The sequence below is a fragment of the Meriones unguiculatus genome, chromosome 7 (assembly GCF_030254825.1).
Source record: "Meriones unguiculatus strain TT.TT164.6M chromosome 7, Bangor_MerUng_6.1, whole genome shotgun sequence".
In the NCBI taxonomy this organism is placed as follows: Eukaryota; Metazoa; Chordata; class Mammalia; order Rodentia; family Muridae; genus Meriones; species Meriones unguiculatus.
Genome location: NC_083355.1, coordinates 30,523,042 through 30,586,274, shown reverse-complemented (window position 1 = coordinate 30,586,274; position 63,233 = coordinate 30,523,042). Strand labels below are relative to the sequence as shown.

Sequence of the window (63,233 nt, the reverse complement as noted above, 5' to 3'; positions counted from 1 at the left end):
TAGGATAAACATACTAAAATATGTCCACCTAAAGAAGATAAACAAGAAAGAGAACCCTGGGTAAGATGATCAATCCTCACTTAGAAAGACAAATGGGATGGACAGGGGAAATAGGAGAAAACAAGTAACAGGACAGGAGCCTACTGCAGAGGGCCTCTGAAAGACTCTACCTACCAGTGTATCAAAGCAGATGCTGAGACTCATAACCAAACCTTCGGTAGAGTGCAGGGAATCATATGATAAAAGGGGGAGTTAGCATGACTGGGAGAGGACAGCAGCTCCACAAGGACAAAATATATCAGGGCATGGGGGTCCTCTATGAGACTGTTTTTCCAACCAAGGACCATATATGGATATAACCTAGAACCCCTGCTCAGATGTAGCTCATGGTAACTCAGTATCCAATAATCTTAAAAAGGCAGCGCCATCCTGAGGGGTAATGACAGGCACAAATATTTTCTCTATCAGGAAAATTGCCATATATTAGTGTTGAGAGCTGTCAATTTCATTGATAGCTGAAATATTTTTAATAGAAACGTAAAACCTGCTCTTCACCATTTAGAAGCCGTGTAAGTGTTCTCTAACAATGTAGCCTTATTTGAAAATGGCCTAATTTATCCTCTCCAAATGTACTCTGATTACAGAAATTAATCTCCAAAACATCAATGTCCTCGTTTTGAGAAATGACAGCACAGCACGACTGCTCAACCATTTGCAGTCTTCTGACTCAGGAACTCTCAAATCACAGGCTTCTAGGAAAAATTCAGCAAGAAGCACCTAATGTTTAATGGTGCCTAAAGGACTAAAAGCCAGGGCTTGTTTCCAGTGTAGTTTTGAAAGCCTATCAATCATCTTTCCAAGGTGTTGCTATGAATAGAAACTTAATAGCAGAGGCAATAGAGGGTATTGGCAATCATTCTGGAGTTTCAGAGTAATCCCACAGAAACTATTGCTAGGCTCTTCACCTTCTGGTTGAACATAATTCACAGTAGATAGGTGATAGATAGATAGATAGATAGATAGATAGATAGATACATACATACATACATACATACATACATATGTAGATACATAGATAGATAGGTTATAGAGATTATAAATATAGACAGATGATAGTTAAATAGCAGATAGATCAGTAGATAGGTAGATATAGATATAGACATATGGACCCTTCTTGATATAACCAACATAGAATGAAGCTGAAACATGAACAGTCAAATTTTTAAACTTGGACTTCCAACATTGGTCATTAACCATATTGCTATTAAGATAGCTGTATTTCTAAATCCATTTTTGGGAAGATTATGAGGCCAAAAGACATCATCATATTCTCAAATACAATCTGAGATTTCAGGAGATTCAAAGATCACAGTTGTGGTTGTAGAGAGACTCTTTTACAAAGACCAACTATGTTGCTAAAAGTGAAGGGATGCTTAAAACTCATCAGTGTACAGGAGAGAAAGCTGAGGCATGGTGAGGAAGAATGACTGGCTCCTTATGTAGGACAAAATAAAACAACGGACCACATCCTTCTTCCTGGGACTAAGTATGAATGTGACAGGCAAGCATAAGACAATGCTGATGGAGGAATTGTATGAGAGGAAGGAAAGCTTCCATTCAGTTGCTGTCATAAAGACTTGATGAGGGGCATGACATTTGAAAAATAGCAGATGATGGCTGTTGAGTTGTTTCAGGGAAGGCTGGGGGTGAACTGACGGAGACTGTCAGTGGGTAACAAACATTCTATCTGTGATTGTCACATGCAGTTTTGAGCTCATTGAGAAGCCAGCTCTGGCTTCTTTTCCCAGCCCTTGTCTCTTTCCCCTGCCTTAAACCCAGGTATGTTTATGACAAGTGTTGGACAAAACACCCTGTCCTGGATCAGGCCAACCTCCCAACTCTGTCACAAGGAGAAAGGAAAACATTAACACAATCCAAGAGTAATAACAGCATTGTGCCCTTGGAAACAGCCAGAAGGTGAAACATTTCCAACATGCTTTGCTATTCTTTATCCCGTGATATATAAAAACAGCTGCCGTGTAGTGAGGAGCCCATTTATGGGGAAATGGCTCACCCTGCCTGAGGCCCTCCAACTGTTTCAGCGGGTCTTCCCCAGTCATTTCTGCTGGATGATTACAAGCAACCCAATTTGATGATGGTGTCATCTGCTTGGATTCATTCTTTACGAGGAAGCCTCAGCCAAGGGAACACTCTGCCCTGTTGGCACCTCTAAGTCCCCAGTTTAGTAAACAACAGTTACCTTTTCTTTGTTTTCTCAATTTGGCTCTTCCGGTTGCCTCTGCTGGATATTCTTGGGGCCAGATTTCGGTGACGTTGTTATATCCGGCTACTGCATCTCTCTATCTGCTGCTTGCAATTTATTCTCTGACTCTTGTTTGCTAGAGACTGAGTGAGCTCACTCATTCCGGACTGAAAGCTACCATAGATCATTCTCCACACCGTTTAAAAACAGTTGTGCAGAAGAAAGATGAAACCGGGAATTTCTGACTTCTATTGGAACAACTGTGTGTGTGAAGCCATAAAAACAGATGGTGACACAATTTTAAAAAAAAAATATTCTCACATAGTTTGTTGTACAACTACATACAACAGGATGTAGCATAAATTGTTTATCAAATTGCCAAAGTCTTCCCTCAGTGCTCCTGCTACTTGTTTGGTTTTTTTTGAAAATGATAATAACTGCAGAGTTATCTGTAGTGTCTTTCTTTTTTTTTTCTTTCTTTTTTTTATTATTTTTTATTTTTTATTTTTTTATCAGTTACATTTTATTAACTCTGTATCCCAGCCGTGTCCCGATCCCTCATTCCCTCCCAGTCCCTCCCTCCCTCCCTCATCTCCACCGTGCCTCTTTCCAAGTCCACTGATAGGGGGGACCTCCTCCCCATTCATCTGATCCTGTTTTATCAGGTATCTTCAGGACTGGCTGCAAAGCCCTCCTCTGTGGCCTAACAGGACTGCTCCTCCCTTGGGGGGTGGGGAGACCAAAGAGCCAGTCATTGAGTTCCTGTTAGAAATAGTCCCTGTTCCCCTCACTTTGGGAAACCAATTGGTTACTGAGCTACCCCAGGCTACATCTGAGCGGAGGTTCTAGGTTATATCCATACATGGTCCTTGGTTGAATGCCAGTCTCAGAAAAGACCCTGTGCCCAGATATATTTGGTCCTTGTGGAGCTCCTATCCTTTCCCCATCAGACTAACTCCCCTTCTTTCTTATGATTCCCTGTACTCTGCCAAAGGTTTCAATCCTCATTTAGAAAGACAGATGGGATGTGCATTGAACGTATGACAGGAGTCTACTGAGCGCATCTGAAAGACTCTAACTAGCAGTGTTTTCAAAGCAAAGACTGTAGTGTCTTTCTAAAGAGTGAATTGGAACTCAGTATAAAAATGCTTTTGAAAGGGCACAGATTTTGACTAAGCATGTCTTCATCTAGCAATCCATTCCAAAAATAAAGGTTCACGGAGGTTTCTCTCGAAGCAACCCGTTGCAGAGTTCATTCCAAAAATGAATGGTTGGGAATCACCTTATATAGACAGAGCAAATGAATTGTGTTATTTTTTTTTCATGACAGATAGACAATGGTTGTTAATTATATTATAGAAGCATAGTTAATGCATAGTAAATCATGAGATTTTTAGATTCAGTTATTGTTATCAGTTTTCCAACACTGTAAGAGAGACTTGGAGAAAAAAATCAAGCTAGGAAAAGGAAACATTTATTTTTACTCAGTTTCGGAGACTTCAATCCATGAAAAAGTAAGCTTCATTAACCTCCTTCTTCCATGTCTTCTGAGCATGCCTATAAAGCAACTTTAAAAAAATAAGATTCTGTGCATGTGTGAAGTTTTTTTTGGTTTTTGTTGTTTTTTTTTTTTTCTGTGGGTGTAGTTGGTACACTCAAGTGTGCTGTTGAAGGAACCCAGAAGGTATCAGATTTCCTGGAGCTACAGTACAGGTTACTGCGAGCCACCTAACATGGGTGCTAGAAACCAAAGCTGGGCCCCCTGCATGAGCAATACAAGCTCTTAATGTCTGCGCAGTCTCCCTAACCCCCAAACCAGCGGTTCTCAACCTTTCTAATGCTGCAACCTTTGAATACAGTTTCTCGCGTTGGGTGACCAGTCCAAACATGAAGTTACTCTTGTTGCCACCTCATAAATGTAATTTTGCTACTGTTATGAATTATGATGTAAATATCTGTGTTTTCTGATGGTCTCAAGGGAGCCCTCTGCAAGGGTGATCCAAATCTCCAAAGGGGTTGTGACCGATAGTTTGAGAACCATTGTAAAACCATCTTGTTGACAGGAATGTTACAAAAATTCCCACCAAACACTCAATATCAGATTCCTTAGAAAGTGACTTCTGCATCTGATAGTAGCTGCATGGATGATGTCATTGTCTTGGGACCCTTCTGCTAGAGGAAAGAGGGACAGGGCTCAAACTTGATCTTGCTCTCCATCCTCACATCCATGCAGAGGGAGCTGATGGGGTCACATACCCTCCAAATGCTCTGCGTCTTCCCAGTCCTGATAGCTTTAGGGGTTCTTCATCTTGTGGCCACCTTAATTTACTTGTAACCTAACCATGCCGGCCCCCACCCTGTTCTCTCCTAGGCCTTTAGGCCTTTCCACCTTTCTTTTAGGACTCTTGAGACTGCATTAGGCTCCACCCGGATAACCTAGCATCAGTTCGAATCATCAAGACTTTGCTGAATCACAGCATTTACTATAGGAAGCATCCTGTTCCTCAATCTGCCACCACACAGAATAACACTGACATTTTCCGGGCACTGGGATGCAGATGCATCTCTTAGAGGACAGAGACTACCTGTCCCAATGACAGCCTTACCCCAAATACCCTCTCACACTATTGTCTTTCTTCTTCTCTCCAGGGTCCCCAGTCAGCGTGATTTTGCTCCCTTCCCTTTTCCTTGGCAGTACCCTGTTTAGGACTTTGTGATGAGTGGAGCTCCCAATGGGAACTTCTGGAAATCCTTTTAATAAGGGTACCTCAGTTATTTTCCTTATAATTCAGTTTGAAAAGTCTGCTGGACACCAGCTGGCTTTAAAAAGCAACAAAAGGCAGAGCTCAGCTAGAGGCAAAGTGCTCAGTCCTTGCCCCCCAACCCCTGCTAACCTCTTTCTTCATGACCTTGGCTAGGCAGTTTCCTCCAGCTGACTATGCATTCTCTTCCCAAAGAGAAGAAGAGCTCAGAAGATGTTTCTACAAGCCCTGTACTACTTAGACGCCACGGGAAGAGTTGAAGATTAAATAGATTCTTTGTCCTCAAGATCCTTTGAGATACTCACTTCTTTTAAGTTATAAGGGGAAAAATACAGCCCTTCTTCCTGCCCTACTGAATTTGGAAGGAAGCATCTGCCCTGGAAAGAAGAAAAGGATTGGAGGGAGATAAGAATCTTCATTTTCCACTCACAGTGGCCCAGATCTGAACACTTGAGGCTTTTGAAACAAGGAGAATCAAGTTCCAAAGATTTCTATCTTTGCTCTAGGCTCTAATACTGTTTTGGAAAAAGCAGGTCCTTCGGCTAACAAAGAGTCTTTGGCCTAGCAACATATGGAAACTGGATATCTGTTTCTATCTTCTACCCAGCTCCCCAAACTCTCCTTTCAAGACCTTAAAACTCATCTATGGAAATAATTACCTCCATACATCATTGTAAGAGCTATGTAATACACTGAGAAATCAGAAGAAACAGAGAAAAGGAAAAAGAATTATCTTACCTTTGTAATCACATTCCCTTCCTTAAGCCTTCAAAGCAATATTTGAACTTTTATAGTTGAACACCCATTCTGTATTAGGCCTTTCTGTAATTGTCATATCCTCATAACTCTGTGAAATAGATATTATAATCCCCCTTTAAAGATATGGAAGCTTAGGACAGCTCTCTGTAGATAGTAAGGGAACGAGGCCCACCGTGGAAACTACAAGGTGCTCATGCATGTTCCAGTGAGAGCAGAGACTGGAGTTGAAAGCAGATCAGAGACACTGAAGAAAATGAATAAGAAGGCTTGTGGCTGTACCTGAGTTCACCAAGTTAAGTTGTATATGAGGTAACCAGGAAAAGAAGAGGGACAGAGCTCTGGGCCAGTCATGGAAGGTTAGCTGGTTTCCCAGTGCCCCGGAGGAACATGTAAGCTTATAAGGCATCATTCTGTCTGTCTGTCTGTCCGTCCGTCCGTCCGTCCATCCATCCATCCATCCATCCATCCATCCATCCATCCATCTATCTATCTATCTATCTATCTATCTATCTATCTATCTATCTATCTGTCTGTCTGTCTATCACCTATGACCAAGAGCTAAATATGAGATAACCAAAAGAGATTGGGCTGTCATGGTGTCTTGCCATAGTAAGGCAACAAGCTCATCATGTAAATGTGAAAATGAAGAGAGCTTAGGATAATTAACAGCATGGAGATCTTGCGAGGTCAGAGGGTAGTGATATTGGCTAAGAAATTAAGAGTCAGCACACATTCAAGGTCAAGGCCGGGATCAGATGTGACCTACCTAACTGAGTAGGCATCCCATGACCATCTTCTGTGTTGACACAGGGAGACACATAGACTACATGTCAACCCATGATCTTCCATTGCGCTATAAAACCCCCAGACTAAAAACACAATACCTTTTCCTCTTTGAATCCGTTCCTAACCATCAAGGGTTTCTCCATTTTGTTTCATTTCTTCAAATTCTCCCTTTTCAGTAATAATTCTTTTTCAAATCTTTCATTGTGTGTGTGTGTGTGTGTGTACATTTGTGGATGTCAGAGAACAATTTGATGGAGTTGGTTTCTTCCTTCTACCATATGGATCAGGGAGGCCAGTAAACACCTCTTAGCTACTGGGATGTCTTCCTGGCCTACTTTGCCATAATAATTTCTAAGAAAGTCTGCCTCAGCTTTGCTTATTCTAGTGAGAAGCCACATCTTTAATTTTTTTCTGATGAGATAACACACTTAGAACCACTGTCCCAGGTCAGTCTTTGATGACCACAAATGTCTAGCATTTTAGATCCTTGGGTCATGCATAACTGGGCTAGGAAAGGTCACCTCATTCTCAAAAGCCCTGTACATCCAAGATGTAGACACAACTCAGATATCCATTGTCAGATGAACAGATAAACAAAATGTGGTGTGTATTTTCCCAGATACTATTTAACATGGAAAAAGTAATTAAATCCTGACACATGCCACAATACCGATGGTTTTTCTGACATCAGGGTGAGTTAAGTAAACTAGACACCAAAAAGCAAATACTGGACAGCCATGATTATATGGCTTTTTCAAAAGACAAATTAACATAGACAGGGAGCAGCTAGAGCTCAGGGACAGGAGAGTGGGTGTATTCATAACATGGGCAGAGTGCCCCTCAGGATTCGGAACCAGCTTTGGAAAGGGAAAGCAATCGTGGTTATATGACATTGTAACAGTGAGTTTGAAAAAGGCTAAACTGGAAGATTTGTCATTATATACGCTTTACTACAATAAAATGAGTGGTTATGGAAACTGTGCTTTTTACTCCCAAAAGCATGTAACTGCTAGGAGAGCGAGCCAGCGTTTGAGCTTTTCTGTCTTGCACTTGTTATGGGAGAGATGAAGTGGTGGCTTAAATGGAAAAACATTTGTTGCAAAACCACAAGGAACTGTGTTCTATCCCCAGCACCCATTAAAAATAAATAAATAAAGCCAGGCAGAGAGGCATGCACCTACAATCCCAGTACTGGGAAAGCAGAGAGAGAGGAGGGCCCGGGTTCCACTGGGCAACTGGCTTACAGGAACTAGACAGTTCTAGGTTCAACGAGACTGAGCCTCCAGGGATGAGGTGGAGAGAGGTTGAGGTTGACAAAAAATGGTCGCATGCATGCACTCACACAAACATACAGTAAATACATACATGCATGCAAGCATGTATACATACATGGTTGGTCATATGGGGGAGGCTCAATCATCACTAAAAACATCCTCTAGACAAGACAGAAACTACAGTGAGTCAACAGTAGTTCTCTGTGTCTTGCCCCCAGCCAATTTCCTAACCTAGGGTTGTTTTTTGGAGCAGGAGGGAGTGGTTGGGAGGAAGGTTAAAACATTACTCACTGAGTGTTATCTAACCACATCCCCAGGAGTCTCTTCTGCTGGTGGCCTCCTCTGCTACTTTGTCCCCTGATTCACCTCTGTTTGAACTTTAAAAATAATTAAAGATCCAACTGAAGAATAAATATGCCTCCCAATGCCACTAAGCATCGTTAGTGACTGTTAAGTGCAGTGGTTCTTTTTAGCCAAGACCACGGAACTTTCCAGGTCAGTAAACGGTATCATTTTGCTTTTACATGAGGTTTTAAGAAGTTTGTGTTAGGGGGCGGGAAGTGTTGAGACAACCTGGGTGCATGTGGCTGGAACCAAGTGAGTGGGTGGTGAAGTGATGGCAGAGAAAGAAGCAGACAAATAGGTGAGAATGGGGAGATGGAAGAGGAAGAGAAGCTGATCGGTTTGTGCGCTGTGAAGAGTGGCAGAACCGGAGACGCGAAGGCAGCTGCTGTTCTTGCTCCTTGGGAAATGGTGAATTGCAGCATCCATCAATAGAGCCAGCAACAAACACAAGTGCCAGAGAGCCTATGCCTTCTTCCTTGGAGAAAGCCAACCAGTGTGCGTGTGGCTGTGACTCCCAGAGCTTCAGCTATCTCAGGAAGAAGAGCAGTAACTGCAGAGCAGAGACCCATAACTGACTCAACATGTCCTACTGTGTTAATTTCTCATGACTGGCCTATTTGCTAATCTCTCTGGTTGGTTATTGCGGAGGATCAGCCATGAGACCGAACGACTCAGTCCAGTGCTGTGCTTAATTTTGGCCGGCTTTTTATTTCCTTTGAAGTCTTCTGGTTGGCCAAACATTTAACCATCCTATCTTTCAAAAGATGTCATAGCTGACACGGTGCATGTAGGTCCCACAGTGATGAACAAGTATGTGAAAAGATGGGAGAGGAAGAGGAGCTGAATGGTTTGTGCACTATGAAGAAGGGCAGAACTGGAGATGTGAGGGAGGTGAGGAACAGCATGCTGTGAGTAACCTGTGCTGCCACCTGAGGCCATGGTGAAGTCTGGGCCCATGCTGCTACTGCCGGGCCAAGGGCCATGTCTGGGTCTGTTGCCTGCAGCTCTGGGCTGGGCTGCCACTTGAGGCCATGTTCTAGGGCACCCCTGCTGCTGGCTGTCGCACTCTGGAGAGCAGCCACACCTAGCCTGGTAGCATTGTAGAGCTGGCCCTGGTGGAGGGGGTGGGGGGAATGACAGGTGAGCCAGCCCTTAGGGCCTTAGAACTGGAGAGCTGGCCCAGCCTCTTATCAGCATCAGGACTCTGGTGAGCTAGCCCCGCCTCTCACAAGGGAAGTGTGAAACAGCTGGCCCTGGTGGCAGGGATGAAGGAGAGCCGGTGGGCAAACCAACTCAGCCAGCACCTACGCCCAGTTTCAGGACTTCGAGTTGGCCCACTCCAACATCTACCCATCTATGAACCCCTAAAGCATGTGAAGCCCCCAGTCCTTCAATCAAAGCTGCAGCATCTCCATGACACAGGCAACAACAGGGTATCCTAGAGGAATCCCAGTGAGGATCCAGTATTGATAGTATGGCAAAAACCAAAGGCCCCAAACCAGACTAATGACTCATTGCAATGAACATCTGCAGGTGAAACTAATTTTTGTTTTGTTTTGTTTTGTTTCCTTTAGGGAGGAGGTTGCAAAGGCAGGGGGTGGATACGGAGGGGCAGGAAGATGAATGAGACTGGGGTGCATGATGTGAAATTCACAAAGAATACATTTTAAAAAGTTTTTTAAAAGTTTGTATTAGCGTATGTTAATTATACGTAATAATGGATTCCATTAACATGTATGTATTTTACATATTTACACGTATGCATGTTGTAGTTTTTTATCACATTCACCTCCTATTACACTCCCATTCCTCCCCATCCTCTTCACCAACCTATAACTTCAAGGTCAGTATCATGGTCTCCTATTCCTAGGACTTTAGGACAGTACTTGGCCAATATCAGTATCTGAGCATTTTCTAACTGAATTAAAATTCAAAATTTGAATCCCAAACCTAACAAGCGTTTCTCTGCTGGTCTAGATACCGAATAACAAAATCTCTAGTGGAAATCAATGATCTACAATTTTGTTTGGGGGTTCTCTTCAACAGCTACCACCATCACGAACAAAAATATGATGTTTGGTACTTAAAGTATTCTGGGTAGTTTTCTTTCTTTGGTACTTAAGAACAATTAAGCGCTGAGTCTCTTCTCTGGTATGACTCATGATAATGTGTAGGGAGCGTATGGTATGTCCCAGGCAATGTTCTGACTCCATATTAGCGGTTCATTTAATCTCCACAAGAACTCTGAGATAAGCATTAATACTCATCGCACCTCCCGGACGAGGAAGCTGTGAGGTTTGCCCTTGGTCACAAAGCTGTCAGAGCATCCGTTTCTGGCCATTTTGTGTTGCCACTCAAGATATCCAATCAACCATTCACGCTTTCCAATGAGACAACGCGGGGTTATTTTAAAGCTAGCATTTGTCAGATCTGGAATAAATAAATCATTTCACTAACATGGAATACTAAAAGTCAGATAGGCTGTGCGAGGATCAAATGAAAATTTCCACCTGAATTCTGGATTTGTGAGTGCACTTCTAGTCCATAGAACTCAAGGTTTTTCTCTCTTTCTCTCTCTCTCTCTCTCTCTCTCTCTCTCTCTCTCGCTCTTTTTTTTTTATTAAAGGCCTGTGCCACCATACCAGGCCCCAGTTTTGTTTTGTTTTTTTCTATTTCTTTCTTTTCTCTTTTTATTTACTTATTATGTACACAATGTTTTGCCTGCATGTACACCTGCACACCAGAACTCATTATAGATGGTTGTGAGCCACCATGTGGTTGCTGGGAATTGAACTCAGGACCTCTGGAAGAACAGCCAGTGCTCTTAACCTCTGAGCCATCTCTCCAGCCCTCTCTTTAGCTCTTAAAGACTCACAAACATGACTCCTGCAATATTTAGTGCTCTTCACGACAGGAAGTTGTGTCACAAAATGACCTCACTACTGCCAGAATATTGTTTAGATCCTAATTTAGGGATAAGTCCCTCTGTCTTAACAACAGGAAGAGGAAGCTGTCAAGTGATTTCAGCATGCTGTTTATTCCATTGCTGCTGTGAACGGCTCTAAGACAAAGAAACATTCATTTATTTGTGAGTTCCTCCCCCCCCCCGCCGTGTGTGTGTGTGTGTGTGTGTGTGTGTGTGTGTGTGTGTGTCAGAGGACAACATCAACTGTTGATCCAAGGCATTATTTACCTTTTTATTATTTTGTTTGTTTATTTATTTATTTATTTTGAGGCAGAGGCTCTCAGGTGAATCTGGTGGACCAACGACTCTCAAACCTAAGCCCTTCTTTTAGGAAATGACAAGATGATGTGGACCATACAAATGAAAAGGACCTTTGTGGCTTAGACTTACCATAACCAGCACATCGGTTTCACAAACAACTTTGTTCAATTATGAAATGTTTAAAGGCAGTCTCTTGCCACTCGCTTAATCATCTTCCTCGTGTGGTGTCATGGCTCTGTTTACCTCATAACCAAGCGCCCAGGTGCAAAAATCTCTTGTGACCCCAAGCAAGAGATTCAAGTTCCAAACAATGGGACTCTGTGTGAGTGGGGGGTTGAAAAGCTAGTCCATTCCTCATGCTAGAAACAGGCAACACAAGTACACCCAGCCTCTCTGCTTTCTTCACCTCCTGAGTGTCAGATTCCTCTAGTCATATGAAATTCACCATGCACAGCCTAGCCAGATTGGTAAGGGTGACATAAGAACCCAGCAAAAAAAATCTCTTCTGTCTCCACAATTGGACCAGGCAGCGTGTTTTCCCTTGCGGTTAAAAAAAAAAAAAAAAAAAGTCACTAATGACTCTGGGGTTGAGGATTATCCCAGATTCTAATTCTCTGACTAAATCGTGAAAATCGGACGCTGGGTTGAGGTGCACAGTCCCTTGCAGGCTTGGGATCATGTTTTATTTCAGGTGGAGGTTTGCCCTAAGGCCAACTGTTCTGTGTCAGACTTCCCTGAGCTGAGGAATAAAGGCTGCAAAACAGTGACTGAACTCTTATCCGGTTGGCTACTTTTGCCTGTGTTTGGCAATGGCTCCTTGGAATGTTCTCACAGAGGAAACATGTCTGTTTGCGTGCTTGCTTGCTTGTTTGAGTAACTTTGCATTGTTGTTGAGTTTCACCTTTATTTTATAGAGAAAACAAAATTACTAAAAAATATTTTCTAGAGCTGGGGAGATGGTTCAGTGAGTAAAACGTTACTTGCCATGGAAGCAGGAAGACCTGAGCTCATACCCCCACAATCTGAGCCCTTGCCACCAGAAGAGTGGGTCTGGGACATTGGGGCCCACCCCTTGGCAGCTTGAATGGAGATGTGGAAGGATGTCCTTGCTCTTGTTGAACTGTTTCAGCTTCACTCTGAGGCAGACCACACCCCCATCTTCCGCCGGGACATCCTTCCCCAGGATTTCTAAATCAGGACCAAAGGCAACAGAGTGTAGACTCTACATTCCGCTCCTTGTGTAAGAAAGTCCTGTGAAAATTCCCCACTTGGGAAAGAGACAGCAGAGGAGCTGTTGAGAGCTGCTACTGTACCCCAAAGTTTAAGAGCAAATTCCCACATCTTCCATTGGAAAGAGATCTCCAGAGGGGACAGGATAGAGGTTTGGGATTTTTTTCAAGGTTGTTTATCTATCTATCTATCTATCTATCTATCTATCTATCTATCTATCTATGTGTGTATGAGTGTTTTGTCTGCATGTATATCTGTGCATGATGTGCATATACTGTCTGTGGAGATCAGAAGAAAGCATTGGATGCCCTTGTACTGACAGAGATGGCTGTGAACCCACCATAGAGGAACCAGGAACCAAGCCAAGGAAGAACAGCCAGGTTCTTAATAACTAAGCCATTTACTACACACACACACACACGCACATACACACATCCCAGGTTAGAGTTTTATGGCATGTCCTAAACTGTCACATTCTGCTTCAAAACTATTATTTTTTAAGATTATTTCATGTTTGAGAATTCGCCTGCATGCGTGTCTGTGTCACTTGCATGCTAGATACCTTTTAGAGAACAGGAGAGGACATCAGCTCCCCCGGAAGTGGAGTTACTGGTGGTTTTGAGCCATCATGTGGTTGCTGGGAATTGAGCTCAGGTCCTCTGGAAGAGTAACCTGTGCCTCTAAGCACTGAGAAAGTCCCAGGCCCCAACAATTTCATTATGAAACTAGCCTGGAGCCATATATTTTCTATCCTCTTGCAAAGTGTCACTGTGTCTGAGTGCACTAAAGGCACAAAGAAAGACAAGCCAAAGGAATCCTGTTAGAATTTAGTGCAAAGTTTCTAAAAACTTACTAGACTATACAAGATTTTTTTTTCCTTTCTCTTATGTAACACCATCAACATCTGTTCTGAGGCATGCACATTGGGAAATACTGGCATAATAGAAAGTGGTGACCCCTGGAGTCAGCAACCCCACACAGAAATCTCCACCTGATCGCTGACTTACTAAACCTTCATCTCTGCATTGCCGTCTTCAAAGACTGAGCTCGTAATTCTCACCTTATAAGACTATTGCAAGGGTGAGATCAAACAAACAAACAAACAACAGACAGAACAGAACAAAGTATATTGCTTGGTGCCAGAAGAGGAGCCAAGGAAGCAGAAATTGTTGTGAACGAAAATGGCGTCACACAGAGCAGGGTTGGTAAGGCACTCCGAGGTGCCCGTCCTGGGGTGAAGGGGATTTGTCTCCTTGGCTTCTGGAATTTCTGCTATTTTCAGTCCGCCCAGCCTGAGGGCAAGCCCTAGCCTTAGAGCAGCTATGGGGGAAGCGAGAGTTATCACACTCTCAATGTCTCAGTCTAAAAGGATGTTTTAGCTTCTGAATTTCCCATGGAGCTAGCTAGGGGTTCTCATGAGACTGTGGCAACCTTTCTTCCCTTTTCTCCTAATCTTCCTTTGTCTCTTTTCTCTTCTTTTCCCTCCATCCTTATTCCTTCTTCCCCAAGCCATCAATTCCAGAGCATTTCCTATGAACCTCCTGCAAACAAATTCTCTGGGGCTCGTGTGATATCATCTTGACCCTGAGTCCATCTTCTACCCTGGTTTTGAATGGCAGGGAAGACAGGCATGTAGGACTTGGGTGCCTTGGGAAGACTCAGGCTTCTGCCTAGAGGTATGAATGAGCTCTTTAAAGAGGTACATATATGGCAGACAAATGTCCTCCTCAATGATACCTTGTTACTTTAGCGGGACACAGTGCGGCTTTGTTCATCACTGTATGGTGACTCAGCATCACCCAACTGAGGTCCCTGACAGCCTTAACGAGGAGCAAGTCTTAGGTGACACTGGAAATCAGTGTTTCTAACAAAACCTTCCTTGATGCTCGTGTAGGCTGGGTGGACTGCCCTTGGAAAAATGAGCACTTTGAGCTTTTTCTATAATGAGGCAAACGGGAAAGAGTTTTAAAACCAGCATACCATGAAGTCTGTGTCTCAACCTTACAACTCTGCAGTTGTAGCAAGAAAGCAGCCACAGACAATGCAATAGGTGAGTGACTGCTGTGGATTCCAATCAGACTTAAGTTACAGCAAAGACAGGCGACGGCACTGGGCCATCAGCTCCACATAGGCAGCTCCTGCCCTTGATTGTTGTTTTAATGGCTTGGTGCATGGATCATCAGGATCATTGTACTGTGCTGCAGAGGCCAAGTCTCAGACCCGGTGCTCCAACTCACAGTCAGATTCAGCAACTTAACAAGGTTCTCAAGTGATTTCTAGCACCTTTGGGTTTGAGAAGCAATGTCGTATAGCATCCTTTGAGACAAGGTCACGGATCAAGATCAGCAAGAGCTGGTGGGCATCTGTGTTCTGTGACTACAGAAGAAAGACCAGAATAGGGCTCTGCCAGCTGCCTTGAAGAAGTGTGCTGCATAGGACAGGCAGCACACTTCATAGGGCAAGCTGATATGAGCCCATTTTCTAACAGGAGGCCAGTGGGTTATTGACGTAAGGGTATACAGTCTTTAAAAGCTGCAGTCAAGCTGACTTAGAGTGTATAGAGGGAAGAAAGATAGGAAAGAAACATTTTTATCTTGGAGGGGAATCACCAGAGAGAGTCTTGGTTGCTAGGCACTGGAGCTCATCTTCCTGATTCATGTCATCCTGTTTTTTCCAGTAAAGACTCTGCAATATTGCATTAGTCAAAGAATTCTGCAACATCATTTAAATGACATAAGGCGTCTGCTTGTGTCTGAGCATGACTCAAAGGGCAGACTTGTGTCAACCCATCTGTTCCTCCACGAAGATACTCAGAATTAATTCTATTAGAAACCTGAAAACAACAGGCCCGCTTTGACAGATGACCTGCTGAGTGGCTAGAAAGGGACAGTGTGCCAAAAGATGTACCTTGTCTCACTTCCTTTGCCCATGCATGCCCTAAAGAAAGTCTGGAGATGCTTTCTTGGCTGGGTATCACCATTGCATCCTCTGCAGTAAATAAAGGAAGTGAAACTTCACCCTCTTAGGACTCCCAGCTGGGCCCAAGAACTCAGTTATCATGAGAAAGATCAACAGGAGAAACCCATAAACATTGATTAAAAGTTTTATATAATGTGGGAACCCTCCAAAAAACACCCAAATCTCCGATCTTTTCTGTAATGAGGCAAATCTACAAGCTTAAGTTAACTAAATGATGGAGGGAAACTAAAGAGCAGGCTAAGATGTATTTTACAAAGTCTCTTTGTACAAAATTCTCTGGGCAAGACCCACAAAAGACCATATCTTTCACTTGGGCACCTTAATCTCTTGTTTCCACGGAGAAAGGAGGGAAGCTTAAAACACGTTTCTTGCATCTTTCAAGAGTCTTTAGCTGTCAGTAATCTTTACATCAAAGTAGTATGTTTGGTGGGGGACGGGGCACGCATTCCGCCACTCTTCATAAACACTTCAGCTTTATCAACTGTAAGATCTTAGTCACAGTCACTCAACCCAGACATCACAAATATAAATCCAGTAGAAAATCAGATGTAAAGAAATGGGTCTGGCTGTGATCAGTACAACTTTGTTTATAAAAACAGGCAGGGATTTAGATGTCTTCTACGTCTGAGCTTGCTGGCTCCTACGCTAGGGTCTTGTCTAGACTATGGCTTTTCAAGTCTTAATGTGCTTAGAAATCAGCAGGTATCTTGTAAGGATGCCCATTCTGATTCAACAGATAGAGCCTGAGATTGTACGTTTGTAACAAGCTTTGACCATGCTGACCATGGTCCAAGGACTGTTATTTAGGGAGACTGGGTTTACAGAAGTTCTTCTCAGCCCAGCGTCACACTGGAATCAACATGGAGAACTACGAAAATATCAATGCCTCGTTCTTGCTCTCTCCACCTCCACCCAGCCCCTTATCCTGAGGTGTGGCCTGAGCATCAGGATATTGTTACAGTTTCCCAGGTAACTCTGACATGCAGCGGACTTAAGAACACAACACAGTATCTTGTATGTAAAAGAGGGGTTTCTCTGAGGATTCACGGCTCAAGTTCCTGAAATGAAACATTTGCTCAAAACAAAATTGTCCTTTTTTTTTGGGGGGGGGAGGAGAAAATATTCCTATCCAAGAAAAATAGCACACTCTCTTACGTGGGAAATAACCAGGTCCTGGATTCCCCAAAGAGGATCATATCAGAGCCCATCCAGAGTAATGGGAGCAATTTGAAGAGATCAGCACTTCCTCTGAGGTTTAAGGGAGAAGACAGGTTTTTTGTGTGCTTGTTTGTTTGGGCGGGGGGGTTCCTGTATTGACAACTTTTCTTTTTTGTGTGGGCAAAATACCTGGTGAGAAGCAAATTTGGGGATTTTTGTCTGGTTTATGGTCTAAAGGCGGCACTAACCATCATGGCAGGGAAAGCATAGCATCACTGGGATGGGACAGCTGGCCACATGTGTCCACAGTCAGGAAGCAGAGGGAGAGGAATGCTGGCGCTCAGGCGGCTTCTTCCCTTTTATTCAGTATCAGATGCTAGTCTATAGAACTGCGCCATCTACATTCGCTCCACGTTGTTTCTCTTCAGTTAATCCTCTCTGGAAACATCCTCACATATATGCCTCAGGGGTGTGTCCTTCAGGTGATTCCAAAGTCAGTCAAATTGCTTGCAGTGTATATTACCTTTCTCTTGGACCAGCTTTTATATGGCTTTCTTGAGTGAACATCCCATTGTCCTGACACCTCTAACTCCTCCTGGGGTTTCCATTGCCAGTTAGGCTTCACTTTTACAGCATGTAATGGTTCTTTAGGACATTCTTGTGAGAAACTCAACCCTAAGCCACACTGTCTTGCTTTGGTGGCTTCCTGGAATATTGGTACAAGCCTCAGTGACTCCCTTCAGTCTTCTATATTCATGAAAAAAAAAAGTAATATGTGGATGATTTTACCAAATTATACTGTTATCTCTAGATATACCAACCACCACCCTGACAGCTACAGCTGATTCTGTGGCCCTTTGAAGTGTGTGGTCTTGCTTCCACTGCACTTTTTTTATTGTCCAACCCTCATCTAGCAAATTATTGCCATAATGGCCCATTAAGCTATGTTTTTAGCATGGTAGGGCTTCTCTAGCCCACAGCTCCCATTTCTTCCACATTCCTCCAGCAAGTCAACTCCAAAGGCCTATGAGCCATCTGACCCAGAAGTTACCCCACTCCTGGCACCAATTTCCTCTCTTAGCTGCTTTTCACGTTATTGTAACTAAACACCAGACAAGAAACAACTTAAGCGTTCTTAAGTTGTGAGTTTAAGTCTGAAGGCACATTAAACTGGAAAAGACACAACAGCAGGAATGTCAGGTGGCTGGTCATACTACATCCAGAGACAAGAAGGAGAGAGAAAGAGGAATGACCGGATGAACTTCGTCTTTCTCATTATAGGCAGTTTAGAATGCCAGTTTATGTTATTGTGCCACTCATACTCAAGGTGGGACTTCCTTGCTCAGTTAAACATGTCTTTGGGGGAAGGACCTTACAGACATGACCAGAGCTACACCACAGAGATTATTCCAAATCTTGTCATGTTGACAATAAAGATTAATCATTATAGGTACAATCTAGAACTGGGTTATTCATGCCAACTCTTTTATATAGAAAGATTGTCAGCCAGAGAACTTTCTCAGCATAGATGAGGGAGGGATCGGTTGTTGCACAGGGGTCACAAAGGTAAGGTGAAAGACTTCAAGAAAACTGTGACATCAAGGTATCGCAGCAGAGGCTGAGAGTCCTACCCAAACGTTGGGCAGAATGCAGGGAATCTTATGAAAGAAGGGGGAGACACAAAGACCTGGAGGGGACAGGAGCTCCAGAAGGAGACCTACATAGCCATAAAAACTGAGCCCTGGGGGCCCTGAAGAGAATGATACTCCAACCAAGGACAATGCATGGAGAGGACCTAAAATCCCAGCTCAGATGTAGCCCATAGACTCAGTCTCTATGTGGGTTTCCTAGTAAGGGGAGCAGGGACTTTCTCTGGCATGAACTCAGTGGCTGGCTCTCTAATTGCCTCCCCCTGGAGGGATGCATCCTCACCAGTGCACAGAGGAAGACAATACAACCAGTCCTGATGAGACCTGATAGGCTAGGGTCAAATAGAAGGGGAGGAGAACCTCTCCTATCAGTGGACTAGGGGAGGGGCATAGGGGGAGAAGAAGGAGGGAGGTTGGGATTGGGAGTAGAGGAGGGAGGGGCCACAGCTGGAAAACAAATTGAATAAATTGTAATAAATGATAATAACAAAAAAGGAAAAAATTAAATTAAATTAAATCAGTGCTGGGACTTCTAGGGGGTAATGCAGAGTAGAGCACAAATGGGTTTCCCAGTGCTGTAGAGGGCCAGCTGTAGTTAGAAACACTTGTGACTGAATAAAAAGAGGAATTTGCTGACAGTGGAAACTGTGCCAACTGTCCTGGGCTGACATCAGATATAGGGAATTACCAGTGTCGGGATCTCTACCGTAGGTGAAATCAGCACTTTTTATTTAAAAATAAAATCCCATATGCATCAGAAACAGCCAAAGTGAGTATTATTAGTGAGTCTGGGTAACAATAATTAAAGGGCCAACCTTCAAAAGAATGTGATTGTAAAAATAACTTAGCCTACAATAGAGGTTGTTTGCATGACAGCTGTCCCTCTTTCTTTTTCCTCCTGTTTTATCTTATTATGGTCTCTTCTAAAGTTTTTTTATTTAAAAATTTACATGTAATATGTTTTAATCATATTCTTTCCCTTCTCATGACTCCTCTAATATACTCCCTCCAAAAATTCATATTCCGTGTGTGTGTGTGTGTCTGTCACTCTAAGACAAACCAAAAAAACGAACAAATATGATAAAAATCAAAACAAACAACGAGAAACAAATTACCAAAACAAAACAAAATTAAATAAAAGCCCACGCACACACATAACAAACAAACAAACCTGGGGTCCATTTTGTGTTGGTCCTGGACACAGGCAGGGCCTGCTTTGACATGTGGTCAGTACACAAAGTGACACTCGACCAGGTAAACTGATTTTCCTTTTACAAGCAGGTATCAATTGCAAATAGCTTCTTGGTTAGTGGTAGGACTTCCTTTCCACTTCCCCTTCTCAATGCTGCCATTTTTCTCTGGTTTCAAGCTTGTGAGAGTCTTGAGTGTACAGCTGTCACTCTTTTATTTTTAGAACAAAATAAAAAAATTATCTAATGTATTTTGAAATTTTTATACACATGTATATACATAATAAATTTTCCAAACAATAGGTAAAAGAGATCAGAAGTACAATCTGTTGGGAACTGGAAACTGCAGGATGCCGCTCTTCATTACTGTCATTATTAATTCACTTTGAGTGGAAGAAAAAAGAGAGGCAAAAGGTAAGCATGACAAGAATTGCATACAACATGCAAACTCTCATCTCACAAGCAGAAGTAATATGTCTCTCAGATGAACGTTACCCAGAGAGACCAAGGAAGTGAAATAAAAGGACTGAAAACCTGTGAAAGCATGAATCGAAATCAATCTTTCTTCCTCTACGTTGTTTCCGGAGGGTGTTGTGGCCGTGACACACAGATGTAGGCAACAGAGTGTGGTAGAATACGGAGCAGTCACGTCGAATCAAGACAACAGCCTCAGGTTTTCCAATCCTAAGATGCTGTGATTCTAGGAAAACACCTGAGCTTCGGTTAGAAAGTAAAAGCCTCTTATAAGAAGGGAATGGATCACTTATAAATTATTCAGGGCTTCAAGCCCTTCAGGGAACTGTGTTCTGAAATTTGATTGAGGCGGATAATTCCTGTATCTCTAGATCAAGGCTGAAGTCTTTCATCTCTCAAGTGCAGAGATTAGGCTGTGGTTGATTAGTACATAAGAACTAGGTGTCCCCTCAGCTTGTTTCATTGTGACTATCAAAAACATCACCTCCTGAAAAAAAAAAAAGAAAGAAAAAAATTGCAATAAACTATATCCCTAAAAACCAAAAATTGCTATGAGGCAAATTGCTATGAGGGTGGTGTTACAAGCGAATTTTATTGCAGTATAAACTCAATACAATGTTGAGTTTAGGTTATTATTAGTTTTACTGCATTGTAAATAGTGACCTTAGACAGGTGACTTGGGCAAAGTGCCAGCTGTGGAAAGACAGGATCAATCATGCATCCAAGGGTTACTATGAGAACAGAACACAGTAGGTGGCAGGAAGAAAAGTGGGTCTCCGCTGGGCTCCTTACATAACTCCTCGTGTCAGATAACTAAGAGATAGTTACACTTGCATGGATGCACTTTCACAGCACAACATGCACATAAAGTGAAAATAGTATTAACAGGTTCTATTGTTTCTTAAAAGCAGACCATCTTTCTGAAGTTAGTCAGTGACCTATTACTTTGGTATCAGAGTCCTTCATGAGAGGCTGGAGATGTAGCTCACTGGGAGAGCACTTGCTTAGTATATCCTAGCATATTCAGAACTCCTAAGTTCAAATCACATCACCAGAAGAAAAATGTCCTTCCTGACTCCATGCCACTGTTAGTTACACACACACACACACACACACACACACACACTCTCTCTCTCTCTCTATTAAGTGAACAGCATGTACTTGAGCCAAAGCTACTTGCTCTAGTGTTATTAGGCATCATGCTTTCAAAACTCTGAACAGTTACAGTATTCATATGTAAACATATGTATAAGTACATAACATAAATATATATATATAAATTTTACACATATACATTATATATATAATACATTGCATAATACATATATAATGTATATGTGTAAAAATTTTTACTCATCTGGTGGCCAGGGTCTTTCCAAACCTTCACCATCCAGGCCAAATGACTCCATCATGAAGACTTTCTTCCAAACACACCTGACAGAAGTTGCCTCCCCTTGTTGCTGAGACCGTACCTCTTTTTGCTTATGTTGCTGCACTTTCCATATAACCCTCTGGCTTAGAGTTGTTTTGCAACCTCTGCCCCTAGGTCTTAAGTGCCTTGAAAGATAGATGTTGTTCTTTATTTATTTTTATATCTCACCTTCTGACTGGATCCCACAATTTCACCTTCCCAGTTTACACAGTTATGTGTATTGGGTACCTTACACACTGTAAGAATTTAATACACACGATATATACTCACTTATAAGTGAACCTATAAGATAGGATAAACATACCAAAATCTGTACACCTAAAGTAGATAAACAAGAAAGAGGACCCAAGGTAAGATAATCAATCCTCACTTAGAAAGACAAATGCGATGGACATTGGAAGTAGGAGAAAACAAGTAACAGGACAGGAGCCTACCACAGAGGGCCTCTGAAAGACTACCTAGCAGTGTATCAAAGCAGACACTGAGACTCATAACCAAACCTTGGGCAGAGTGCACGGAATCATATGAAAGAAGAGGGAGTTCGTATGACTTGGAGAGGACAGGAGCTCCACAAGGACCACATATATCTGGGCATAGGGGTCTTTTCTGAGACTGTTTCTCCAACCAAGGACCATGACTGGATATAACCTAGAACCCCTGCTTGGATGTAGCCCATGGTAGCTCAGTATCCAAGTGGGTGGCCTAGTAAGGGGAAATGAGACTATTTCTGACATGAACTCAATGGCTGGCTCTTTGACCTCCCCTCCTCCCCCAAGGGAGGAGCAGCCTTGCTAGGCCACAGAGGAGGACATTGCAGCCAGTCCTGATGAGACCTGATAAGCCAGGATCAGATGGAAGGGGAGGAGGACCTCCCCTATCAGTGGACTTAGAGAGGGACAGGGAGGAGATGAGGAAGAGAGGGTGGGATTGGGAGGGAATGAGGAAGGGGGCTACAGCTGGGATACAAAGTAAATAAACTGTAACTAGTATAAAAAATAAAAATTTAATTTAAAAAAAGAATTTGATAAGCCTGGGATGGGCATTGGAATACTGAGGATGCAGGGAAGCATATAATTGGAGTAGAGATTTGGAAGTTTCCTATCTAGCCTGAATGTGGAAAGATAAAGCAGATGGCTGCTCTTTAGACACTGTGAGTACTTATTAAAATGAGGCGTTTAATGTCTGAGAACACATTCTTACACACACTTAGCATTTGTCAAGCTGCAGTTGCTAACTGCTCATTGGTCCCCTTACTTAACAACTTTCCCACTTAGCCCCCGATGAGAGATACGGTGCATGACTCATCTGTTTGCTCCATCACCTCTCCAGCTTAAAATGGGACCAGGACAGCCCATCTACAGAAAATCTGGTTACTCCTGGCCTAGTGAGACAAGATAAGCTATGCTAACAACACCCTCTACTGCAAACTTCCAATAAAGACCTGGGACTCCTCAGCCAGGAGCCGCAAACACCAGTGTTGCTATAATAGCAACTGCACAATGATATCACCTGTATCCATTGAGCATCGATCCACAGTAGCCACTGGTCCGAACACTCAAGGTCTTATCTTTACTTCTCAAAAAGTGTCCTGTGGGGTTGAAGCTACTAAAAGGCCAGAAAATCAGAGCACAACATACAGTGCTTTGGCATGTTGAGTATCTTAATTAATTTCAAGTTTTCACCTCCTCCCTCTCTCATCCCCTGTTTCTCACCATTTTCTTCCCTTGAGGTTCAAAAAGGATTTTTGTTTAAATTATTCCTGTTTGACTACAGGCCAGATCTTCTGGAAGTGGCTAGAAGAAAGATTTGAGCTGACATCACCTCAGAGCCCGGTTGAAATGTATCCCAGGCTATTTTCTACTCTTTGGGCCCACTGATGTCCCTAAAAATGATTTATTTCTCCTATGAATTGCCTATATTCTCTGACTTCTCCTATTCCCTGTACTCTTTGATTAGGATGCGTATGCTTCTAAGACTCACTGGATTGCTGGGTCTCCACCTTCCATGTACGCCTTTTCTGATGCCAACTTACATGCCACTAGTTAAAACTAACTGAAATCCACAGCAGTAAGAGGGAAAGTTCCCGTTGGCCCTAAGAAGCCACAGTTGACTCCATTTCACAGATGAGGAACCTGGAACATAGAGAAATTGCTCAACCGGGCATCACACTCACTCCATCTGTTTTCGGTATCTCTATTTTTAACAACTAATGAAATGCGATTCTCCAGGAAGGACTGGGAAGGGGAAATGTCCTGAAGATTCTATCAGCACACTCTTTTAAGTGTTGAAAAAAAAAAAAGTCATTCTGATGAGAAAACACCAGAAATACCAGGGAGAATGATAGCTAGGTAGCAGAAAAACAACAAAGAGCTTCAAGTCTCATCAGGGGAAAATTCCCTGGGCTCGGCAATGTTGTTTCCTGACTTAGTATTTGTGAACCCGGGTTGACCTTTGCATCCTTGCATAGTGGGGCTGCTTTGCAAGGAGAAGAACCACATGTGTGCTTAGTAAAAACCTGCACGGATGCAAAAAAACCCCACATCACATGGTCTGTGTGCTCTTCAGTTTGTTGTCAACTTGATACTAGCTTGGGTGGTCTGAGAAAAGGGAAGAGGTGAGTCTCTAGAGGCAGATGGTCCTGGGTTGTATTAAAAAGAAAAAAAAAAAAAACTAGCTGAGCTTACTGGTAAGCAGCAAGCATTCCTCTGTGGACTGTGGTTCAGTATCCACCCCCAAGTTCCTGCCTGCTTCGGGCACTGCCTTAGCTTCCCTCCTCGTAGACTGTGATCTGAATGTGTAAGCCAAATAAACCCTTTCCTCCCCAAGCTGCTTTTAGCCAGTGTTTCATCACAGCAACAAAAAGAAAACTAAACAGTCCACTCCTCAGGCCAGTCTCTGCAAACTGTCACACGCTGAAAAGATCTTATTTAGATTGAGTTTTATTGGAGTTTTAGCTCTACCGTAGTTACAGGGAGGTCTGTTCCTTAATGGCTCAGAACCTCCACATTTTCATTTATAAAATGACAGGGGCCGGGAGGGAAGGGCTGATAACATTTGCTGTGTCTACAGCAAAGATTTGGGGCTGCAGCTAAGCTAAGATGTCAAATGGAAACACCTTCTCCCTTTCTTCTTCTTCTTCTTCTTCTTCTTCTTCTTCTTCTTCTTCTTCTTCTTCTTCTTCTTCTTCTTCTTCTTCTTCTTCTTCTTCGTCTTCTTCTTCTTCTTCTTCTTCTTCTTCTTCTTCTTCTTCGTCGTCGTCGTCATCGTCATCTTCTTCTTCTTCGTCGTCTTCTTCTTCTTCTTCTTCTTCTTCTTCTTCTTCTTCTTCTTCTTCTTCTTCTTCTTCTTCTTCTTCTTCTTCTTCTTCTCCCTGAATAGCATTCCTTAGGGCTTGTGTGGTAAAGCCCATGTTAGTAATTTTATCTATCTGGGTTTCATTTCATTCTTGTGGCTATGTTTCCAAAGCTGCTGGTATTGACAGAAAATACCTGCATCCCTTTTGTTCTCACCGTCAGCACCGCAGGCACCTGGCTCTTATCAGTGAGACTGGCCAATTTTTCCACAGCTCTGTTTACTCGATATCTGCAGCATTCTTCCAAGGTTTCTGGTTTATTTTACTGGCCTTTATTCTTGTTGGATTTTTATGTTTTCCAAATCTTACTTCCTTACCCACTTGGACCTGACTGGCCTACGTCCTTCTGTATCATATCCTACCCCCTCAACCTTTAACAGATGGTTGGAAGAGAAGTTGAGTCGGCTACAGGGCAATGGGACAGATAGCTATCCGTCAGAGAGTTAAGCCAACTTTATAATTTTCCAATATAGCCAAGTGTACAGACACAAAGGGGGCACATTTAATTGAGTTTTGTAGTGGATTTATTTGTAAATGAACCATGCCTGTCTTATAAATATTACCTAGGGTTGTTTCCACCTTTGGAGAGGTTTCAGGCCTCGACGAAACTGCAAAACTCACTGATCTCAATCTTCTTCTCATGATCACGTGACCAGAGCCACACACAAACAAGTTGTGAGATGACTAAAATAAGTTGTGGAATGCAAAGGACCCAGGGGAAAAGTTGCCCCGAGGCGGGAGTGCCACCTCAAGTATGGGATATTAAGTTAAGGTTGAATTTCAGAGAACTGATTAATTAGCAGGCAATATTACACGAGGGGGAGAGGCAGACTTTTATACTGAACAAAAATGCTGAAAACTGAAATTCAAATTTCCTTGGACGTTCTGTATCTTTATTTGAATCTGGCAACTTTGCCAAGGCGTCACGTTTTAATTCTTCTAGCAGGTAGCATTTAAATTTTCCAGCCCTCAGACTCCGCAAGGCTGAATAAACAAACCTGAGGGATTTTGCAGCTCAGCAGTTATGCAACTCCATGACTCAGGTACTAACGAGCTACGAGAGTGATGTCAGGTAAGGTATTTAATCTCTCGATGGATCAATTTCTTCATCTTCAAAGTAAGAATTGTGCAGCCATGGATGACCTGGCCCATGCCTCCATCCTGGGTAACTAAAGTTGGACATTGGTTATGAAGGAAAACAGAGTTGACTTGGTAACTGCTGAGGAGAAGGCAAAGCCCTGCAGGCTGATTTTGGTGAGTGCTGCTATAAAGGGAAAACGAGGGCCTAGGCCATGGATAGAGAGTTCCTGCAAAGCCGTGGGAGTGAAAAACTACAGAGGACTGACCCATGCAAAGGTGCTTAGGTCAGCTGTGTCTACAAGCTGGCAGTTTGGGAAGTCACGATTCTGTCTTCCCCTGAGACCCTGCCCACATCCTTCCTGCGGATTCTTTTGCCAACGAATCGTTCTCAGCTGCGTGAAAAGGATGTCCCTAGAGTTACAGGAGATAATATAAACCTCAAAGGATCTGAGGAAGGACTCTTTACCTTGAGCCCTTTTATATTGTTCTAAGTCAGGGCACTCGGAGGCTGATGGCCAGCTCCCGGCTACAACGGTCAATTTTTCTGATGTCTTTGAACTCAAAAGGGTTGGTCTAGCAGTGCCACATTAGGCTGCTAGCATTCATATTAGGTTTGGTCAAAATCTTAGAACAGGATTTGGGTTTAGAGAAGTCTTTTTTTTAAATGCATTTTTAAAGTTGATTTGGTTTGTTTACAGTTTCATAATGTATATGATATAGTGATCATTCTCCCCTCACCCCCCTCCTTTTTTTTTTTTTTTTTTTTTAATCTCCTTCACACCCTTATCAACACCCTCTCATCCCTACCAGCCAGTTTCACAGACTCGTGGCTTTGGCTGTGTTTTGTGAGCCACTCAGTGTAACCAGGGACATCTGTATGACCACTGGGTTGAGGGTAGCCATTGGAATCTGCTGGGGTCACCAGCGAGTAAACAACTGAAGATACTGATTTCCACCACCACCCCTCCCTGAATTTATCAACACAAACAAATGAGCACAAGAGGTAGTCCCCTCCCCAGCGCACGCCTGGCTATTGGTGGGGCCATTCTTTGGTAGACCCAGTTGTAGGCCTCTGCAGTTGCGAGTTTGTGATCACAATGGCTGATTTGCCCAGAAGGTGGCATTTTGTAGCCATTCTCCCTACCTTCCAGCTCTTGCGTTCTTTCCACGCTCTCTTTCACAATGTGCCTCAAGCCTTACAGAACATAGTATAAATATCTAGCTTAGGCCTGAGCACTCATTTGTCACTTATTATGAACACCCCGTGCAAACATGAGTCTCCGTATTTACCATAGTTCACTAGGGAGAGAGGTTTGTTAGATTAAGGCTGAGAGTGACACTTGTCTATGTACATTGGACATAAATATTTAGAAGGTCATTGGATGTTATCTTAGCTTGGATAAACAGCATTGTTCAGCTCCCTACTATGACCTATGACCTTCTCCACCATGGCTTTTTGGACAGGTTTAGAGTCTCAGGCAGGAATTTTCTCCTGTGGATCATCTTCAAACCCAATTAGAGATAGGTTGGTCACCCCCATACAATAACAGTAGTGTCGCTGCTGCACGAGTTTCTTCATTTGTTTATTTGGGGGGGGGTTGCTTTGTTTCGTTTTGTTTTGCGATGAGATCTTATCTATCCCTGGCTGACCTCAAAGTCATCATGTAGCCAAGATAGGCTTAAATCCTCTTTCCTCTACTTTCAAATTTGGGGGATCACAGGCACACACCACTATACCTAGCTCTAGACAGGTTCTTACGTTCAACTCTGACCCTCAAAAGTTCTTGACATGTCCACTTGCATCATTCACACCCAAGTGTGGCAAACCTGTAGTTGCAGCTACTTGGGAGGCTGAAGCCGGAAGATCTATCTCCTGAGCCCAGAAATTTGAGACAAGTCCGAGCAACACAGTAAGAAGAGTCTGTCTTAAAAAGAAAAGCCAGTTACTTACCTGTTTTAAGGTACTGTAGGGTGTCACCTAGTCAAATACATCCAGTGAAAAAGTTGTAAATATACATGTATGTACACGTGTGTGTTTGCATGTATGTATACTGCACATGTAATGCCCAGACTACTTCCACTGGGTAGTCACAGATAAAAGGACTTCCCAGGTTCCGAATAGGTCAGGGCATGACACACATTTAATTATATCTACCTTGCAGCATATCTGGGATGGATCTAGAGAAAAGAGCCTGCTCTGGTTTTTTGTTTTGTTTTGTTTTGATGTGTGTGTGTGTTTTGTTTTGTTTCTCTTCACTCATTTGATTTACATTTTAAGTAGGATTAAAAGCCCAGTTAGGCTCAAGGCACACAAAAGCAACCATGGGTGGCATTGTCACTCCTTGGCTCAGAAGCATTTTCAGAGACTTAAGCTTCCTTTCTATCATGCCTTCAGCCAGGTATGACGGCTCTCAGCAGTAATCCCAGCACTTGGGAGGCTGAGGCCTGGATCACTGTGAATCTGAGGCCAGACTGAACCGCAGAGTGAGTCTCGAAAGACGATGCCGTTAGCTCAGATGGCAACGTGCTTTCTGTGAAAGCATCAGGTCCCAAGTGTAATCCACAGGCCTCGGGAGAACAGCTGAGTGTTCTCAGCACTAGGGAGGGGGAGACAGGGGCATTGAGGAATTCACTAGCCAGGCAGCCTAGCCCAACCAGTGAGTTCCAGTAAAAGAGAGAGATCCTACCTTAAAACACAAGGTAGAAGCATTCTGAAGGATGATATTTAGGTTGACCTCTAGCCTCACATGCTTGTGCGCACGCACACAACACACACACACACACACACACACACACACACACACACACACAAGCTCTTTCATCTTTCTCTGATTATTCCCCTTATTTCCACTCCCATGATACTGCCTGACTTCCCAGCTTTATTGAGCTTTGCCTGGACTGTTGTAATCCGTCTGTCTGTTTCTCTTACAGCATTTGCTGGGATAGGGGAAATGTGAGAGAAGCTCCAAATAAAAGCAATGTGAGTGAGATGGAAACTTGCCCTCTTATTTAATTAGATTTATGAACTAGAAAGGCAGTTTTGCCCGAGTCATTGGACTTAGGCTCATCTCTCTTGCTGTTCTCTCATGCCAGAGAAACCCTGTCCATCCACTGTGTCCACATTCCAAACTATGGAGGAGGATAAGTAGGCAGAGGGCCCTGAATTTTAAAGGCGTGACCTAGAAATTACACTGCAGCTTGCACGGAACTGTGTAGAACTCAGCCACATGGCAACATTTGCTGCCAGGTAAGCTGAAAAAACATAATCTTTATTCTGGGAAGTCATGTGTTCAGCTAAAACTGGAGTTTCTATTTGTACAAAGAAGAAAAGAATACAGACCTGTATTTCTGTGCAATGTGGAAACCACAAATTACTTTACATTAAATGCATCAAAATTCAGTAAAAGTAAACACCACATTTCTCAGTGGGCCTCTAAGGTACTCAATAGCCAGAGGTAACAGCATAGATCTAAAGCACCCCAATCCTAAGGCGACACTTTGCTGGCTAGAGTTGCTATGGATAACCAAGACGCTCAACCGTGTCCTCCCATGTTTCCCACACATCCCTCTAGATGGGAAACTGATCGCTTCACCTGTGTGTTACAAGTTTTCCCAAACATTATTTTAATACATCCATCCTTTCTCTTCTATGAAGCCTGTCTTCCCACCGCCTCTACCATCTGGGACCCTTCTCCACAAAGGTCCCTAGCTTTCTTCACATGGAACTGTTTCCAACACATCAGGCCCCTGTGCGTTCCACATTCACCTTCCTCTCCCGCCCAGTTTGCTGACTCTCGTTGTTACCTGTTCCCATTGCCTTTAGAACGTCCCCCCGCACTGTTCCACTGGAGCATCACACGCCGAGCTGCTATTTAATGTCAGGTGTTTATGTCCTCCATGAATTCTCTTCCTGAACTTTCTACCCACCACCAGTATACTCACCAGACTGTATGCAGAAAGTGCTCATTGAGAACACGTATGACATATTTCATAGGTCATGTATTTCATATTTCATGCTCAGCTATATCTTTGTACATATGTCAGATGTACATACATCTTTGTATGTTTGTCAGCAATAGAGCAGAACCTGTGTTGGAAAAGCACGTTACTACTTATGTTCCCTCTCCTCCTGTTCTTTAGTTTCCTTTTGGGGGACTCTATAATTTTATATTTAGCTAATAGGCAGATTTACAATTGGGGTTCAACTCACGATGGATGCATGGGAAACATACTAAGGGAAACTGAGTGGGAACTTAAACATTAAAGATGTTTAATATTCATAAAACAAAATTCTATGCTTTGTTAACAAGGAAAATGGCATTCTAGCTCATAGAAATAAGTCCTAACCATTAAAAAGGGGGCCTATCACCAGTCACTTCCTCCTATTGTTGTATATGAGAGATACATGCATATGTACATACATTCATACTTGTGTGAAGTTTGTATATAATCTTTTTACGTCCCTTCCTATACTTTGTCATCTCTAACTTACATCTAAATTCTAATGCAATGCCTAGAGCCCACATCACTTCCCTTATGTGGATTCGGTGTAGTATTTGGTGCATATGAACTCAAGGGTTTGCTCTCTGGAATTTTCTGGACTTGCTCTTAAAAGTCTTTCCAGTCTATAGGTTGTTGCATGCATAAATACCCAGCTGAAGGATACAGAGCCTCAACCACACAGAAGTCTGTCAGGAAGCTGCTGTGGATTGTCTAAGAGGATCCAGCCACACAGGAAGTAGAGATGAGTAGCGTCTGAATCCTCTCAAGAGGGCAGGGCTTCTTTCGGAGAAGCTCCTGCCGTGTGTGAATATGGAGAAATACTCTTGGCCAATTCCACCAGCAACTACTTTACTCTCTTCAAGAGAAGGTATATCTTTGCCAGCAGCAGCAAGATTACCTAAGACATACAGGAGACCTGAATCCTCTCTCAAGTTCATTCCTTTGTGGTTGATTCTGACTATGGTTGTTCCTACTAATTTCCTAATGCCCCTACCTATAAAAGCAAGAAGCATTGAATTAAATGACTAACTCACTCAAATCCAAGGACATCCAGATTTGTTCTTTCAGCTAGAAAAAAAAAAAAAGGACAGTGATTTTCTACAAACCAGTGGGAAAGGCTTTGGTTTGCTCCTGTGGCTTCAGAACCACATGGTGACAAACACTGCCATTAACTTCTGCTTTGTTGGAGGAGCATTTCTTTGCTTACCAAAATCTGCACCTACCAAGCCTCCTCCTAAAAAGAGAGCTGCAGCTGTCCCAAACTTTCTCTATACAACAAGAATCCACGAGACTGTCAGAATAGCCTACACTGATTCAGTACCAATGGGTTGGGGGAGGGCAAGCGCTGCAGCCAGTACGACGTCTTATATTGACTTTCCATTGAGAGGGGGATTCTGTTTTATGCCAGGAAGAATGACATGTATATGCTGTGATGAAGTCTAGAGGGACAAAGCCAGGACGTGGGGTCAGAAGGCCTATACTTTTAACTTTTTCACTTTTATTTAAAAATCCAACCAACTCAAAAGTTCCCTTACTGCTTCCACTTCTTCATTTATAAAATAGCTACAACATTTCCTTGCAGGATTATTATTATTGCTGTTTGAGGGGATGGGGTCTTCCTATGCTCCCTAGGTTGACTTTGAACTTCTTGGCTTGCACACACGATCTTCCTGCTTCAGCCTCTGAGTAACTGATATGACAGGCACACAGGCATGTGCCACTTTGCCTGGCTTTGGCAGGATGGTTCTTAAGGAAAAAAATAAAGGAACGGATGTAAAAGTAGGTTGTCAAAAAAGTTAATCTGGGTAACCGCTTTTCCAAATTGTTTCTTGTGATCCTGTCTCTAAAAGGAACATTTTCAAAACAATACTAGCAAACAGACAATGATAATTATAATTTTTTTTAAAAAGCCTCTAAATTTTGCCTTTTGGGAAGCTCTCCTAGGAAACCATCTTACTATACTTTTACCTTTGTTCTTGTCCCTTAATCCATGACTATGAACCCTTGCACTTGCTGAATCCCTCCCTATCTCTTAAAACGCCTTAAGCAACATCCCGTGGATTGCAGATTGTGGATTGTTTTTCTTTTCTCTTACTCACCAGAAAGTTCAACATAAACTGTGTGCCTGTATTAGTCATTGCTTTTCCTTGAAAAAACAAACAAATAGAAGGTTGTGGAAGGAAGGTTTTACTCAGCTCACGGTATGAAGGATGCATTCCATTATGAAAAGGTGTGAGAGCAGGACTGAGAAGCACACAGCACACTGTCAACAGTCCTGAGCACAGAAATGGATGTGGGCTCTCAACTTGCTTTCTCAATCCCCAGCGTCTTATCCAGCCTGGAAGTCTAGCCCACAGAGGTTCCAGGCCCATTCAGAGAAGGTCTTCCTTCCTCTGTCAAACCTTCCCAAAAGCTCCACCACAGACACAACAGAGATGTGCCTGCTGAGTGATTGCAAATCCAGTCATGTTGACAAGATTAGTCATCCATATCCCGCCCATCCCCCCATCATTATTTCATTTCCCATTGCTTTCTTCAGATACTTTCATCAGGAAATCCGATGAACTGAGCTTGCAGAGACAAGGGATCTTCCCAGATCAGGGAATGTGGGCAGAAGAACAGGAAAAGGCAGCATTCCTCTTCTGAAGAAACCCTCCTCTGAAGGCCAGGAGACTTCTCTGTCATTTATGGAGATTCACTCAAAGCAGCAACATATCTGAGGGGAAAATTCATTTAGTCCTCACAGGGCATCTCAAGTCAGACTCTGAGCAAATCTATTCTTTTCATATTGGCCTATCACTGTCAGGGCGCAGGGCCCAGCTGCTTGCTAGTCTCATCAGCATCCTGTCTAGGAACCCTGTGTACCTCAGTCAGCAGAGCAGGTGTTCTCCCAAAAGCTGCCTCAGCATCTGCTGTCTATGCAATGACAAATCCCATCATGTAAGGAACAGGTTGTCTTTTGCAAGCGCGTCTGCAGTTTTGCAGAGAGACCTATATCCCCAAACCGAAGAACAACGTTATGTTCTGTTAATGCAAAACAAACAAGAGAAAACCCATAACCAAAATGAGTAGATACAAAACAAAACCTCTCCCTTGTGTGTGTGTGTCTGTGTGTCTGTGTGTGCGCGCGTGCACCCACCATCTCAACCTCAAGTTCTAAACTGAAGCCAGTATTCTCTTCTGCAGATACAGTTGGAATTCCGCCTCACGAAAGGACATCTCATTCCGTGTGCGTATGTCGCATGTACATGCAGCAGCGTTTTATTTCTTACTCTTTAAAGAAAAAAAAAAAAGAGCAAATCATTTTAACAGTTTTAGGTTCAGAGCAAGACTGAGAGGAAAGTACAGAGACTTCTCACGCTCTCTCACACAGAGCCTCTCCTGGGTGCCCCGAGGAAGTGGTACATTTGTTATAATTATGGTTCCTTGTTCCTATGCCTTATGTCATCATTTCATGTGGCTAATTTTCACGTAACTATTTTAGTTACTTCCTTTGTTACCACCCCCTGAAACACTGATCATTTACCTGGGGAGTGCCACATAGCCAATTGGCAATCAATGCTAACTGTCAGGCTTTACTGTGAGTGGAAAAGGAGTCAAACGTATGTTTTAAGAAATGAGCTGTTTGAAAACTTAGGGAGAGGCAGTTGGCACACTGAGGATGTCTGGGGCTTTGTGTTAGAGGAAGCTACATATGAATCTGTTTTGCATCGGGCAAGTTTCTTTTTCACTCAGTACATGCTCACTGTATAAAATAATAGGTTCCACTGTGACAGTTTCATACACGCCAGGGCGGTCAGCTTTATTAACTTGACACAGCCTAGAATTGTCTGGGGAGAGCCTTTCGATAGGGACTTGATTGCGTTGGGTAGGCTTGTGGAGGACTGCCTTGGTGAAGTTAATTGATGTGGGAAGACCACTTTGGGCAGCTCCACTCCCTAGGCAGGGGCCCCTGAACTGTATGAGAAGAGAAACTGAGCCCACCATGAACAAACAAGTGCACACGTGTGCATTCTTGTTTTACCCTCCTCTTGACTGTAGAGGTGATGTGACCATTGTCTGGACTCCCCCTGGACTCCCCCATACTGCTGCCTATAACTTGGAGTTGTAAGCCAAATAAACACCTTCCTCCCAAAAGTTGCTTTTCCTCAGGATATTTTAGCACAACAACAGACATGAAAGTAGAACATGTGCCTGTGGTATACTTTGAACAGATTCATAACCCCCCCCTTTAAATCTCCCTTCTTCCTGATCTCCTTCTACACTGAAGACGTTTCTTTTTCTTTCTCCGCATTTAACATATGAGAGAAAGCATTTAGCATTTGTCTTTCTGAGTCTGGTTTATTTATTTCCCTTCACGTAATGATATCTGGTCCCTTCCATTCCCCTGCTGGGTATATGGTATCATTTCTCTGACAGCCTGTTAGGAAGTTCTTTCCCAGAAATGTAGTTGTTCATACCCTTCACTGAAGAATGATCCAGTCCTCCTCTAGTGGGGACGTTCAATCAGCCGAGTCAGCCCTGGAGATCAAAGGCCTGACATATCACAGTCAGATTACTCTGACGTCTTCGTTTTTTCCTTGTGGCTGACATTTTTCCACGCTGTCTCTGTACACCACATTTTCTTTGGTAGGTACCTAGGTTGACTCAATAACTTGGCTATTGTGAATAGTGTCACTTCTCAGAGCCTTGGTCTCCTTACCTGTGAAATGAATAACGTGATGTCGACTCTAAGGATTCCTGCCAAGATCAATGCAATTGCTGAGGGAAGTACCCTTAGGCACTCAAAAAAAAAAAAGAAACCAGAATTATGGGAGAAACCATTCCCCAACTTCGCGGTGCTGTATTCGTTGAAAGCAGAGCAAACACTCCCATGAACCTGGCCCTAAGTCCCTCAGGAAGGTGAAGTCTGAGGAGTCGGGGGTGGGGCAGGGTTCCAGGAGCGCAGCGGTCCTGACAGGCTCTGCAAACGTCAATCACTTTCCTCTTTCTAGTATTCCTCTGTGTTCACTACCTCTTACCTCCCCTCTCCGTAAGAACTGCTCTTCTGACAAATCCTCTTAGCTTTAAAGAGGTTTAGCAAAAGGGGCCCCCCGATTCAAGTCTATTCTTTCTTTGGGAATTTCTTGTTTTTTTTTTTTTTTTTTTTTAAATAGAAATAAAATGGATGATATAAAAAGATCCCTCCAGAAAAATCCCCCTTTCTTAGAGACTCCAATCGCGTCTTCTTTGGACAGACGTCCAAATCTTTACAGTATGGTAAGCGGTGAAGAATGAAATGAAAGGAAGGACGCGGAGATGAATGAAGTATGAATTAACGACACGGGGCCAAGATTAGAAGACAGAGAGAGGTGTCCTTGTCGGCTGCCACTTCCGGCACAGCTGCTTTTCAGACCACGGGGCATCTCCTGCACACCATTTCTTCCTCTCTGTTTCGGCTCGCACGGCTCCCAGCTTTAACGCAGAGCGCCGCCCTCCCAGGACCCGCCCCTTTCTGGAAACCACGCCTCCCCGCCCTGAGGTCCCGCCCCGCCTCCCAAGCTCCGGAGGAAAATGAATGGCAGCGGAGTCGCGCGCCGCTCCGGACACTGATTGGCCAGTGCGCCCGGTGACGCGCTGGCGGCCGCGGGTGCACGCAGAGGGTGGAGCAAGCGGGGGGCGGAGCCTGGCTCTGGGGCGGGGCGCGGGCGCCCGGGGGCGGAGGAGCCGAGGAGGCGGGAGGCGGGAGGTGCCGGGGCCGTTTAAGCGGCCTCCCTCCCGCCCCCAGCCGCCTGCTCTGGCCCGGGCCCTGTGCTGACCCCCGGAGTGGCCCACACCGGCCCTGCCCAGTTGCGCGGCTCCAGGCTGGCACGCCGGCGGCCTCGGGAGCAGCTCAAGCCCATGAGGCCCGTGCGCTCCACCGCCGGTGCAGAAGAGACGGAGCTCCCGGCCCCCGCGGAGGAGCGGAGGATCAATGCGGTTCAGGAATCGATTCCAGCGGTGAGAGCGCTGTGGGGCGCGTGCTTGGTCCTGCAGAATCCGGAGCCCTGACCAGGGCCAGCTCCTGGGAAGACCCCCGGTCTTGCAATCCCCTTCCAGCGGGCAGCTCGGGATCTGTGCCCCGGGACCCTGTGTCAGCTTTGCCTTTTCCATCCGCCTGCACACCCAACTTGGCCCTTGCGATCCCCATCCAAACGCGGCTGCTGCTAGCTCCGAGCGCCCTGCCCCAGCCTCCGAGCCCCCACGAGTCCACGCAGTGCCACTATCCTTGTACAAGCCCTCTTGGGACTGCTCCAGCACCCTGTGGCGGTATTTGCCTTACATCGGGGTAGGGGGTCTGGCCTGAGCGATTTGGGAGTGTTTGGTCCATGACTGGCCCTAGAGACAGGGAAACTGAGGCACGCTTCCCTGGGTCCAGCTTTGCCCAGTGTGTCTGGCGGGGTGGTTCTCAGGCTTAGAGCCCAGTGGTGTGCTTTTTGGTAGGGGCAAGTTAACATTCAGGTGCAAAGACTTGCCTTTGAGGCGTCTGGTTTTAGGAAATGGGGAGAAGGAACAGGGGAGGCGCCACCGGAAGGCGGGTCGGCTGCTCTACGCTGGAGGAGACCTCCGACTGGAGGGGCAGACACGGTGGCCCTTCACTCCAGCTACCTGTGTGGAAGGAATGATGAAAGCTGCTAGCCTATTGTTCCCGGAGAAAGCTCAGACCTTTTTTGTTTCTTTTAAGTGGGTGAAAGTTCACCCCCTCGGGTTTCTGGTAACTCTCCATCCCTTTGTCTGAGCCTGGCAGCCATACCCATTCCCAGCCCTTCACCACCAACAGGCCAGCTTAGTGTGAGCTGCCAGGGAATCCAAAAGCGAAAATGCGTGAAATCTTTCGAGCAGGCTGCTGAGTTTGAAGTAGTCTTTTTATTTCAAAATGTAAACCCACAATTTAGTTACCCTTTCCGGCCTTTCCCCCTCATTCACCTATTAATGCTTATCTCATTCCTCCCAGTCCCAAAGGGTAAAAGCCAATGCATACACAAGATGAGGTGGCCTTTGCCAAACATCAGTGAGAGGGGGATCAGCTTGAAGAATAAGATTGCCTTCTGAATCTTGATTATTCCTTGGCGGCTGAATGTCTGGCACTATTCTTGGAGGGAACTGCTATCTATGCCAAAGGCAAAAGGGAACCCTGGTCTTTCTGATTTAGAACCTCATGGATTTAAGAGAAACTGTAACATGTGAGAACCTCGTGGCCCTCGGGTGTGGGTGGTTTGATTTGGTTTTCTCCTCTGCATGTCTGTGGGCTTCCTGCTTTCAGAGAACTATAGCTGTATTCTGCAAAATTACCCCCTCCCTGTTTGACAAAAGAGTTTATATTTCTTTTCTGTCCCTTTGAATTCTATAAAGAGAAGGAAAATGCCTGTTTTTGCTTGTTGTATCAACATTCAGACAGCTCGAAAATGGAAAAATAAAAACCACTTCATCTGATTGAGCAATCTTTTTGATGGGCAGAATTTGCTCTCATCCTGTTTTTGGATCCATTCAAAAATTAGAAAACACAGGGATTATCTCTCAGCGTATCACAGAATGTAATTTTGAGTGGGTATATGTACTCCAGAAATATTAGTTGTGCCTTTTCTTGATGATCCCTGGGTCTCCTTTGATTTTCCTTGACGTTATCCCTTCATTACATGTTTCTCTATTGTAGTCTAGATTGGAAGGCAATTTATAGGCACCAGTTTGAACTTGAAAATGAATGTGCAAATACAAAGTAATATTAGAAGAGTCCTGATTGTTATGATTCACATGCTAAAATGTTGAAAGTAGTATTCCACATCTTTTAGTGGTGGTATCCAATACAGTTCCTCGGGCCCGTTGGTGTGATCCAATATGGTTACGCGCAGGTAAATTATACGGGAGGGACACACTGTCTTTGAACTCATATGCCATTTTCCCTCATGTGTGTTGAGACTCAGCTGAGGAACAGTTCGTTAGACCATGGCTTATAACTCTGCCTAAATAAAAGAACACCTTGCATCTCCACTCAGAGTGGAAACTCTGTGGTTACTGTGGATTTGGATCGTCTTCCAGACTTCTGCCATTTACGTGGAGGAAGATTGTAAGGGAACAGTTAAAGTAATCATTGAGCCGGGAAAAAAAAAAATCTTAGGTTGTGAAAAAATTCCTCTGGGATGCAGCATGCTTTCTGTCTTGCTTTATGCCTCTCTGGTGAGTCTCTCAAGACATCCAAGCCATTGCCTGCACACACACACACTTCTTTCCTTTCTCTAACATTTCTGACAGGTGATAATAACCATCACCATTCACTTACTGCCTGTTTGTGCCAGCCACTGGCTGGGTACTTGCATATTTTTTAACTTACAAGTAATTGAAGAGCAGATAAAGCTTAGCGAGTAACAACGTTCTTGCCCAGAGTGGTACAGGTAGGGAGATACAGACCTCGATGTCCAGTTTCATAGCCCTGCAGCTACTGCTTGCACTGTTAACTCACCCTTTCCCTCTCAGCCCAACCTGTGACTACCCTACCTAGACTGATTGCATAGAAGAGCATCCTTTTCAAAACCTAAACCATTTAGGAAGTCTTCTGCGGCTGTCTGCTGTCTAATTGGAGCAGTTCTTAGAGTGTTGAACCATAGAATGAGGTGGTCTTGTATCTCCCTTCTCCCTTTAGTGATTGCTAAGAGTGTCATCATTGACAGCGGGACTGCCCGAACAAATTCCATGCTGTCAGTCCTAAAAGGGAGCTGGCACAGTAGCAGTGTGCTGTGTTCACGGCCAGCTGAAGCTGCAGCATTCAGTGGGTATTGAAGGGGCCCCAAGGATATCCGTTACCTTGACCTTTGAGTTTTCTGTTCATAAGACTCAGGGTTCTTTCGGATCCAAGGCTGCCTGTTGCTCTTCTGGATGGAATCTGTACACTCTCCAGCAAAGCCAGATTGACTATGGCTTATCTCTATAGCCGGGAGAGCTGCATATTTATCCATCCATTCAATAATTATTAAGTAAACTTCAGCAAAAGATGAGCATTGTGCTTGAAACTGGAAATAACACAGGGAAGACTGCTTTCATAGATTTGTATTACAGTGTGGAAAGATGGAATTTAAAAAAATACCTACGTTTAGGAACCAACTTCTTACTAGTTATGGTAAGAGCCCTGCCTGGGCGGGAAGGCCAAAGTGGTAACTGAAATCTATGATGTCTTGAAGATCTCTTCACAGGGGACATGTTAGCTTGAAGGAAGGGAAGCAAGTTAAATGTTCTAGGGAGGAATAAATAGCCAGTGCCCGCAAGTGGACAAGGCCTTCCTGGGTCAAAGGATCAGAAAGGAGGTGGTGGTAGCCAGAGGGAAGATGGACAGGCAGGTGGTAGCTTGAGTTTGGGGAGTAGCTGTGGAGGCTTGTGGGTCAGGGATGCATCAAAGTGTTACCCTAAGCATGTTGGGAGGCTAAGAGATAGTTTTAAGTAGAGGTGCGTGATACGATCTGGTTTTAGTAGACAGTTAGGGCTGCCGTGTGAAGAGTCGTCTGTCTGGGGACCAGTAGCAAGGCCAGTTATGAGGCTCCGATTCCACAGGTTGGAGATGTCGCATGCTGGTCTTGATTTCAGTTGGGCGCTGCAGGGTTGTAGGGCTGAGCTGATTTGGAATATGCTTTGAAAGTCATGGTGACAATGTTTTGGGCTTGGAGGCAGGAATGCAGGAGACTTAACCTGTGTGGTTTGGTCTGCTGAAAGAGTTGCTGACCTGCCTGCTTTCTGAGAGCCCGATGCTCCGGGCTGGATTTAGTATACTAACATACAAAGGTCGGTGCCTGACTACTCTTTCCCTCCATAGTTTCAGAATTCTGCCGTGAGGCAAAAGAACACATAAGAGTAATCCCAAAGCCAGAGGCAAAAAAAAAAAAAAAAAATTATATATATATTGAAAGAGAAAGCGAATAAGCCCTGCTTCCCTAATCATCTTCCTAAATGTGATTACCATGCCACATTCAAGCCTAAATCAGAGCCCCTGCAGGTATGTCTATGCAACCCACAGCCCACAAATGTTTCAGAATAGCTGTGAATGAGGCATAAAATATTTGTAGGTGACAGTTTCGCGTCACAATGCCAAAAGGCTGGGCACCCCTACACGCTGGTTATACACTCTGCCCAGGGCTCTGAGTAACCCCCGGGTTGCTTCTTGTTCAGTGGAGATGATTTCTATACATGGGCACCCTCTTTCCCTCAGACTTTTCTCATTCTCTTGGAGGTTGAAGAGACGAGGCTTAGGGTGGGGGAGTTAAATTTGCACGGTGCATCTGCTCTTCCACTTAGGTCTCAGGGATGGTTTCTTCAGAAACCGGAGGAGGAGGCATGAGTGCAGCCTGACAGATTGAGAGAAATTGAGAAACTGTATTCTTCTTTCCCAGCAGGATGATTGTGCTGTCTTTCTCGCTGAACCCTAGACGGTAACACGCTCCCAAGAGAGCTGCTTCTGCCTTTGTTTATAGTACAGAGCTCATCCCACACACGCACACACCAGGACAGGAAACACAGACCACAAGACAGGACTGTCTTTCTCTATAGCTTCTCTTCTCCTCCTCAGCTGCTTCTTTTTCCTCGGCACGTGTACTCACAGATGTGTGTGCATGTGTTCATGTGCATGTGTGTCGTGTACTCACGCATGTGGAAGCCAGCCAGAGGCCAACAACAGGTGTCTTCAATCATCCCCAAATTTTTGAGACAGGGTGTTTCTCTGAATGTGGAGCTTACCAAGTAACCTCGGCTAAGTGACAAGTGATACGGATTCACCTGTCTCCATCTCTATAGCATTAGAACTACAGGGGCAAGTACCTTTATTTTTCTGTTTGTTTGTTTGTTTTTAAATATGCATACTAGGGGTTGAACTTGTCTGCATGCTTGCATAGCATGCACTTTACCCCTGTCCCTCCCTCCCACTTTATTTTGAACCTGAACCGTTTCTGCCGGGCAGAGACCAGCAGGCATGGCCACCCAGCTTCTTCACTTGCTGGAGAAAATGTGAAAGTCTACCCGCACCCATGCTGTGTAATGGTCTGACTATTTTTAGACTGGGCTTCTTGAGATAGAAGTTGCTATTTTAGTCTGCAGCCTGGTGGTGGGTAGACAGTTTCTACTTCAACCTTACATGGTGTGTTTTTCCAATTTCATCCAACCTCAGCCATTTTGGAAGCTCATTCCTCACCCTTTGAGATTCCTAGTAGGGTGTGAGCCGCTGAGCTGGGTCGTTACCTGCCAGGGTGAGGATGTGATGGATCCTCAGATGCTAGGAGAGGTAGGAAAGCCTGCTTCCCCGGGGTATAATTATTTTTCCTTTTTACTAATAAGAGCCACATGACAGCACTCTCTTCCCATAGGAAACGAGTGATATAATTTGGGGGATTTCCAGGGGAGAAGAGATGAAGTCTGGACTTGTGTATGTGCATGTGAGGGATGTTGAAGAAATTCCGAAGCTACTAGATGGATTATTTCTTCTTCAAGCTGCCCTTGAAAACGTGCCATCTTGTTTAGGTGGCCTGGAGGTAGCCAGGTGTCAAGTGGCTACACTCAGTAAGTTCATTTAGGCTGTACCTTGACATCTGGTCCAAGTGAACCGTCTTCACTGTCCCTCTGTCCAACCTGCACTGTGTATGGACTTTTGTGTTTTTAATTATTTGATCTGAAGTTCTTCCCAATTGGAGTAGGGGGAAATATTAATCTTTTTTTTAAGTGTTTATAACAAGTTGGTTATATAGTTTAGCCGTATTATTGTTGATTTTGACAACTTCACTCCACCTTTGGGTCAGTCTGGTACTGTTTTCCGTCATCCAAATGGAGAGTGTGATTGGTCATATTGTACACTGGCAAACAAACACAAACTACCTCCAGACTGCCTGGAATTTACAAAATAAATAAATAAATAAATAAATAAATAAATAAAGTGTTTTGGTTTTGGATTTTGGTTTTTAGGTGCTAAGCATGTTGACAGGCGAAGCTCTGGGATCTCAAAGCTGTCAAGGCTTTTACCCATTTGTTTCTCTATGTCTGCTGCTTTGCTCTTTTATTCAGTGCCCTCCCTCCTTCCCCACCCCTCCCCCTTGTGTGTGTGTGTGTGTGTATTAACCTCCACAAAATAGTCACAATGATCCAGACATGGCCAGAGCCTGGCGTGAGCACGGGGTTAGCTTTAGAAGGCTCTCTTCACCCTCTTGTTAGAATGGCACAGTTTTCACCCTTCTGCTGCCTATGAGAAGGTTAGCTCAGAGGGAAACCTAGGCAGTGAGTGTGCCGGGCTGGGTGCATGTGTGTATTTCAGAGCTGCGGTGTCAATTACCGATCATGTGCGGTGTCTGAAGCAAACTCAGGAAGAATGGAGGTGAAAACGTGCCATCTTGTTTAGGTGGCCTGGAGGTAGCCAGGTGTCAAGTGTGCTGCCTCGTGCCAGAACAGGTAATACAATACAGAACTAGTCTGACGGGCCCTCTGGTGTGGGACGCAGGCTGTATAGATCTCCATGCGTCAAGCTTTACCCGCTCTGAGTGAGAAAGCAGAAACCCGGCTCATGCAGTGTGTACCTTTTTCGCTTAATGACAGTAACTGAAATTTGGATTGTGGGGAGCAGAAATCGTCACTTTCTTTGACGATTTGAACCTTGGTTATGTACCACCCCTTTAAAATGCAGGGGTGCCACTGAGTTTGGTATGGTTTCTGTTTGCTCTTGCTTGGCATGAAGTTTATCTATTGAGTAAACTCCAGGGCTGTTTCATCAAATAAACGAGATGTTTGCTTTAGATGATTCGGTGCTGCGGGCCAAGCTGACACCTCTTTAAAGGCTTTGGTTTTTCTTGTTGATAACAGCAACTTTTTTTTCCTTTGGGAGAGACTGGGTGACCGCTACGGGCTTCCTGCAGAGTCAGGTGAGAGCGTTTCTCACGTGTTGGCTTTTCTGTCTCTGCAGTTTCATGAACCATCGGGCCCCAGCCAATGGCCGCTACAAACCAACCTGCTACGAACATGCTGCTAATTGCTACACGCACGCAGTGAGTATGACTTTTCTGTTGCCATCCTTCCCTCTGGGCTTTGGTGGGATGGAAAGCTTCTCCAGTGAATTCAGCACAAGTGGCTGGAGGACCTGAATGTCAGTGCTGGGTCATGCCACCAGAATCTGAAAGTGTGAGCACAGAGAGAGCTCTGCACACTCAGACCAGTAGCCCATGTTCTCCTGGACTTGTGTGCCTCCATAGGTCCTCAAGGAATGGTAAGCTCCCTAATGAGGGGGTGACAAAGACTCCTGCCTATGGATCCTTGAATGAAAGTTACTGCCTTTTCAAGACAGCTACGAGGCTCATTTGGCAAGGGCAAGTTATTGTTGAAAATGGAGGGCTTTTTGCTGTTGTTTGGTTTGTGTGTGTTGGGGGGGTGTTTTGTTTTGTTTTACTAAATGATTCTGTGAGGCTAAATCTTCTCTCCCACACAGGGGCCATTGCATTTTCTTTTGTCATTGTATTTTTTTTTTCTCTTTTTGTTTTTGGAGGGTATTTATTTTAAATTACTACCTTTGGGAGTTTCTTTTTTAATTTTTATTTTTTATATTAATTACAGTTTATTTACTTTGTATTCCAGATGTAGCCCCCTCCCTCATCTCCTCCCTGCCCGTCTCTAAGTCCACTGCTTCCATCTGACCCTAGTTTATCAGGTCTCATCAGGACTGGCTGTAAGGTCCTCCTCTGTGGCCTAGCAAGGCTACTTCTCCCTTGGAGGGTGGGGAGAGGTCAAAGAGTCTGCCACTGAGTTCATATCAGAGACAGTCCCTGTTCCCCTTACTAGGGAACCCACTTGGATTCTGAGCTGCCATGAGCTACGTCTGAGCAGGGAATCTAGGTTATATACATGCATGGTCTTTGTGAGACCTTTGGAGAGAAATAGTGACCGGGATATTTTGAAAGCAAGAAGTAGGGAAGATGGCGAATTTGCGTCTGTAGCAATGAGTATTTAGACAAGACCTAAGTCGTGCATGGAGTTGGGCCAGCATGGTGGTTTGCATGTTCAGATACACACAGATAATGTGTGTAGATGGGTGTGGCTACTCCTTAACTCGTCTGAACATGTCAAAAAGTTACAGAACAGTGCCCACACTGAAATTAGGCAAAAACCGATTTAAAAAACAAAAACAAAAAAACTCCACGCTAATGTTTTAGGATGGAATGTGCGGTCTTATTAAGTAAATCCATATTTGGGAGTATTATAGACCCATGAGATTTCTAAAGACAGAAAGTATCTACCTCTACCGCCACCATTTCTTTAAAAGAGACGGTGTTATCGGGTGTGGTGATGCATGCTTGGAATTTGAAGGCGAGTAAGGGTCATGCCAGCCTGTCTCAAAACATAACAAATGTTATTACCGCCTCTGCTCTTGTCTTGTTCTGGACCTGGGAAAACTGGTACCTGGTATTGAAATGTGGGTCTGTGGTGTAAAATATAACACAGAAGCCAACCATGGTGGCATGGTCCTGTAATCCTGGTAGAGGAGGGAGATCCAGAGCTCAGGCTCACCCTTACCTCCTTAATGGTGGCAAAGGAAGAAAAGGGAAGGAGGGAGGCAGAAAGTGGCAGTCAGGATTTTCTCAAGCTTTGGGGTTCAGGGATAGATTATTCAACATACACTGTTTAAAATGATAAGGCCCCAAACCCCTTTGTTTGGAAGGTACTCCTGAATAGGTAAAATCAACAAATTTAAAGTAAAAACCAGGATATACTATTTCAACAGTTGATTTGGGGTGTGTGTGTGTGTGTGTGTGTGTGTGTGTGTGTGTGGTTTTGTAAAATATAATACAGACTTATTCACTCATGTATCCTCTACTTAAATAGTGGGATTGCAGACAGGATGGAATGCTTAGAAATCAGAACCTCTCTGGGAATTCTGGAATATGCCTGATATTTGGATATTTTAAATACTGACTCTATATCAAATGAGAAAAGGAAAAAAATTGGAATCAGTCATGTTTACTGAAATTAGGATAAAGAACAACTATTTTGCAACAGTTGGGCAATGTTGTTTCTCTGCTTGTTTGTGCGGTATTGGTTGGCCTAGTTCCCTGAACCAGGGAACACCTGTTTCCATGCAGCCTCTCCTTTTGATTATCCAAGGAAGAAAAATGTTTGCTTAAAAGTCACTTTTTCCAGAATTGGCAGACCCCGTTTTGTTTTGTTTTGTTTTTGTTTTTATGTTTTGTTTTGTTTTGTTTTAAGGAAGAGTCTCAATTCCACAGATGCCAGGGTACTCATTTCTCTTCCCCTTCCTCCCAGTTCCTCATTGTTCCAGCCATTGTGGGCAGCGCCCTCCTCCATCGGCTATCTGATGACTGCTGGGAAAAGATAACAGCATGGATTTATGGGATGGGCCTTTGCGCCCTCTTCATCGTTTCCACAGTGTTTCACATAGTATCCTGGAAAAAGAGCCACTTAAGGTACAGTGGGCGGGGCACTTCCTCGGCAGATCAACGTGGTTGACGAAGCATGTCCGCAAGCCCGAGGCTGCTGCAGTTTAGTCAGTAGGGTGAAGAGTAAGGCCTCTTCCTACCCCATAGGCATTGAGCTATCCTTTAATTCAAGACATACTCTATGGGTTGGATAGAGTTTTGAAGATCCCACTGCTTTCTATGCATCTAAGGAAGCAGTATCCTGGCCGGCTTTCTGGGTCTTGCAAATAAAAATCCTGAGAGTGAGTTTCCGGTCCTCTCATGCACACCTGGGATGCTTCTCGAGAGTCATAGTTGTGGCCTAGCAAAGAAGGACATCAAACTTTGCACCCCAGGTCTCCTTTATTTAATCTTGAGTAAGGAATTCCGCCTTGAAGAAAGAGCTCCAGTTTCTTCATCATGAAACTGAGGATGATTGCGCTGCCTCATAAGGATATTGTGATGCAATAAGGTGAATAAGATGATAAATAAGAAAATGATTTGAAAAGTATGGAATGTAGGACCAGGTGGCCAGGAGATATATCACAGTGAAGATTAACTATGAGGCACTTTCAAAACAATATCGTAGTCCTTGGCCTAGCAATAAGATTGCAAAAGTGTTCATGTTTGCCAGAATTAGACTGGTAGAAAGACATTATTATTGTGAAAATGGGTGCTTACCAAATGAAACCTTAAATCATTGGGTAGACTATACCCAAAAAGAGGAAAAAATTCTAAAAAACAAACAAACAAAAACAAATACAAAAAAAAAAAAAACAAACAGAAAACTTATATCAGGTCAGGACTGATGTAGAGGAGTATGAGGCTAAGCTTGAGCTGGGCATGGTAACACACACCTATAGTCCTAGCATGAAGAAAGTAGACGTGGGAGGATGGGAAGTTTGAGGCCAGCTTGAGCTATATAAACGAGGCTGTGCTTCCGAACAGAAATGTAAAAAAAAAAAAAAACGACCTTTTGGTTTCATAAATTGCCCCCCCCCCCAAAAAAAAAAAAAAACAAACCAAACCAAAACAAAAAACAAGCCTCCCAGACATGATGGCATTCATAATCCCAATACTTGGGAGGTTGAGACTTGAGGAATGTCATGCCTTTGAGGCCACCTTGGATTCCATAGTGAGTTCCAGTGAGACTCTGCCTCAACAAAAGTAACAAACAAACCAGCCAAATCACAACCAATGGGAGGCAGGCTTAGGGAGAAGGCTCTCTGCCCCATGTCGTTCCTTTTTTCACCACATCCTTCACAACACTGCCTGGAGCTTGCATTCTGCTACCCTTTCCTATAAGGTCACAGTTCCCTGAGATTAAAATTTTAAGCCACTCTTGAGAAACACTCGCAGGAGATTGACAAAAATGCCTGTGCTGACTCCTCAGGGCACACAGTTGCAGGACCCAGAGGCCTGTCTAGAAGGCAAGCACTTCATTATCTCCTCTTGGCACAGCCCGAAGCTTGTGGTTGCCTCAGCACACTTGGCTCTGATGTCTAGATTTCTGAATCAATAAAGAGTTGTGGATGCCTGCTTCAGAATCGGGGCCTCCCTGGCGGAGGCTGGAGAGGGCAGTATGAGAGAAATAAGACTCCCTTGAACCTTGAAAGAGCATTGCTAGAATCACAAGCCACGTGTAGATTTGTCAGTCACACCATTTTTGAACATGTGCTAGGTGGTGTGCTGAGGACGTAGGTGACATTGCCACATTTAATGTTGCGTGTGCTCGGATTGGTCTCCTTTTTGTGAAGTAGTGAGAGGTGGCTCATGGAGCTTTTTTGCTTTGTGGGAAAATGGTGTCGGGGATTGACTCTGCGGTTCGACGTATGGCAGACAGGTATTCTGCCCTTGAGCTAGACCCCCAGCCCTCTTCTTGCTTTTGATTTTGACAAGTCTCAGTTAGGCTCATCCTGAGCTCACTGTATATCCCAGGGAGACTTTGACATTCATACCGTCCTGCTTCAGCATTCCGGTGGCTGAGAGTACAACCTACGCATGCCACAAGGGCTAGCTGGTGGCAGGTTATGAGTAAGAGTCTGGGTTTGAATATCTGCCCAAACGGTGTCTAGAAAGCAGGATTAGAAAGTCTTCAAGCCTTGCTAAGAATCAAAATTATCTCAGGGGTTCAAAAAAATAAATTAAAATTCTCCATGTTCCTCTTCTATCCTGTTTTCCCAACACTTTGAAAGTGGAATCTTGCATCTGTGAGTTGGTGACTGCCTTTATTCCCAGGTGATTTTTAGAGGTGACGTTTGATTGGACGTTTGCTTCATTAGACCCATAACTGAATTATCACAAAGTAAACTGTACTGTTCTATACCATTCTTCCTCAAAGATATAATTTTTACTTATCCACTCACACATCCATAAATCTACTTGGCCAATAGTCTGTGCAGTGAGGCAACAGGAAATGCTCAGGCTGGCCCCACAAAATGGCAGCTGTTACACCCTGGAAACCAAAACCAGATTCAAAGCAATGTTATGGAGCTGGGCAGGTCCCAGCATTGTGAGACATGAAGGCAAGAAGATCAGGAGTTCAAGCCTAGCCTCTGCTACATAGCAACTTCCAGGCCAGCCTGGAGACCTTGAGATCTTAGATCTTGTCTCAGAACAAAACAATAAAGACCATCCTCTGTATTTACACTTTTATTTATTTATTCATATTTTAAAAGATTATTTACATGTATGTGCACCTGTGTGGATGTATGCTGTGTGTGTGTGTGTGTATAGGCCAGAAGAGGGCATCAGATTCTCTGAAGCTGAAGTTATAGGTAGGTGTGAGCTACCATGGGTGCTAGGAACCAAGTACAGGTGTTTTGGGAGAAAGAACAGTAAAGCAGTTTTCCTAGAAGAGCAGTAAGCACAGTTAACTGCTGAACCATCTCTCCAGGCCCCCGCATTTATAATTTTAAATGACCTCAGTAATGTACAGGGTCTTTCTGATGCATTTTGTCATTTGAGTCAACCTCAGTGGGTCGAATCTTTGTACATGCACTTCCTGGCTTTGATTTTGGGGCCAATTTAAAGATGCAGGAGTTTCCCTTTCAAGAGCAAATACGTCCCATTCATGTTTGTTACTACTGTCCCTGAATTACTGACATTCCCTTATTACCACTTACCGTCTACCCTGGCATGTTTAAAGTGGAAGCTTGTTAATGTTGTGTGGGAAAGCAAGAATGTGAACTCAACAAAAACAGAAGACATCAAGAGGGGATTAAGACCTGGTAGAACAGTGGTTCTCAACCTTTGTGTTGCAACCGCTTGGGAGTTTGAACGACCCTTTCATAGGGGTTGCGTATCAGGTATTCACATTATGATTCATAGCAGTAGCAAAGTTACAGTTGTGAAGTAGCAATGAAAATAATTTTAATGGTTGGGGGTCACCGTAACAAAAGGAACTGTATTGAAGGGTCGCAGCATTAGGAATGTTGAGAACCACTGTGGCAGAAGGAAGGGGCCGTGGGGAGGAGTCTAGTAAGAGACGGTGGAGTAATTACTATGACAGAAGGTGCTATGTAAGTATATGAAACTGTCAAAAAATAGGCTTAAAGAAAAGAAAGGATTTTCAGGGCGGGTTAGCTGGGCTAACCAGATATTGGACTGAATCCTGTACTGTGCTAGGAACCAAGCAGTGGCCTGCCCTCACAGAATTCCATCTTCCAAAAGAAGAGGAAAACATCAGAACAAAGTCTCCCATCACCTGAGCGTTGTGGGGCTCCCCCATCTCATGTCTGTTATGTATGCAACCTAAAAATTCAGAGTTATTCACTGTGGCTTCCTGTCATCAAAAAGAGGAGCTGTGGCCTTGAAGGACAAGTTACAAATGCCATGAGAAAAGGAAACAGTCATGGAGACTGTAGCCTCCTAGAGCGGATAACCCATGCTTCCTGTCTGAAAGTTTTGACGAGTTCGCCTGCCTTTTTTTACTTTCCCCCAACAGGACAGTGGAGCATTGTTTCCACATGTGTGATCGGATGGTCATCTACTTCTTCATTGCTGCTTCCTACGCTCCATGGTGAGATAGAATCCCTGTACTCTCGAAAGCGTGTCTATGATTGGAAGTCCTCACTCCTTTCCTCCCTCCATCCCACCCCACAGCCCTCCTGCATGCACTCTGACCCTCCCACAACACATACACATTTGCACACGGCCTCCCACCCTCCCCAACCCCAATTTGATTTAGCTGGTTATATTACTCACAGCTTGGAAGGACTGTCTGGCATGGAATTATTTTAGAGGAGGTGCTATGGACTTTGGTATGGCTAGCAGGTCCCTTTCCCCCTCCATCTTCTTTCCATGTACCTCTGCTGATTTTCAGGATATTTGAAAATTGGATCTAGCAAATGGAAATTCTGTAAATACATACGAGGAAAAGCAAGCTGCTTTTTGAAATTTATGCTCGTTGTTTCTGCCCACTCGGTAGCCCACAGTCGCTACTGTCTGTCTGCACATTTCTTATTTCTTCTGCTAAGTAAGTAACTAACCAAACTAGTTAACTACTTAAAATACCTAGTCTCCTGGGCAGTTGTCTTGATTTTTAGTGCCCTTCTGGGCATGGGTCAAATGCAGCCTTTTGTTGCTTTTAAAAGCTGAAATTAGGAAAACTTTGGTTTTCCCTCTAATTAAGACCTGGCCCAGTTTTCAACACTGAGAACTTGCCAGTGAGCCATCCAGTGCTGTAGTCAGTAGAAGCAGCAGGCCTCCAGAATCCAGCTCACTCGGGCTCAGTCACTCAAAAGAAATGTAATTATCTGTTTGAATGAAGAGATGTGCAAAGCCTCTCAAGCACCTCTCACTAAATTATAGGTCTGATTCATATATGAATAAGCATGCCTAAAAGCCTTTGTGAAGCAATTTAAAGTAAGTAAATACGTATAAAAAAATTAAATATGAGCTCAGGAATCACATGTAGCGTAGGCAGTTTGTTCCCCCTGTACTTTTCGATATGTCTGTAGTTAATTTTCCATTTAGGAATGTTAATTTTATTGTTCTAGCCCAACGGAACTTTTTTATTTTTTCATATTCATCCTGAGTATATCAGGGCACATGACGCTGTGTTGAACTGGGGCAGGGCACATCCCATAGCACGTGCAATAGGAGTTTGCCTCTTGTTCTGTCTTAGAGGAGAGGTTGCTAAAGGAGACGTGTATATTAGGTCTCTGCTGTGGGTATGGGATCCTGGCTCAGGATTTTATTCTGGGTTCTCGATAAGCTTTGTCAGCATCCCAAATCTGTGGTCAGAAATAAAATGACCGGCCAGTAGCCTTTGCTTCAGTGTGCCCTGCTAAGGAAACTCAGACTTGACAGGCATACCCGTGTGCCTGGTTTTAGCTGGTGCTATTTTTAAATCATGTTTAATTCTCAGTACTAACAATCTTTTCTTTGAATGATTAATTTCACCCAGATTTCCCAAATGCCTCCTTGCTGCATTGAAGGCCGTGTCTTTCTGTTATCCTGTTGTTTTCTGTTTGCTGTCACTAGGAGAGCATGGGCTCTGAATTCCTGTCATTTACCCCTTTATTGTCATTTACATTTGTAGGTTAAATCTCCGTGAACTTGGACCCCTGGCCTCTCATATGCGTTGGTTTATCTGGCTCATGGCAGCTGGAGGAACCATTTATGTATTTCTCTACCATGAAAAGTAAGAGAAAAAATCACTTCCATTTGATAGTTTAACAATTAACTGTCTAAATTGTTCCTGTGTTACGATGCAATTTCCTTTGTGCTTGTACTTCACAATAGTAGAAATACATAAAAAGAAAATATACTGCTTTTTAGTAAATCTTTAACGCCGTTTGGTAGTCACTGTTGCTGGACAGGCTGGGGTGGCATAAATGACACATTTGTGTCATGATGAGGCTGAAAGACAATGTGACGAGTCATTTTTGAGCCATAGGGACCTCGTTTCTCATCTGAAGGCAAGCAGGCCCCATCTGTTTCACGGACATCTTACAAGGAAAATAACCCTCTTCCACTTTCTATGGTGATGGAGGATAACTGATGTTAAGTGTCACAGCACAAAACTTACCTGGATAGAAATCCAGAGAGTGTTTGAGGGGGGGAAAAAAGGCTAATGAAGGACACAGTTTTTTCCCTTACTCATAGCTGCAGTCAAAAGTGTGAGTAATAGAGACAGACGTATTGAGGTGTACCATTTGGATCCAAAAGAGAACTTCAAGGTCATCACCTTCAGCTGGATGCTTAAGAATTAAGAATGTAAGCGCCAGAAGAAAATGAACTTTGCTGTGAGAAGGTCTCCTGGGAATGCCATGAAGCTATACTTACGACGTTTGCCAACATAGCTGTCTAAGCAAGATCCGAACAAAGGGAACACCAGTGGATGTATTGATGCTGAGCTTATGGCACACACCTGACTCAAAATGTGCTTCGACTACAGTGAATGCTAAGCGTATTATGAAATGCACAGCAATCCAAAGGAATGTTCAGTTCTTGGGTTCAAGCTCCTGGATTGTACCTTCCCGATAGCATAGCAAGTAAAGACGGGCCTTCTGGTAAACTAAGGTCTGCAGCCCTTCCTCCACTAGGGGTGGAGATCTCATATATCCTGCAGCCTAACGGGGTAACGCTGGAAATGCACATGTAAAACAAAGAAACAAACAGAGAACCCATTCTGTGCTCTGGCTGCTACCCGCCCCTGAAGAAAGCTGGGTTTTCACCTGTCTTCACACTTCAAGGGCCTTTTAACTCTGGACAGAACTGCTGATGGGCCAACCTGAGAAGACGGGAAAGAGAGAAATAGTGCGCTGGACTAGATCACAACTCTCTTAGATGGCAAACCCATTCTAGGCAGCCTGTGTCAGTTTCTGCCTCTTCCATCCTAAAAGAAAACCTCATCATTACCCAGTTTGGTATGTTAGGGAAAGGCTCAGTGGTCTCCTACTGGGAAATGCATTTCCAGTTTAAAAGCTTACATTTCTCTTTCAAAATAAAGAGAGGGGAAGCTGGCATGCGCATGATGTAAGCATTCCCAGAGTGTGTGGCTAACTCCATTTGTGTCCCTGCAGGTATAAAGTGGTTGAACTTTTCTTCTATCTCACAATGGGATTTTCTCCAGCCTTGGTGGTGACATCAATGGTGAGACACAGCTTTATAAATTTCATTACTTCCTTCGAAAGCCCTGCTACTCTGATGTAATGATAACTGCGAGGTTTTCCCTTTTAGAGCAATGATGTAGCCATAAACTATAGGCTTCGGTGAGAAACATAAGTAGATAATACAGCATGCCACCAAGTTGCACTAGCTGCCATCCAAGGCTTGGTGGAGCTGTGTATATTAGGTGTGCTCTGTGTTTGTTCCGGATGATGGGTCTTTCCACCCCTATCTCATCACCCTTCAAGAGTCTAGTCCAACTCTTCGACTATATAGAAGTGGCTATTTCAGGTTAAATAGTGTAGCTGTCTAATCTCTAGAAGAGGCTATTTGGGGATTTGTCATGGTGAAGAAAACCTGAATTACTGACATAAAATCTTAAGAATTAGAAGACTCTTTGAAGGTTGTGGTGGCCCACAACTGTAGTCTCTACCCAGCTGAGGAAGGAAGTTTGAGGTTAGAAAGTTCATATCTCCAAATTAAGACAAACAAAACAGCATCTGCTTCAGCATCCTATTGGAGTTTCCAGTTCCTTCCACTTTAATTTTTACACCTGCTTTTAAGTAATATTATCTCTCTTTCTGAGACAGGAATGTGGCTTTTTATTTGTTTGTTTCTGTTTCTTATTTTCCTTTTAACTTTGCTTGAAAATAACTTGGAAACTTTAGTATAAAAGTGTTACATTATCTTTAGTGGGCATTCCTGTGCAGTGTCAAGTGCTCTTTCAAGTTGAGTTACTATTTAGAAATCTGGGTTCATCTGCCACTTTGAGTCAAAACTGTACATTACAGTCTTATCTAGCTCTGCTGCTCCTGGCTTATGTTCTCTGGTGCCCTGTGTTTAGTACTGGCCATTAGCCAGTCCAGCTTGTTTAGTTTCAATTCATTTTCCCCCCTCAGTTGCCCAGAGTCAGGATTGCACCCGATATTTTATTACTGAGTTTCTACATACAACATTTAGAATGTGATTCCACTCCCCAGTGCCCACCCTCCTCAGAAAAGTGCCTCTCAGAGCTGAAACCTGATCCTGAGTTTTCAGGAAATAGGACTTGTGAAAATGTCAGAAGTTCTGTTTTCTTGAGATAGGAGCTTGATGATGGTTTTAATAGTTACCTGGCACCATCGCATAGATAAATCCATATACCGGTGTCTATGTGTGTGTGTATATTCATAGATGTGTGTATATGGTTCAGTTGGTAAAGGCACAGGAGCATGATGAGGAGAGGGAGGCATGTGACTGAAGTGAGAAAATAGGCCATGGCTATCACATCGTTAGAGGGCAATTCAGGACAGCCAGAGCCATAATAGCAAAGTCTGTGTGGATTGGTTACTAATTATTAGAGCAGAATTTCAAGTAAATCCCCTCTGGCTGTCATAAAAGCAGGTTTATCCAGTATTTGCACTAGCCTGAATCTTTTATCGGCCTTTTCATAGGTGGTATAATAGCCAGTGACTAATGTTTATGAAAATGAAGCAGGATAATTCACCCACTGATGTCATAGAACTTAGGGTCCAACAGGCAGTTTCTGTTCAGTAGGATACTGTAATAAAATTTTATAATGTCCTTGAAGGGGGGCAGGGAGAGGGAACACAGGTTGCTATGGGAACATGAGATCGAAATGCTAAAATAAGCGACAGGTAAGCTGATTCAGAAAGACAAGTAGGAACCAGGAAGTGGTCAGAATGAGGCAGGTGCTACTAATGGAGGCCACCGCATACCTCAGGGAGTGTGCTGCTGTCTTCAGAGAACGGATAATAATCTGGGCTTTAGACCGAGTCCAGATCAGAATAATTACATAAGAGTGAACGCTGAGCTGTGGAGCTGGGGAGTGCTGAATCTCAAATTTAACCCGTCTCCCACAAAGAGCTGTAGAACTAGGTGATAAATTAAAGCAGCTGGCATTTTAGCATTAAGCACAGATAGTGAGAGGAAGTGATGCTTAATGGAAGAGCAGCCAAAACTGAGCTTTGAATTCTGCCATTTCCCCCATTGTTTTCCTGTAGACTTTCCAAATAGCAACTAAAAGAGCCCAGGGAGCAGCAGTCTGCCTAGAAATCAGCTGTGAGAGAGTTCATGGGGCAGGGACCTAGGGAGAGAGCTGCTGAGAGAAACCTCTGGAAATCTATAACGGAATACGCTTGGCCACGTATCAAGCCAGATTTGTGCAGAGCAAGATTCTGTGAGCCGTCAGTGAGAACAGCCATTTGAAGGCGATGAGCTAATGTGTGATTCCAGAAGTGCCAGATTTGGGGGAACAGTGGAGTCCCTACCGTCCCAATTGGTGGAGCCACACTGGACGCCAAACATCTTTAGCTTTCTGGTGACCAGAGTCACTGCAGGGACAAGCTCCTCTGCCCGTGTCTCAGTTGCTTTTTATCACTGTGACAAAAAGGCTCAAAAAACAAAACAAAGAAGGAAGGGAGGATTTGTTCCGGCTCATGTCAGAGGCTTCAGCCTGTAGTTACCTGGCTCTTTCTTGGTTGTGGGTTCGTGCATGGAGAGGTGCATTGTGGAGGGAGTACATGTTAAAGCAGGGTGACTCACCTCATGGCAGACAGAAGCCTAGCTAAGAGGGAGCGGGGACAAGCTAAACCCTTCAGAGGCATGCCCTAGAGAACTGCTTCCTCCCATATTGCCTTGCCTTCTAATAGGTCAGGATACAAATTCTTCTGATCAAAATAAGACAGCATAACTAGACAATAAAGTAATCTTGATGTTAAAGAATTGAAACAGTGCCACACACATACAGGAAACGAGATAGAGAACCCCCAAATATTTAAAGATTAAACATCACACTTCTACATAAACTCTCGGGTCTTTGAATTGACTAGTAATAAAGATGCAACACAACAATTTGTGACCTGCAGCCCAAGCGGTGTTGGAAAGGAGGTATGGTGCTTTAGATGCCTCTGTGAACACACAGGTCACTTTTAGGAGTCAAATTGACTAGGCCCAGGTATCTAGATGTTTGTCAGTTAACAGCCTAATTGCTCTGAAGGTACGTTAGTAGCCTTAGCATTCAATTCAGTAGACACGGAATCTGCCTTATAATGTGGACGGGCTTCAACCACCGAGGGCCTTAAGATAAAAGGATCGAGGTCCTCCTAGGAAGGAGCCTACCCTACCTTTGGATGCTAGTTGCAATAGCAGCATTACCAGGACCACAGTCTTCCAGCCCCCTGCAGAAGTCAGGCTTGCTGCCCCATAATTGCGTAAGTCAGTGCCTTAGAGTCTATTAGTACACACGCATGCACACACCTGTGCTGCATGTAGACACACATGTCACAGCCCCTAGACCTGCGCAGGGTAGCCCTGACTAAGGTGATGAGGAAATGAAGAAAACACAAACACATGTACAGAAAAGCTGGGATCAGGTAAGGTGTGCGCATTCTGATGGAATGACACCAATTATGTAACCTAAAACCTCAGGGAGCTTACTACGTACAGCATGAGAAGGAGGTGGGCAGCCTTGAGAGGAATTCTCAAAGCGGAACGGTCTCAGATTACAATCTTCTGTAGGGAAGAAGCTGCAGTCCCTCGTTTTTGCACACTCCTGATGGTCAGTCCACGGTTAACACTAGTGTTTGGGTCCGAGCCTCATCCGAGCCTTTTCCAATTCTCTTGGTGAGCGTTGGTGTCTTCTACATGGCTGTGCCTACGTCAAGAACACACATTCACTCTGTGCTTCCCCAGCTCCCCACAGTTCTAGTTCTTTAAAGAACTCCAGGTAACACTAGCAAAAAGAAGAAAGTTTTAAAATTGGTGTGGATATGACTAGTGGTGTAGACTTTACTTGGCATGTAGGTATTGGTTCAGTTCCCACTGTTGGAGAGGGAGAGAGAGAGAGAGAGAGAGAGAGAGGAATCGACAACTAGAGAAAAGTCGATGAAACCAAAAGCTGTTTCTTTAAAAAGGCTACAGTCAGGACAACAATGAACCCGAAGTAGAGAAAGCATAAATACCATAATGATGGAATGTCACCATGGACCCTGGGGCTGTGAAAGGATGATAAAGGGATATTGTGAACGACTTGCTATCGATAAATACAACAACTTAGATGAAGTGGACATGCTTCTTGAAACAGTTTTTCCTACAACAGGCTGACGAAGAAGCTGAGTTCTAGCAGCCTTATAATATTTAAGGAAGCTAAAGCTTAGCCAGAAGCATCTTACAAATACATACATACATACATACATATTATACATACATACATACATTTTATTATATACACTCTAGCAAACTTTATACTTAGGACCAGAATGATACTTCTACACAAACTTTCACAAGTGGAATGGAGCTTGGTATGGTGGGACATATTTGTATTTCCAGTGCCTGGGAGGTAGAGGAAGAAAGGTCAAGGGTTCAAAGCCAGCCAAGGCTACCTGAGGGCACTCAATCAATCAGACAAACAAAAACTGGATTGGAACACTCCTAGTTCATTTTATAAGGCCAGTATTACCCTGAGAATCAAACACACATTTCAGTAATATTTCAAACATGAAACAGAAAAGGCTCCAACAGAATATCAGCAAATCTAGTTTCATGAGAATATAAAAAGAATCTCATCAGGTTAGATTTTCCTGTAGCAATGCAAAGCTGGTACATCACTTAGAAATCAATTATTGAAGTTTGCCATGTTGTGAGAACCAGTGGAAAAGATTGGTTATCTCAACAGATGAAGAAAAAGCTTTCAACAAGGTTCAATATTCAACCATAATTTTAAAAGCTTTAGCGAACTTAAAAACGTCACATATCTGATAAAAGACACTTGAGAAAATGCCCTTGCCAATACCATCTTTTTTGGTGAAAGACAGTGATTGATAACAAGGCAATAATGTATGCCCTCACTACTTCTAGTCAACATGTAACTGATGGACTAGCTATGCAGTACAAGGTAAGAGAAACAAAGCATGACAAAGGAAAAGAACAGGAAACAGACTTTATCTGTAGAGGCCTTCATCACTGTATAGAAGTGAGGATCTACGGAAAAGTCCTAGACATTAGGAGTGAGTTTAGCAGCGCAGTTGGATACGAGATTAATAAAAAGTAACGGCCTTATTCCTAAGGAGGCCTCACACCTGTTTGTGCCACTGCTGTGTCTGTAGTGATCCCTGAGAACTTTGGGCACGTTCTGTGAGTACTCAACACTAACATCAGTGGGATGCAGAAAATAGCCGTTACTGCCCTCAAGATGTGTTTGTGTGGTGCTAAAGAAAGCAGACAGTGACTTCACCAAGAGGACCAGAGAGCTCAGGGAGGATGGGGTGGAACACGTGATCATCATTATGCAGAATCCAGGCCAGTACAACATCCCAGACAGGCTCCTGAACTGACAGAAAGATGGAAGGGCCAGGTTCCAAACAATAAGATCTGTGAGGACCTAGGGCCTCTGAAGACAGTTGGAGCCCACAGAGGGCTGTGCCATGTTTAGGGCCTTCAGTTGTCTGAGGTCAACACACCAGGACTCCTAGCTGCTGGGCCTGTACCATGAGGATATCCAGGAGGAAGTGAGCCTCTAGACAGTTTCTGTTCATAAATAATTTATTTAGGAAGCAGCAGCATTTATATATGAACGCAACTCACTGGAAGAAGGAAAATGTTTTCAAGAAAAAGGTTTAGACTATCTGAATGTCAATTTCACGTCACGCACAGACCTCATTTGCCGTATAGGCGTAGCTATGAAGCAAGAAGCTTAAGATTTCTTGGAAACAGAAACTTCAGGAAACCTGGAGGTTTTAGGACAAGCACAGATTCTGCAAGCCACAGAAACAATGACCGTAGGAGAAGCAAAAGCAAGTTGGGCAGTTTTTCAAACTTAAAAGTTTTTGCTTCTGTGAGGACTATATGAAGAAAACGGACAGATAGTAAGTCTGGCTGGAAGCACTTCCTGGTGTCTGTGATAAAGGGCATGAGTCCTGGTAAATATATGTTCAATCTATGGGCCTCCAAATCAACCCTGAAGTCCTTTAAAGATGGATGCAAAATTTTAACAAAAAAACTTGCAAAGAAAAATACACAAGAACCCATAACCCTTGAAAATACGTGCATATAATTAGTGGTCAAGAAAATGGAAATTAAAGCCCCAGTGAGCCGCCACAACATACCCCAAAGAACAGTTATGATTAGAGACCTGCGCTAGGAAGCCACGAAGTGAAATTCTGACCCGCCAACATGTACTGCATGAAATGATAGGGCCTGCCTCCAGGCGTGTAGTTCCTTAAGTTTTTAGTTTTTTAATAAAATTGTATGACACATTTATCCCATGACTCGGTGGGCTACTTAACAGAAATGAAGGCATGCATCTGCAAAAAGACTCATAAAGGTAAGATTAGTGTCATTCATAGGAGTCCCCCAAATGACAAGAATTAAGTTATGTTAAGTGAAAGAACCACTAAAAAAACAAAATAAAATAAATGATTGAAAAGAGTGGGTAGACCTTATGGTGATGGTTAAGAACAGAACTTGTCTTCGTGGCTGGAGAGGATTGATTGGCAAAAAGGTACCAAAGAACCTTATAGAGTCATCAGGGTTAGACAGATGTAATTGATGTAATCAAACTCATTTTGTTTTGGCTGTTCGTTCTGATCTATATACCTCACAAAATTAGTCATACAAACCCCTGTTTTGAAAGCACCCATTTCCCCAGTCCTGAATGAAAGTTCAAAGGTCAGACCACTTTGGGTCACATCCCAATTCTGACACAAGGAAACTACGTGGGCTTGAGCAAAGTGCTCAACCTCTCCATTTCTGCATGTCAGTCAATGCTGTTGATAGTTGCTAGCACCCGATTTAGGGTCTCAAAGACTAAAGTGAATAAATAGATATGAGTGCTTCTTGGTGTGTCTGTCAGGTAGTACAAGCAAAGAAAACACTTGGCTTGCTTTAGAATTAAGCCCATCCTCGTCCTTCAAAGTCTGACAAGGTAGATGTGTTTTAAGGAGCTGTCTCTTAACAGAATGTGTTTAAGCACTGTTTGGTGTGCTTGTTTTGGTCTCTTGCCTGTTTGGACAAAGAGGACTGGAGTCTATCAAGACCAAGCCAAAAACCATGTCACGATGTCTCTGAGAACAGAGTGGAACGCTGGCCAGCCACATGACTTTGTCAGGCCTCTCTTAACCTCCTTCCAGAGCCTCTTCCCCTCCAAATAAGGAGGTGGTATTTCAAGAATGGCACTTCCACTCAGGGTTCCTGCTCTCCCTATGAATCTATGGCAGCCCCTGTCCTTCTGGAACAGTGCTCCTGCTGAACACACCAGGATGTTGTATGGTGGGTGTTGGTAGCCCTGTCACCTGTATGAAGCAATACATGTGTATGACAAATTGGCTTGGGGTTTTGTTTTGTTTTGTTTTAGGTTTGTTGTTGTTGTTTGCATGTTCGTCTTAATTAAAGTCTAGCTGACGTCTCTTCTTACCTAGAATAAGGAAAATCTGGTTTAGGTCATTTTGAGTTGCCTCCTTCCTAATCTTTTAATCCTACAAACCCCTGAGGTTTATGGGAATGTTGAAAATAGGGCTGATCATCACACCTGGCCGCGTCTGTCCTAGCAGGTGGCTGAGCTGGAATTTCCTCTTGCTTTTGCCTGACTTGGCCCCTAGGACCTGGTGGCCACATAGACTTGCCCTGAGGCCACTGGCATTAGCACCCAGCTGTCTTTGGGCATCCACATTCTTGTTCCCTTCCAAAGGCTGGCTACCCTCCTCCTTGGCTTTTCTCTCCCCTGCAGGGCCTCCTGTAGGAGCACCTCCTTTTTCTCCTCGCTCATTCAAGTCACTTTACAGTTTACTTTTTTAGATGGGCCTGGATCTTTGACTCTCTCAAGGCAGCCTTAAGAAATCTTGCTTTTGACCTAAAGCACTCAGGACTTAGCTTTAACAACAGAAGCACAGGGCAAATTAGGAAATCCCTCAGAATGAATGATGGATCCCCATGTCAGCAGTAAGAATGCCCTAAATTCATACACGCTGCTAAGATCTAAAAGAGCAGTCGGTATAGATGATGCAAGAAAGGTCAAAGGCATGTGACAAGCCTGGCTGAGATGTAAATTATAAACTAGTTTCTTGGGCCTGCCACATGTGGGGGGAGGCTTCCAGCGGGTAATCTGGAATGTGAGGCTCACGCATGCAGTGCCTCGGAGGCAGTTCATAGCTGACTGTGATTACAATCTGCTTAGACCCAGTTAAACGAGCGGAATTGACGCTTTGTCCTGTGGTGCCTCTAATGTGTCCCGTGGCCAAATCACTCACGCCTGCAGATCCAAAGGGTGTTCCGGTTCAAGCGGGTGAGGCATTTCACGGTTGCTTTGTGTTTACAGATAAGTGAGTTGTTCATGGCCTACTCTTGATTGTGCAGAAAACCAGGAGCCTTTAGGGGAAGGATGGCGACTGTTACTTTGTCACATTGGAGTAACATCAAACCTTTCTTTTTTTTTTTTTAACCTTCCCCTTTGTTGACAGAATAACACGGACGGACTTCAAGAGCTTGCCTGCGGAGGCTTGATTTACTGCTTGGGAGTTGTGTTCTTCAAGAGCGATGGCATCATTCCATTTGCCCATGCCATCTGGCACCTGTTTGTGGCCACAGCAGCTGCTGTGCACTACTATGCCATTTGGAAGTACCTTTACCGAAGTCCCACGGACTTTATTCGACATTTGTGACCAGTCCGCGCTAGGTCTTGAAATCAGTATTATCTCAACGGAGGCACTTGAGTGGGGCGAGAGCTGAGTGTTGCACACAGAAGAATGAGCAACTTGCACTGACTTCATTTAATTATTTTTTTTTTTAATATAATTACTGTGAAAGTATAAAAGCTGTGCCCTGGAGTTCTCCTCCCACAGCCAGCAAATAAGGTAGTGAATTAATTCTTCATTCCATTCCACTATCATGAAGGACTCTGGATAGACTTGGCCAACTGATGTTTACAAACCAGAATTTTGTATTTTCATTTTACAGATTTTAAACTAGGTGATTTTTTCTAAATTGCTAGGTCAGGATGTCAAAGTCAGTGCAATAACACAACTTCCTTTTTTAGAAAAACAAAAGTTGTTTCTATCACTTTTCCCGTTCACTGTGTAAAGAATCATGGAAACTTAACACTACTTTTTTACCATGTTTCATCTTGACATGACATGGTTATTTTTTAAAGAGAAGAGGCTTAAGTTCTTTTGTAAATTTTTAAAGAAACTATTCCATGAAGTGGGCCCCACGGTTCCTCATTCACGTGAAGCTCTGCAGCAAACGGTCAACATTCCACAAACAAGCATTATACCTCCTCTGACAGTTTTATTAAGTGTGGAGAGTTTGCCAATTAAAAAAAAAAAAAACACAAAAGCAAAAAAACCTGCAGTTTTCCAAACTTTTCTGCCAATCTCTGACCCTGAAGTCAGGGCTGCTTTGGGCTGATAACAACCTGACCTGGTGTGGTCCACCAGTGATGAGAAAGTATTTTGATATCATCAACTTTTCCAGAAGACATAACTTCACTCTATGCCTTTGCCACGTTTTCTCCAGGACCTCTTACCACAGCGGAGGGTCCTGTGTGTCCTGAGATAGTATTGTTGGGTTGGCGATCTGCCAGACACTTCTCGTGAGCGTGCTGAATGATAGTGAATCGTTGTACTGCCACGTTGGTGCCCAACGCTTCAGTCATTGTAGTTCAGTCACTTAACTTTATTGTATCAGTTTGATATTCATTTTGAATTGTGGGACTAGACGCATAAATTCACATCTCTGCCTTTTCCTCTGCATTTCTCAACATACTATTTTTTTTTTCATTCCATGTATAAAACATTTTGATTGACAGGTAGAAACTCGTGTCAGTGATCCATGGGTTTTACGCTGACTCAGTGGAGTGGTATTTGTATATTATTTCTAGTTTTCCCTCAGTGTCTTATATTAAGATCGATGTATTAGTTGCTTTCTTGAACCTCTCTTGGTGTTTAAGTGAAGCCCCCTTGCCCTTAGATCAGATGTTAATATAACCTGTTTGTCTAGAAGTAGGCTTGCTCAGTGGAACTATTAGATTAAAGATATGCTTTATCCATTGAAGTGCTGTACAGCTGTAAGTTGAAAAGAAAGTTTATTTTGTATGTCTGTCCAGGCTCTGACTTGGGTAAACTGTAGAGACGCGACAGAAGCACTGATACTTGCTGGTGGTTTCTTCAGTAGGCAAGGACACCCAAGGATAACACCAGCCAGGCCACTGTGTATGCATGACCGAACAAGTGGGTGCGTGTTGTTTTGCTCTGTATATGTTCCTTTACATATATTCACTTTTTGTGGATCCATCGAAAGTGCTCCTAAGCCACACTGTCAAAAACCACTAACATGTATGTAAAGCCTTGTGCTGTAGATTAGAATAAAGTTGTTACTTTATTGAGTTACTTTGCCGGTTGAGTCCGTTGCCTGGAGCGTATGGCTGCCAGCAGTGCTGGGTGTTTGAGAGCTTAAGAGTGTCACCCGTTAGTTGGTGCAACAGTCTCACAAAAATCAGAACGTGGACAAAAACAAAGTGGTCCTTTCATTTCAAACTTGTGCTTTTAAGCTTTCTGATCTGCCTGCTAAATACTTGCAGGAGCTAACTCAAGCTTCCTTCAGCACGTTATCAGTTTGGCCTGGTCGCCAGGTGTGCTGATGTTCACGGGTGCTCTCAGCCGTTAGGAAATGGAGCCAGGAGAGATTCTGTGAGTTTGACCCTAGCACAGGCTAAACAATAAGTTTGAG

General features: G+C 43.7%; 1 protein-coding gene across 2 annotated transcripts; it reads left to right on the top strand.

The window, feature by feature from the left end:
* The first annotated feature begins 35,638 nt into the window (after positions 1-35,638).
* Positions 35,639-62,889, top strand: Mmd (monocyte to macrophage differentiation associated). Of its 2 annotated transcripts, XM_021655181.2 has the most exons (7): positions 35,642-35,940; positions 42,899-42,980; positions 45,247-45,407; positions 49,345-49,419; positions 50,944-51,045; positions 52,430-52,499; positions 60,968-62,889. In XM_021655181.2, exons 1-7 carry the CDS (start codon positions 35,915-35,917, stop codon positions 61,166-61,168), a joined length of 717 nt encoding a protein of 238 aa, XP_021510856.1. In that variant the 5' UTR covers positions 35,642-35,914; the 3' UTR covers positions 61,169-62,889. The 2 variants fall into 2 exon arrangements, with proteins under 2 accessions (XP_060242972.1, XP_021510856.1); XM_060386989.1 differs by lacking the exon at positions 50,944-51,045 and having other exon boundaries at positions 35,639-35,940.
* The last annotated feature ends 344 nt before the right edge of the window (positions 62,890-63,233 follow it).

Coding starts and splice junctions, on each gene's coding strand:
- Mmd (XM_021655181.2), top strand. CDS start 35,915: ATGCGGTTCAGGAATCGATTCCAGCG. Junction 42,981..45,246: donor CTAATTGCTACACGCACGCA/GTGAGTATGACT, acceptor CCTTCCTCCCAG/TTCCTCATTGTTCCAGCCAT. Junction 51,046..52,429: donor GTATTTCTCTACCATGAAAA/GTAAGAGAAAAA, acceptor GTGTCCCTGCAG/GTATAAAGTGGTTGAACTTT.